The 72,089-nt window shown below is 40.2% G+C and overlaps 1 long non-coding RNA gene across 5 annotated transcripts; it reads left to right on the forward strand.

Annotated features, from left to right (window-relative positions):
- Positions 1–39,931: 39,931 nt before the first annotated feature.
- On the forward strand, positions 39,932–45,072 carry LOC114269605 (uncharacterized). Of its 5 annotated transcripts, none has more exons than XR_014337051.1 (6): positions 39,932–40,046; positions 40,880–41,026; positions 42,482–42,570; positions 43,335–43,505; positions 44,138–44,231; positions 44,736–45,072. It is a non-coding gene; the product is annotated as an uncharacterized LOC114269605 (long non-coding RNA). The 5 variants fall into 5 exon arrangements; XR_014337053.1 differs by lacking the exon at positions 44,736–45,072 and adding an exon at positions 44,319–44,386 and having other exon boundaries at positions 44,090–44,231; XR_014337052.1 differs by lacking the exon at positions 44,736–45,072 and adding an exon at positions 44,319–44,386.
- Positions 45,073–72,089: the final 27,017 nt, after the last annotated feature.

Below are 72,089 nucleotides of genomic sequence, written 5' to 3' on the forward strand. Positions count from 1 at the left end.
CCTCAGACAGGGTTACTACTGGTCTACAATGGAAGAGGATTGCATTGGTTTTGTTCGGCGGTGCCACAAATGTCAGATCCATGCGAACCGCATGAACATCCCGCCGTCAAAGCTGTATAACATGACTTCCCCGTGGCCATTTTCCGTTTGAGGAATTGATGTGATCGGAGCTGTTACCCCGAAGGGGTCGAACGGACATGAGTATATCCTGGTAGCGATATATTATTTCACAAAGTGGGTCGAGGCCCAATCATACGCAGTGTTGAAGGCGTCGCACATCGCAAGGTTCATCAGAAACAACATCATCTATCGCTACGGGGTCCCAAACGAGATTATTTCGGATAATGGTTCCCACTTTAAGAAGGAAGTAATTGACTTGTTGGAGAAATATAACGTGGCTTTTCATAAGTCATCCACATACCGGCCGCAAACCAACGGAGCAGTTGAGGCCGCCAACAAGAACATCAAGCATATACTACGGAAAATGGTGGAAACCTACCGGGATTGGCCAGATAAGTTGTCGTTTGCTCTGTGGGGCTACAGGACTTCAATAAGAACTTCTACTGGGGCGACTCCGTATTCATTAGTCTATGGGATGGAGGCCGTTCTACCTATTGAAATTGAGGTTCCGTCATTACGAGTATTGGCTGAGTGTCAGATAGCTGAGGCAGATTGGCAGCAGAGCAAGTTTGAGGAACTCATGCTCTTTGATGAGAGAAGACTGAGAGCACTGTACCACGTTCAAAGTTATCAGCGCAGAATTGCCCGGGCTTTCAACAAGAAGGTTAAGTCCAGGAATCTAAAGGAAGGAGATCTAGTGCTCAAAGACAACCGAGCTCCCATCCACGACCCAAGGGGCAAGTTCAGACCTAATTGGACTGGTTCCTACATCATCAGAGCTATTTGGTCAGGTGGAGCTGTGGTTCTGATGGACTTAGATGGTCTGGAGTTCTCCCAACCGATTAACATGGACAAGTTGAAGAAATATTACCCTTGAGAGTCTCCATAGGCCGAAAACCCGAAAGGGCGACCTAGGCAAAAGTCAGAGCACAAAAAATTAGAAAATATAAAAACTGAGCTCGCAAGGCTGAAAACCCGCAAAGGGCGGCTTTGGCAAAAGTTAGAGCGTAAAAGGAGAGTGAAAATACTCAAGTGAACCTGAGCCGGAACTACGTAAGGCCTGATTCCCATCTTTGGGATACGTAGGCAACTTCATCTTGGAGTTCAGCCATAATCTTTTTCCTCGATCAACTTTGTCCATTTGATCGTCTCGGCCATCTTTGTTTGATCAGCATTCAAGAGTTCAGTTGCAATCTCCGGTGCAGTGCTCTTCAAACTAGGGGCAACTTTCCATTGCCATGCAGTGCTGCGGTACTATTCAGAACTAGGGGCAACTTTCCAGTTGTAGGGATCCGGGGTTGTGCATCTCAGTGACAGATTTTCAGGCGTGTCCAGTTTTGACCCACATTGAAAATATTGTCTTTGAAAAGTTTTGATACAGATGACTTTGTTCAAATAATTCTTTTTACAACTTAGACCATTTTTGGGCCAAAGTGGAAAATTTTCAGTACCACAACTTTCAATTTCATTGATTTCAAAACAGAGTTCTCCTGCTCTTGCATACAATCGAAGTTGCTTTTTTATTACATTTATAAAGAAAACTTGAAGGTACTAATAAAGCAATAAATCTGGGGCATAGTCTAATCAGGTGCTCCTGCGCCCCCTCCCAGAGCTAGTCGAAGCCTCTGATGCCAAGGTGGGCCCGACTTGTGCCTCCTCGTTAAGCCAATCCAAGCACTCATCAGACAAAGTGCAACTGAAAGTAGGAGCGGGGGCCAGAAGTTCTCTCATCCTCCACGCAGTGGCCTGCCAAGCAAGCTGTGCGCCTCGGACTGGGAATGCAGCAGGGTACTCTATCCCCTCTGGTGGGCAGGTCTGATCATGGCCAAATTGACGTCGAATCCGGAATGGAAAGTAGAATACGCAGTAAGTGAGACCAATCAATTGAATCCCAGTCTTCCGGGGCATATTGTAACTCATTGCTGGAAGGTTCAGCCAAGGGCATCGCCAAGGAATATGGTCTGCGGACAAATGGCACATCCAAGCGAACCACCATCCTTCGTCCAAGGCATTGACTAGACGGGGCCGGAAGAAGTAGCCGTGAGCTGAATATGCTGGGCAAGAGTCCACAACCTGCAATTTGTCCATTAACCATACCTGGGAAGGGATAAAAAAAAATGATGAGAGATTAAAGAATAGAGAGATGTACGAGGAGAGAAAAGTAAGAATAGGGTTTCGTGAGAAAAGACCGAGCTCGAGGGCCGAGTGATGTGAGCAATGCATATATGTGAGGTTGGGTGGGAAACATTACCTGTAGTAGTAGTGGACTCCCCGCTAATCTGGTCGTCTCATGATGATAAAAGGTGTCTAAGCCTATCAGCGTCTCAGCCAGAGTCATGGCAATACAGCTCTTGCCCTCCTTCAAGCCTTGGACAACCTCGATTAGCCGGACGCTGGACCCTCCGGAGCCCGAGACGAATAGGAAGCGAGATAGCATGCACAAACAGAGGGCATGTCGCCGGGAGCCTTGCCAGTGATGGTCGTTGCGATCGCAAGCGTCGGAAAACCGATCGATCAGACTCGGAATATCCAACATTCCGTCACAAATCAGTGACCGAGCGTCACGCATACTGAGTCCACACATTCGCCCTAAGGATTGGGCATGGCCGAAGTTAAGTTGGGGGAGGAGCTCTTCGTCGCGTTCGGACTCCATTAAGGCTTGGAAATCCTCGAAAGTAGGACATATCTCTTGCCCAGCAAAGCTGAAGACATGCGTCACCGGATTCCAAAACCTTGCCGCGGCATTGAGAAACGGGAGGTGCAACGGGGTACGACCCAGAGTGAATAGTGCATTTATGCCGAAACCCCGGAAATTCACTCTTTCCGAGCCATCCAAGCTAGCAATCCAAGCTGTGAGATTTTGAGCAAGAAACTCTTCCATTTGGAGCAAATCAGTGTGAAAGTGAGAAAAACCACGAAGCTGGGGTCTTTTGTAGGAGATAAGGTTGAGTGGAGGACAGGTGTCAACATTCTGCTGACCCCTCATTCAGTGCCGGCCGGCTGAATTCTTTGCCGACCGGCCATTACTTGTTGCCGACATATAGCCGATGGCCGTTCCTCTCGGCCGGTGGTCTTTTCCCCTAGCCGGTAGGCTTCCTCCTAGTTTCCTGAGCTGTTTTGCTAAGGAATGGGGAACTTCACCACTTCCGATTCCCCCCGGTGATCAATTCTTGTGGGGTTACACCTGTCTGCTTGCCAGTTATTGTGCATTTGCTTATCGAGTTGTAGTTCACTCTCTTTGGGCTCCTAATTTGCTTATCGAGTTGTATTCACGCTTGTTTGGTTATATCGTGTCTTTGTTTTGCTTATCGAGTTGTAAGTCGGTTCACTACCTGATTATTACGATGCGAATTTTCAGTGTTCAAGATGAGTCTAATTTCGTTCACATTGTGGTGTGATACCTTGCGATGCGATGCACAGAAAGTTTACAAATGCAACACCTATTGAACAAAATGGTCGTTTCATTCCCATCACGTGTTTTGCAAAATGTGTAATTTCGAAAAAAAAAAATGAAACCTGCCCAAGGCAGTGCAATGTGCTTAAAACTATCAGTAAAAAGGAAAGTAAAGCGTAGATTGGTCAAGGTAGTAAAGTATCAAAATTGATACCAGTGAAACTCCCCTCGCGATCAACGCACCTTCCGCACCTCTGTCTGGGTCAACCACATCGTTTGACGCCTTCACAATGCAGGAAAGCACACCTTTGAAACGTGAGCCTTCGAGTTGACCTCAAGCAACAACCTCTGCGAGCAGTACTCGATGCGTGCGAAGAATGTCCCGTCCCGTATCCTTTTCATGCCTTGTGAATTCCACAAATCGTTTCAATTATGTTGTGTAACAGTACATTTCTTTACTTGCGTAGACCGCATGTTAGTTCTTTACTTGCATAGACCGCATTTTAATTCTTTACTTGCGTAGACCGCATGTTAATTCTTTACTGGCGTAGATCGCATATTAATTTCTTTCCTTGCGTAGACCGTATATTTATTGTTCAATTTCATTACCTGCGTAGACCGCATGTTTTGATTGCGTAGACCGCATCTTTCTTTATTTTCATTACCTGCGTAGACCGCACGTTTTGATTGCGTAGACCGCATCTTTCTTTATTTTCATTACCTGCGTAGACCGCATGTTTTGATTGCGTAGACCGCATCTTTCTTTATTTTCATTACCTGCGTAGACCGCATGTTTTGATTGCGTAGACCGCATCTTTCTTTATTTTCATTACCTGCGTAGACCGCATGTTTTGATTGCGTAGACCGCATCTTTCTTTATTTTCATTACCTGCGTAGACCGCATATTTTGATTGCGTAGACCGCATCTTTCTTTATTTTCATTACCTGCGTAGACCGCATGTTTTGATTGCGTAGACCGCATCCTTTTTTTATTATCATTACCTGCGTATACCGCATGTTGATTTCATTACCTGCGTAGACTGCATGTTTTGATTGCATAGACCGCATGATTATTTAGATTCATTACCTGCGTAGACCGCATGTTTTGATTGCGTAGACCGCATGATTATTTAATTCATTACCTGCGTAGACCGCATGTTTGGATTGCGTAGACCGCATGATTATTTAATTCATTACCTGCGTAGACCGCATGTTTTGATTGCGTAGACCGCATGTTTTGATTGCGTAGACCGCATATTTGTTAATTTCATTACTTGCGTAGACTGCATGCTTGTGATCGATTTCGTTGCCCGCGTGGACCGCATGCTCTACTTACATGTCTGTATTTTCGCAAGCGTTGTTATGCTCCCCACTTGCTTTGCGCTGTCACGCATTTCGAGTACACCATTATTCTTGCATTGTTATGCACGTTGATTAACTATATTGTACCTGTTAAGTTTGTTTTCTTTTCAGGCACGATATTGTATGTACGGTTCATTTGAGGCTGGTGCAACCAGACGAACCGCACAGGTATTGTATCCTCCGAGTGAGAAGTATCGAGAATTGCATAATTCTCTCACATCCTTTCTGCATTGTAGTGTAGTTTGGTGTATGCTAGCTTAAAACTGTCGCATGTATGCTTCGTTACAGCTTTCTTTGCATGATCATAAGTTATGCTCAGCTTCGTGCATTGTCTTGCATTTTGCCCCCGCCTTCGGGCGCATATCTTGCTTGTCTTCCATGTTTGTCTAAGTCTTCGGCCTTGTCAAAAATGGGTCATCTCTGGGCTTTGACATTCACTCCCGTCATTGTTATGACTTTCGAGTTCTGTCAAAGAGGGGCAACAGTAGACACCCAATTTTTGACCGTCCTCAAGACTTGGACGTCACCGTTTGAACACTCGGTGATTATCCATGTTTGTGTTCGTTTGGAGTTCCCGGAGGTCTCGGCTCGCGCGCCTTGTCTCAGGATCTCCGAACTCGACTGTTTAGTGTCTGGTTTTGCACCAAACACTTGTGTTTTGCCTTTGAGAGGCAGGGTAGGGCTTGTGGACCATCCCCACCCACCACCGGCAGTGCCTAGAGGCCACCGGCTGGTCTTTTGCTTCCATCGGCACTATTAGTTACCGGTCGGCACATTTTATTGCCGGTCGGCATAGTTTGTTGCCGGTCGTCACTCTATTTTGTCAAAATGACATTTTTGGGCAGCCGACCAATGTTCATTCACTTTATGGAGATATTTTGTGCCAGCTGTGATAGCTGGCACCAACTCTGCCTCCCTCCATACACGTGTATGGAGGGATCTCCCTCTAAGCAAGCTTGTTGTATAAGCTTTGCAAGAGGGAGTCTTATAAGAGGAAGGGTCTTCCCCTTTGATCTAGGTTAGAAAGTTAGAAGCAAAAACCAGAGCTTAGAGTTATAGATACACTCTATCTCTATATCTCCCTCTCTCCCCACCTTTGTGTGTGTTTCCTTGGCCTAAAGGTGGTTTTTACCTTACTTTTGCACCATTACACACACTATTACACCTTACTCCGAGATTGAGGAACTTGGGGGGTTGATTCTTGAGTTTTTTGGACTGGTTTTGATCAAAAGAGGAGGGCTAGACCATTTGTTCTTCAAGGGTTCTTCAAGGGTAAGCATCTTGCTTTATATTCCCCAAACTTGTGATAGTGTTTTACCTATCTTGCTTGCTGTTTTAGCTTTTGTGTATAACATAAAAAAGGCTTGTATTTTCGTGCTTTAGAACTTTCATTAAGGTCATTTTGTGGTTTGAGTGCAAACTCACCCTTCTAGGCCTTGTTTGGTCCATTTTGGTGCCTCTTTGGTAAGGCTTTATTCACTTCAGTGTTTTGATCCTTTTACCACTAAAAACCAGTTGATTTTTAGTGTTAAAAAAGGTGGTTTGAAGTCTTGCATAGGGGAGGGACACCCCTATCCCTTCATTGTTTTGTTTCCTTACTTTTTGGCTTAAAAATGTAGCATGTGTGCTTGATCATCTTTGGCCTCATTTCAGAAGTTTTTTGGGTGTTTTAGGTCATATGTAACCTCTGTTTTTGGCTGGATTTGTTCCTCCTTGTATGCTTGTAGTACTTGCTTTGTATTGCTCTATTTTGCTTAGAAGTGCATCTCTTGATTAGGCCATGATTTTTGCATGTGTTGGCTTGGTTCCATGAAGATGTTAGCACTATTTTCCCATGCTTAAAGTCTGTTGGTTATCCATGTGGTCATGTTTGACATGTTTGATATGGTTGCTATGCATTTTGGCTTGTGTGCCCTCAAGTATATGAGTCACAAGCATGCCTTAGTTGGTCTATTTTAATGAGTTGAAGTTGTTTGCCATGTTATTTCAGTCCCTAAATCATGCTAGCATGCTTGCATTCATCGTTCCTTTTGTGCCTTGAGGGTGTGCCCTTTTATGCCTACATTTGAACTTTAATGCATACACTCTTTCGGAGCCATTTTGGCTGCCATATTAGGAAGGTTTGGGGTCCTATTTTGTCAGCAAAAACTCTGTTTTTACTTGTCTAAACCATGCCATGATTTGGTCTTGTTGTCGAAAATGAAGTGACCCTTTTGGTGCCTTAGCCTTGGGACTATTGGCTTGCATGTTGACATGAGAGTTTGCCCATCATTTTGAGCACTTTTGGTGCTGTTTTGAGGAGAATTAAGGCCTGCACATTTATCACTTTAAGGCCCCCTTGCATGCTTGTCTCATGTTTGCTACATAATTGTTTCATAAATGTGTAGTCCCATGCTAACTTTACGGCAAATTGGTCCATGTTTGCATCATATTTGCATCTTGCATGCTTAGCATTGTATATTTGTCATGGTAGTTGCATAACATTTGCTATGGCTTGCATGATTGGTGTCATGTTGCATTTGAGCCAGGTTTGCGTAACATGCATTGCATTACTTGGTTTGGGGTGTCAAACCAAGTGTGGGGATCAAGGGACATCCATACTTCAAGTGATGCGATGTACCTTGACTCTCGGTCACCGGGGCCTTTGACGTCGACGTGATAAGGCATCGGATCTCATTTGTATGTTGCATGCATCTTTACATTAAGTGGCAAATTTGATCCCATGGGTCATCATGCACCATTGATGACCCGAAGATTGAAGGTCTTACTTCCTTGAGTTCAAAACATGATAGGAAGCATGACCATGCTCACATGTGCCTGAAAACCCCATGCCATGCACTGTCTGTTCTCTGTTTGCTGTCAAAACTATCTTCTGCAGGAAGTTTCTGCCGACCGGTAGAATTTAGTGCCGACCGGCAATCATTGAAGTGCCGATGAGTCCAAGAACAGCCAGTGTAATTTATAGAGTGCCGGTGGGAATTCTGTCGGGCCGGTGGTGCTTTGCAGTGTGTAAGGAACCTGCTCCTGGACTTTGGCAATTTTCAAAGAAATAAAGCAGTACAAACAGAGGTGGCAGGGGTATGGTACGGGTTTTTCGGGGGAGCCAAGTTCCGAGCATGCATCATCTGCGCATCCCGAGGCAGAGGCTGTGGCCACCCTCTTCTTTCTTTTGCATCCTTTCTTTTAATTAATTAGAAATTCTGTAATAATTTTATTTGTTTTTTTTTGGGACTGTAATATTTTATTTGGTTCCTCCGAGCGAGGACAATTCTGTAATAAGTGTGCGTGAGTGTGTGTATGTCTTCCAACCTCACGTCTTTCTTCCGTTTTATTTATCCGCTTACGATGGTAGATTAGGACACGTTCAATTTAGCATACCTTACGTTGTGCATGTGTGCATCCATGCATTGGTACTGCATCCATTAGGCTCGGTACATCATGCTAACTGCATTTGTACTTCAATTCAAAAATTGAATATGTGATAGTTGATCGCATTTCATATGCCATGCTTAGATTAGCCGAGCCTATCTAATTGCATCCTGTATGTGTTGCATTAGGCAATTTAACATGAACTAGGACACGCATGTTTTGCTAACTAGTTTACTGTTTTGGCACGGAGTACGATGTATGTATTTATGCTTTACCATCTCGCATGTGTGTGAATGTTAACATGACAGTATGCTTGCCATGCGGCTAAATGCTTATGTGTTAAACTGTTTGAATGCCTGTGGGTGGAGGTTGGATTGTTTGAGTTGGAAAAACTCATTGAAATCCGTGTTTTAGCCTACTTACGAGTAGCAAAATCTAAAGTATTTCCAAAGCAACCGGATATGCAATGTTTATTCCCAAAATAGGCGATCTAGTCTATACTTATTTGCTGTGCGCATAACATAGTAAATCTAGGCTAATAACCGGTTTAAGAACACATAACATTTTCAAAATTGGATATCACGATTAGTAGAGGCCGGTCTTCGGACCGGGCGAAAGGGGGTGCTCGTAGCTGACCTTCCCCGATCGTACCCATGCTCCCGAGCCGAGACAACTCCGGTGATGACGGACACGTGGCCTTCGGCACCGAGTCAGGGTTTCCTCAATTCCCCCATTTTAAAATATTTAGGTGGCGACTCTGTATCTGGCAAAGCAGTCCATGTTTGGCACTTCTTTTCAAAAAAATCTGTTTTCTCAAAACGATTTGCCAGATTTGGACTCTTTGGTTCAGATTAAGAACCGTGGCAACAAAATCGAGTCCGAACTGTAGCGGGGCCCCTCCGCGGGCGTTGTTACAAATAGGTGACTAAAATACAATTAGCAGCTAAAGAGTTATCCAATAGGCGACTAAAAAAAATTTGGTCCCTAAATGTACAATCTTTAGCTACTAAAAATAATTTAGTCAGTATTAATTTACTTTTAGCGACTAAATTTTAGCCGGCAATTGTAATTAAAAATTTTAAAAATTGGACTTCAAATTTTTGAGGGAAAATTAATTCCTTTATTTATTATTGGTGACTAAAAAAGTTGGTCGGGAAAGAAAATAAACTATGGTTTAAAAAATACACTACCATACGCTCAAACTCTCTCATACGTTTGTCTGTCTCCCACTCTGTGACTCTCTCTCTCTTTCTCACTCTCTCATGCCTCTGCCCTCCTCCAACTCTCTCTCGCTTTTGTCTCCATCGTTGTCGGGTACGGGAGTATCACCGCCATCTCATATGAGCACCACCGTCAATCCACAATTGGAGCATTATCCCAGGTATGTCCTCTCTCTATTTTGCCCTCTCTCTATCTTTCAGTCTCTCTTCCCCTAATTTTAGCCTCTAGGGTTTTTTCCTTCCATTCGCATACCTTCACACATACCCAACCCCAAATCGATCCACCCATCACCATTGATGAATGGCTGTGATTTTGGTTTTTTGTTTTTTTTTTTTTTTTTTTGTTTTTGATGGTTTGATGATATTCATTTATGATTTATGATATAAAACAATTAAGAAGATAAAGAAAAGAATTTGTATGCATATGTATATAAAATTTGAATTTGGGCATTGATTTCGACGGGATTGAAGAGGTTTTCCATAGGGAAATTGTTGAGATAGAGTTGAATAATAAACCAAAGTTTAAGAAGAGCAGTCGGCAAAGGAGTTGAAGCTTTACTTGCTACTCTGTTTTGATCTTAGGATTGTAAGTTTGATGGCTATGTTTGTTCTTGTTTATCATTTAAATTTTTGTAAAAAAAAAAATTATGCTTCTATTATACCCTGATGCTTCTGCTGTATTTCATTGCTTCATTTGCTCATTTGTTTGAAAATCTAATCTAATTGGAGGCAGGTAGTGTATGGCTTTTGACATGCAAATGAAGGAGCATTGTTTTGAATTTCAACATAGAATTAAACATAAGTGAAATTAGTGATGATGTGAAACTTATTAATATAGATGCATATTGGAATTGCTTGGTCTTTATTCTTAATCACCGTGCTCTGTACTTGATTTGGAATTTAAACCATGCATCTTGTCCGCAAAGTATTCTCTAGCATATTTGTTCCAATTTCTGCAAAATCATGTATAGCATAAAATCTAAGAAAAAAGATAAATTGAAATGCACATGTAACTGCGAAAGCATGGAGCATGACAATTATTACCAATAACTCTATTTTGAACAATAGCAACTTTGCTTGTAGTATTTTCATCAAATGAAGGTGTGCATAACATATAAAATGCCTACCTGATGAAATCTAGAAAGGCCACTTTGGAAGTTGGAGAAAAGGGCTATTTCAAAGTTCTGAATATTTTCCACATTCCCCAACAACCAGACAAGCTATGTGATATATATAGTAATATTCCAAAGATGAAACCAAGAAATCCCTAAATTTGATCGACTTGAATCTATTTTATGGATAAAGATAAGGTGACTAACTACCACATAATTCACTCAAAATGTGTTGGACATATTTTTGGATGCAGGACATGAGGTTAATGCTTGTGGTGAACATATGCCTCATTTCAATAATTAATTACAATTCAGCAATACAAATTAGAAATTTGGTTGTATGTGGCACATGAAATACTTCAATATGTGGGAATTCAAAAATGAACTGGAGAGGAAACAATAGCTTATTAAGGCAACAAAGCATAATGCTTTAGATATGTAGATATCAGAAATATGATGGTATTTAGCAAAGAGTCCTGGGCATTGATAATAATCAGTGTTTAAGCTTGAAGTATGGAATATAACCAGCTGAGCATTTACTTAATAAGTTGGCGTAATTTGAACCTATCCAAAATGTTGAAGATTTTTACCAAAATTATCACAAGCAATAGTCAATCATATATAAATCGTACGTGGTTCAACATCCTCTACTATTTGCTTAGCTTTTCACACTAATACCATAGTACCAATTTAAATATGAAGCAAACATGATATATATACTTATGAGCCAACCCAGAAACTAATGAGGTCCCAGACCTTTGTTGCTAGATATCGGATTGGTGTTGTTGGAGAGGTTGACATGCATTGTTTGCATGTCAGCTTCTTTCCTAGCAACTTAAGCTTTTGGGTCTACTGGTGATCTAACATAGTATCATAGCCTTGGTTTCGGAGGGGTCTTGGGTTCAAGTCACTCTATTTACATTTGATCTCTGGTTTGGTATGTTTGTCTCTCCACGTGCAAGATGGGTTGCAGATGAAGGTGGGCATTTGAGGGCTTACTACACATTATTGGGGATCTTCCCTAATCGTTTAAACTTTTGGAACCAGTGGTGATCTAACAGGTATGGATTCGGGCCTCAAAATACATTGCTGGACCAAGATTGTTCTTCAATTTGGAGACACTTACAGGAAACATTCATTGATGGTTGAAATTACTTGACTGGATTTTGGAGAACTATAAGACTACGTGACTTAGTTATACCTTCTAACTGGGCCTACAAGTGGCAAAATAGTTCTTGGGTTGTATATTTCACTTTATTTGTAACATTGTAAGGCGTTCGAACGAGGTTTGAAGAACTCTATATTTGTAGTATGCATAAGATTACTTTTTAGCTCAACATACCTTATCCTTTTCTGCAACCCTGCAAGGAAGCTGCAATCAGAAACTTAGCAAATAGAACCTAGAATAAATTCGGCTACCACCTCTTCAACTTATGGCTGCTTTCATTAAATAGGTGGAAGTATATAAAAAATACTATGAGAAGCTAGGAGACGATTTAATATGTTCTTAAGGCTCTTAATGGATCCCACCACAATTGCCTTTGTCACTTCCATAATTTCCAGTGACTTTCGTAATTGCCCTCAATCACCGTAAACCAGTTGGTATTCATAGAAGTTTTAACATAGAATAGAAATATGTTTCAGGGTAATTGATGAAGACACTCCTCCTTCAATTATTTCTCTCGTGTTTTATTTCTTTATTTATTTTTTGAACCTCTTGGTTTTCACATGAGACCTCAAAAATCATGGATTTATAATCCCATGACTTTAGTGGATTTTAGTTTCATGATTTGTCAAACCAGTTGGCATTCTTAGTTGGTGAATTATCCAGTCATGTACGAAAGAGGCAGCCTTGGGTTGACCTGAAGATTGTCAAGGTAACATTTATGCATGGTAGTAAATATATTTGATTTGAAATGCTTTTCTTAGTTTTTAATACATGATATAATTTTAGAGGCTTATTGAGGTATTTCAATAATCTTTTTAGTTACACTTCTTTGTTGTCTTTTGGAATAGCAACTCATGTATGCAAACTTATATGCATTACTTGGGAAAAGGACCGCAACAGATGATCAAAAGCCTATTAAAAAGAAGAATGAGAAGCCTGTTAAGGTTGAGGTGCGCACAGTTGCATGCATCTTTGTTGCCCACATATATTACTCATCAGTTGATTTAAAGTTTTCTCACGTCTTTTGATTTATTTTCATATATCTACAAATGTACTACTGCTGTGGATACTCTACCAAAACCATCTGAAGAAGAACTCAATCCCTAGACAAAAGTGACCTGCAATTTGGATTGTGTGGAATGATTATAATAAGATTTGTACATGGGTTTGAGATAATGGAAAGTGAATAATCTTGATTGGGCAAAATCGAATATATGGAATTGTATGGGTTCTTTTATGTGGATTATAATGGGTTATAATGTGTTGTGACATGTAGGAGTATGACTCGTTGCTATGTTTATAATTCTAGATAAAGTTAGCAAGGAATTCTTGAAAAGACTCTTTTTTAAAAAAACATATATTTCACTGATATAAAAACAAATGAAAGGGTTTTTCTTCAAAAAGTTTTCATGAATTTTCTTTATGAGAATGGTGTTACCTATATGTATTGTAATTTGAGTATAAAAAGAGCACAAAGAATTTATGTTTATATCACTCTTTAGCACTTCATGATCTCATGTATTTAAGGACTATATTGTTTAGAATCAGGGAAGATTCCTACTGGACTTCGTGTTCATCCCAATTATTTTAACCATTTTTCAGGAACAAACTTTGGAACGCCAGATTGAGGATTGAAGAGTTTATTTTCTATTATTTGGTCATAGTGTAAATGAGAGATGCTTGTTGTAAATGATAGATTCATGTGTATTTCAATGTGAATTTTGCACATGTGTTATTGTTGTATTATTCGAGAGAGAACAATGTTGTTGTTGTTATATCATGTAATGGGTGTTTGTAATAATAATTGTAGTTAATTAAATGGACTTGTATTAAATGCTTTGGTTATAATTTCGAGTAATAAAACTTGGGGCATGACATGAAATTATTTTCTTAGTTTTTAATAGATGATATAATTTCAGAGGCTTATTGAGGTATTTCAATAATCTTTTTAGTTACACTTCTTTGTTGTCTTTTGGAATAACAACTCACATACACAAACTTATATGCATTACTTGGGAAAAGGACTGCAACAGATGATCAAAAGCCTATTAAAAAGAAGAATGAGAAGCTTGTTAAGGTTGAGGTGGGCATAGTTGCATGCATCTTTGTTGCCCACATATATTACTTATCAGTTGATTTAAAGTTTTCTCACGTCTTTTGATTTATTTTCATATATCTACAAATGTGCTATTGCAGTGGATACTCTGCCAGAACCATCTAAAGAAGAACTCAATCCCTAGACAAAAGTGACCTACAATTATGTTTGAGGCATGACATGCAATTTGGCAAACATGGGTAATATGCTTTAAAGATGCTTTTGAATGGCTTTTGTGGTAATTGTCGGTGTGATGCTAAAAGTATGATTAATAGTATTTATTATCTCTTTATGCTCTTTACGCGTTTGGTGATGGCAAATAACTATTAACTTATGTGATGCTGCCCCCAGATTCGTAGCCCATCACCTCCACAACCAAACTTTATATTACATTCTTAAAAATTCAAAACTAAGTTACAAAAGGGCGTTACAGGGGTGAAAATTCAAAACGGCCCCAAAACCACCATGTGGCTCTCACGGATAGCTTCCCTTTGACAAATATGACATATGACAATTGCGGAATGTAATTCGAACCAGTGAGTTCGGAGTTAGAGCCTAATACGCCTTAAACTTAGTCGAAAAAGGGCGTTCCTGGGGGCAAAAATTCAAAACAGCCCCCGAACCACCGTGTGGCTCTCACGGACAGCTTCCCCTTGACAAATAGGGCTTGTGACAACTGATGAAATGTAATTCAGACCCGTAGGTTGGGAGTTAGAGCTGAACACGCCTTAAACTTAGTTGAAAAATGGCTCTCCAGGGGCGAAAATTCAAAACAGCCTTTAAACCATCGTGTGGCTCTTGCGGACAGGTTTCCCTTGACAAATAGGACTTTTGACAACTGACGGAATGTAATTCGGACCGTAGGTTGGGAGTTATAGCCAAATACGCCTTAAACATAGTCGAAAAAGGTTGTTCCAGGGGGAAAAATTCAAGACAGCCCCCAAACCTCCATGTGGCCCTCACGGATAGCTTCCCCTTAACAAATAGAACTTGTGACAATTGACGGAATGTAATTCGCACCCGTAGGTTGGGAGTTAGAGCCGAATACGCCTTAAACTTAGTCGAAAAAGGGCGTTCGGGGAGCGAAAATTCAAAACAGCCCCTGAACCTTCATGTGGCTCTCACGAATAGCTTCTCCTTGACAAATAGGACTTATGGCAACTGACAGAATGTAATTCAGACCCGTAGGTTGGGAGTTAGAGCCGAATATGCTTGAAACTTAGTCAAAAAAGGGCATTCCGGGGCGAAAATTCAAAACAACCCCCGAACCACTATGTGGCTCTCACGAACAGCTTCTCCTTGCCAAATAGGACTTGTGACAACTGACAGAATGTAATTCAGACCCGTAGGTTGAGAGTTAGAGCCGAATACGCCTTAAACTTAGTCGGAAAAGGGCATTCCGGGGGTGAAAATTCAAAACATCCCCCGAACCACCATGTGGCTTTCACAAACAACTTTCCCTTGACAAATAGGGCTTGTGACAGCTGACGGAATGTAATTCAGACACGTGGGTTGACAGTTAGAGCCGAATGCGCCTTAAACTTAGTCGGAAAAGGACTTGTGACAACTGTTTGTTAGGTTTATTTAATATTTTTTCCTAATCAATTTGTGAAGCTTCTTTGATATCAACAAGCAGATTGAATTCTTTTAAGAAAAGCAAAAAATACTTATTAGAATATAAAAATTGGATTTAATGAAACAGTGCCAAAGAAATGTTATCAGTTGAATTTTAAGATTTTATTAGCATAGTTTATAGTTCATAATTTTCTTTCTTGGCGCATTATATTTTTGTTAGTTCTTCAGTGTTTGATATATTATCTTGTCAATGTGTATTAAGTTCTAGTTTTCTCATTAATTCTAAATCTTCTCAAACATGGTTTGTCATTGGAAAGGGGGGTTTTGAGAAGATTTGCTTTGCGAGAATTACAGCTAGCTACAGACAACTTTAATGAGAAAAATGTCATTGGAAAGGGGGGTTTTGGAAAGGTTTATGAATGAGTGCTTTCAAATAATACTAAAGTGGGTGTGAAACGATTAAATGACTATGAGAGTTCTAGTGGAGACGCAACATTCTGTAGACACCCCATGTTTGACCGTCCTCAAGACTCAGACGTCATCGCTTGTGTACTCGATGATTGTGCTTGTTTGTGTTCGTTTTGAGTGCTCGAAGTCCTTGGTGGAGTACCCTGCCTTTGAGCCTTGAAACCTTATCTGTTTTGTGCTCTGTTTTGGACCAAAAGCTTGTTGTTCCAAGTCTGGAAGAGTGGGTGACCTGTCAGCCAGCCCCATAGGCTATTGGCCTTGGCTTGTGCTTGGTGGCCGACGGCCATCAGTCTCTTTTTCCAGATATTTATTGACAGCTGTGCCAGCTGTTGCACACTGAGATGTTGTAGACACCCCATTTTTTACCGTCCTCAAGACTTGGACGTCACCGTTTGAACACTCGGTGATCATCCTTGTTTCTGTTCATCTTGAGTTCCCGGAGGCCTCAGTTACGCGTCTTGCCTCAGGATCTCTCGGCTCGACTGTTTTGTGTCTGGTTTTGCACCAAACACTTGTGTTTTTGCTTTGGAGGGCAGGGAATGGCTTTTGGGCCATCCCCGCACTCCACCGGCCATGACTTGATGCCACCGGCTGTGTTTTGTTACCATCGGCCAAATATTTGGCCGACTGGCACTCTAGATGGTCGACCGGCCATCTATTTTGGTCGAATTGCATTTTTGGCTGGCCGATCACTGTTTATCTGTTTTTGCAGATATTTTTGTGCCAGCTGTGATAGCTGGCACCCACCTTTGCTCCCCTCCATACACGTGTATGGAGGGATTTCAACCTTGTTAGCTTGCCTTGGAAGCTTTACAAGGTTGAATCTTCTATAAGAGGAGGCCTCTTCTCCATTTTTAAGGTTAGACAATATTTTCAGAGGGTTCTAGTTTTAGGGTTTGAGTTGTGTAACTATCCTATATCTATATCTCCCTCTCTTTTGTGTTTTATGTGTGTTTTGTCTTACTTTTGTGCATAAACACCCACCATCACACCATCTTTTAACTACTGAGGTACTAAGAGGCTGTTCTTGAAGTTGTTGGCAGGTTTTGATCATAGAGAAGCAGCTGGACCATTGTTTGTGAAGAGGGTCATCAAGGGTAAGAACTTCACCCTTTATTCCCCATTCTTGCATAGTCTTTTTGCCTATCTTGCAACTGTTTTTGAGCTTAACATATAACATAGAAAAGTCTTGTTTTTATCTACCCTAAATAGTTTCTTAAGGGTGTTTTAAGCTTTGGGGTTGTTTGACCCCTCTTAAGGCTTGTTTGGCCCTTATTTTGTGCCATTTCGGTTGAGCTCCGGGACCATTGTGTTTGGGCCACCTCACCACTGAAATCTTGAGGGATTTCAGTGTTGAGGATGGTGCCTTGAGGTCCTAAGAAGGAGAGGGCCACCCCCTCTCCTTGTTGTCCTTGAAAAGGGTCATTTTTGCCTCTTTAGTGAGCATCATGTTTAGGTTCATGTTGGCCATGCCTTGACTGATATTTATGCTTATTATGTCATGATATAGCTCTGTTTTTAGTTGGTTTTGGTACACCATGCTTGCTTAGCATACATGCCTGGTAATGCCATGATTTGCCTCAATACATGCATAGCATTTAGACTACCATGCTCATGTGTTTTGGCTAAGCTTTGTGAAGCTTACATGCATATTTTGATGTGCTAAGGGACTGTTTTAGGTCATTTGAGTCATTCATATCTTGCTTTGTATAGCTACCATGCAATCCCTCTTGAATGCCTTAAGCTTTGGCCTCTCTAGCATGTCATCCTTGCTTTGTTTCAGTGGTTTGGAATCACTTGGTATGTCATTTCAGACCTCATGATGTGCTTATATGTTTGCATTTTCCATCCCTTTCATGCTTTGATGAGTTGATGGCTTATGCTCCATGTTTAGGCCCTTGTTGATGCATATTTGTGTGTGTGTTTTCATGCCTTTGTTGCATCATTTTGGCCACTAATTTTGGCATGCTTGAGAGCTGCCCATATTAGTTTAAGTCCATCCTTTATATGTCGTCACATGTTTACCTTGCATGCTTGAATGTCGATGTTGCATCTTGTATGCATGACTAGGTTGCATTGCATTTGGAATACTTGTTACCTCAACATGCTCATGTTGCATTAGTCTTGCTTGCATGTTTGCATCCCATCCCTCTTGATCAAACATGATGGAGGTTGGGGCCCCTTTGTATGTTTTGTGTGCATTTCATTTTACATTGAAATTGCATACTTGGCCTTTTGGGCCATCATGCATCGAAATGCGTAATTGATGGCCCGAGGGTCGAGGGCCACGCTCCCTTGAGTCCATAACATGATTGGGAGAGTGGCCATGCACACATTTTCTTGAAATGCATTGCCATGCTATGTTTTGCCCTCTACTGCTGTCAAAAACAGATTCTGCAGGAAGATTTGGCCGACTGGCCATCTGCAGTGCCGACTGGCCATCCATAAGTGGCCGATGGATTAATTTATGGTCGATGACCATTCCCCATGGCCGGTGACTATTCCTCACGGCTGGTGGTGCTCCACAGCACTCAGAAAAGCAACCCTGGGACTTGTGCAGTCTTCAGAGAAGCAGAACAGTCAAAGCAAAGGCAGCTTGTGCATGGCAGTGACTTCCGAGTGGAATCGAGCACGCATCACATCGGACCCTCTTCTCGAGGCTGTTTATTGCTTAAATTAGATTAATTAATTTGGTTAATTAATTAGGTGGTCTGTAATATTTAATTAGCTTGTTAGTTAGTTAAATTGTATTATTCTTTCGGTCCCTCCGAGTGAGGGCTAATTTGTAATAAGTGTGGGTGCGTGTGTGCATGTCTTCCAATCCCCACTTCTTTCTCCCTTTTACTTACCTGCTTTTGATGGTTAGTATTAGGGAATATTTAAATTAGCATACCTTATGCTATGCATGCGTGCATCCATACATTTGTCCTACATGCACCGGGCTCGGTACATCATACTAACTGCACTTGTATTTCAATTCCAAGTTGAATACCCGTTAGTTGCAGCATTTCACATGCCATCTTTAGGATGGCCGAGCCTATTGTAGTTGCATCTTGCATGTGTTGCATTATCCATCTCAACATGAACTAGGATCATGTACATGATTACTAACTAGCTTCTGTTCTGGCTTGGAGTACTTGGTAAACATTTATGCTTTAGCATACCGCATGCGTGTGAGTGTTGCCATAATAGCATGATTACCATGAGGCTAGCTGCTTCTGTGATATAACTGCTTGAATGCCTGTGGATGGAGGTTGAATTAACTAAATTGGGATAACGCATTAAAATTGTGAATTTTAAGCCCACTAGATAGTGGCAAAATCATCTTTTCTAAAGGCCACTTAAGGGTGGCGAAATCTATATTTTTAGCCTACTTGCGAGTAGCAAACCATTTTCAAAACAAGCATGAAATATTTTGTTCCAATTTAGGCGATTTGGTCTATACTTGTTGGCTGTGCGCATAACATAGTAATTCTAGGCTAATAACCAGAATAAGAACACATAACGTTTTCAAAAACGGATATCACGGTTAGTAGAGGCCGATCTTCGGATCGGGCGAGAGGGGGTGCTCATAGCTGACCTTCCCTAATCGTACCCAAGCTCCCGAGCCGAGGAAACTTTGGTGATGACAGACACGTGGCCTTTGGCACCGAGTTAGGGTTTCCTAAATTCCCCCATAAAAAAATATTTAGGTGGCAACTCTGTATCTGGCAAAGCAGTCCATGTTTGGCACTTCTTTTCTAAAAATCTGCTTTCTCAAAACGATTTGCCGGATTTAGACTCTTTGGTTCAAGATTAAAGACCGTGACACAAATCGAGTACGAACTGTGGGGTGAGGCCCTCAGGCAGGGCGCGTCCACAGTTTCTGGCAACTCCGCTGGGGATTTAGAGAGCTTGACTTGAACTCGTGATATCCTGTTTTGATTTCATTTATGTGTCTCTTTGCATTGCTTGTGCATTGGTGCGCCTAGCACACCGTGTTAGCCATCTGCCATTCCTGAACGGTTTGCCGGAGGCTTGACTTTGTCAAAGCATGCCATAAGGCCGACCGGTTGTGGGCTCTGACAGTATGGGAACACAAACTCCGATTTTACCGGGGCACCCTTTTCGACCATTCGACCTAGTGCATATCGAAATCCATAGTGACTATTCCAAACTAGGACAGGTTGTTTACCCGATGTTAGGTTGTTTGAAAACTGCTGCGTGCATAGTGAAACCCTAGCTCCTGACCAAAATAGGACAGGGAAACCTTACCCCTCCATAAGGGTGTTTTGGCTCTCTTTACTTGCTATGTGCTTTTAGAGTGCTTCTCTACAGGGAACGTACATATCAGTTTGCAAATTTGAGTATCAGGCCTGAGGGAACCAGTATCAGTTTATGAGAATCAGTTATATCTGTGGGTATCCGATTCAGTATTTTGGGGGCAGTGATTTCGGGCAACAATGGTCAGCAGTAGAGTACAGTTGTTCGGCTACATCTGTGTTTGATCAATTTGGGCTGAAACGCTGCTTGTTTTTCCTTTCAGTTCAGAGAGTAGATACAAAATAGCTAGTGTTCTCCCTTGCTGAGGCAAGACAGATATCTGATCCGTTAGTCACCGTTCAGTACAGCGGACTTATCATGACGCAGAATTCAGAGGAGATTGTGGTTATGATGGCCGCATTAGATCAAGGAATCACCCTGCAAAGCGAGACCAATGTCGATGTATCGCATCCACCCAGGTTGCCTGTCGCGCACCCGGTCTGAACCCCCCAGTTGTATCAAGCTCGTGAGCCCACCACATTCGAATTGATGGGACTGATAGGTGACCTCCAGAGGTCCGTGGCGGATCTCGCTTACGAAATGTCGGCTTCGCCACCAGCCGCACCGTATGCCGGGAATTTTGTACCACAAGAGCCCCCATTGTTGGGATGAATTGTGATCGAACTTAGCCAACCCGAGGTGGCCTCCAACTATAACAATGACGTATCAACATCAACCCAAACCCTTGATCAGAATGAGGCCAGAGGCAAGAACAAAATGAAGGCAGATGCCAATCCCATTGAACAACTACTGTGGGCAGTCGAGGCTTTGAAAGCCGAGGGGATGAGTAAACAACAGGTATTCGCAGTCGTAGCTAAGGCTATGGATGATGTTTTCCCCACTCCAACCAAAGGCAGTACAAGCCAGTTAGAAAATCAGGATAGGCCCCGTCATGCCTGAACAGTTCCTTTCACTCCCAACCCTGCACCTGGGAAAGATCAGAAAGCCAAGGCGGTGCCTGCCGACCCTTTCGCTAGTGCGTCTAGCAAGAATACTCAACCTTCAAAGTACCTGCCCCGAGGGCGCAGGGTCTTTCACGCTCTCTATATGCCGTTGTCAAAGGCACTTCAGATCCTTGCCGAAAAGGGGCATCTTAAACCCTTGGAGCCTTGGCCTCTCCCAAAGAATCTCCCTACTACACATGAAGCTGCCTTGTACTGTGCATACCACCAGCAAACCGGTCATGCTACCAATAATTGTTTTCGCCTCCGTCATGAGGTGCAAGACTTGATCGACAACGAAGTTATCCTCCCGCCCACCTCAGCCAAGTCCGTTACTACCTAGTTATTGGATTTTAAGGATACTGATACTGCGAGTATGTAATCAGGAAGTGAACCACCTACGGACGGCGCTCGGCGTTTTTTGGATATGGCATCTGGCACGCATTTTTGGAGCATCTGCGAATGCTAGTTTTGTAAATTCTGGCTTGGGTGTCGAGTTAGTCTTTTGTTTTGTTTTGAGTCTGTCTCATTGTCTTGAGTCAGTCCTTTTGCTTATGGGTCTGTCTTGTTGTAGCGAGTCAGTCCCCTTTGTATAGAATGTCGGGTGATTCCGGAGCTGTTGGCTCGAATACCATTTTGTTTTGTAATTACCCTTTTGCCTTCTTTTGAGTCTGTCTCTGTCGTGGAGCCAGTTGCAACCAGGGAATCTGAATGAAACAGCTGCGGCTATCATGTTTCCATGCTTACTACTATTCTGAATTAGTTGTGCCAGGGGACTTGAATGGAACAGAATTACATTCCACCTGTTCTCTTGTGCCCTGAAAATCATTGCATTGACCTAAGTTTTTCAAAACTTTTTGAACACTGCGGTGAAAACAAAGAGGAAGGAATTCCTCGGGTTTTGCAAACTTTGATCAAATTGAGAGAAAGAGAGGCGTGCTAAGCCCTTAATGATTGAAATCATGCTTGTCAGCGTGAGTACTAAGAAGGACCCTGGCTTGATCCAGACTGGTTCCACACTATCTTCAGCACGAGCGATTTGTCGCTTCTTTAAAAACTTTCAAAAACAAAATGTTTTGCGCGGTCCTGCGAAGACCTGTGTGGAATCACTCTTGAGATTGTGCAGCTTAGGATCGCTCTCAGCCTCAAGACTCGAGCCCTTGTTTTAAAGCCTTGAACCACAATTCGGAGTGTTCAACGATCGACCATCAAGAGAGGCCTGTGTGGCCAGATTGGAAGCAGCCCTCGAACAAGAGGCACCAAAGTCAGATCAAGAAGATCAGATCTCATCAGAAGAAGCCTGTAAAGCTAGAACAGAGGCACCCCTCCAAACTAGGGGCAAAAATGTTCGATTTGCTTGAAGAGCCGAAGATGGGTCCTTTAGTAAGTTAATGCAACAGCCACTCTCCTGGATACGGATGGCTTCAGAACCCTAAAACCATTTGGCATGAACTTGTTACACTTTTACCCTTTGAACGGCTCGCTGGGCCAAAAACCCGGAAGGACGACCCAGGCAAAAGTTAGAGCGAAAGAAAATATATACAAAAAAAAAGAGAAAAAATATACAAAAGAGAAAAAAGAAAAAATATATACAAAAGAGAGAAAAATACAAAAAAGAAAAATAATAATAATATACAAAAGAGAGAAAAAAAAAAAAAAGGGAAGAAAGAAAAAGGAAAGAAAAGCTCGCAAGGTCGAAAACCCGCATCGGGCGCCTTGGCAAAAGTTAGAGCCTAAAAGGTGAAGGTTAAAATACCCGAGTGTACCTTAACCGGAACTACGTAAGGCTTGATTCCCATGTTTGGGATACGTAGGCAACTTCGTCCTGAAGCCCAACCCCCAACGCTCTCATAGCGCCTCAGTCCATGTAGTGGTTTTTCTTGCCCTCCCCGAATCCGATAGTTCGGTTGTGACAACCGGATACGTAGGCAACTTCATCCCGAAGTACAGCCCCCAACACCTTCGAAGTAACTGTGTCCATATATTGGCCCAGACCATCTCTGTCTTCTCTACATCCGAGAGTTCGTTTGTAATCATCACTAACGAAGACTGTTTACCAAATGCTGCGGCGTCATCCAAACAAGGGGCAACTTTCCGTTGACATGAGTTGCCACGAGTCACCTTTTAAACCAGGGGCAACTTTCCGTTGCCATCCGCCCCTTCCAAGCCAGGGGCAATTTTTCATTGCCTCCGATCCGAGGTTGCGCATCTCGAGGGCAAGTTCCGTGCTCGTTTAGCACTGGCCGTTTGCAAAAATAGTTTTTGAAAGTTTTTTTACTGAGGTTGACTATTTTCTTGAAAACTATTTCATTTTCCAAAATCGGACCTCTCTCTTGGACCCAAAAAAAAGGAAAATTTTCAATGCTTACAGCCAGACTTGCGTGATTTTTTAATCAAAAAGTGAACAAGTATGTTAATTCGACTCTCATTTTGGTCAAAACTGCTTTAGGAAGAAAACAAAAAAATGGTCAAAATGATGAACTAGGGGCACAGTTGAGTCAGGTGTTCTGTCTTTCCCCGTCGTCAACATACCCGCCAGAAAGGGCACAGCTAAAGCTATTAGTAAAGGGCTGAAAGCTCTCTCGACAACCTCCAAGCAACGAGGTATCAAGCCAAGTACGAAGCATAAATCGGAGTAGGTCAAGATACTTCATTCCCCATCCGGAACCTCGACTAGACGTCACCAGAAGGAATAGCCGCGAGCTGATACTGTTGGGTGTGAACCCACAACTTCCTATTCATCTATCAACCACCCTGGGGAGGGATGAAAAATGAGAGAATAAAGAATTGAGAGGTGTAAGTCGAGAGAAAAGTGAGGAAAAGGGTTTTGAAGAAAAACAAAAAAAAAGTGCCTGAGGGCCGAATGCTGTGAGAATCACAAATCGGAAAGGGTGGTAAATATACCCGAAGAAACTGGCTCCTCTTGATTTGGTCGGTCTCTTGTCTTTGTAACACGTCTGTGTGTCGTGTCTTTTGTTTTGTTTGCCTCGATTTTTACTTGGAGTCGTTATGAGCGTGTCTCATCGTGTTTAGGTTGTTTACCTTTTGTTTTCGTTATTGAGTCTTGTTCACTATGTTTAGTCGTAGGCTCAATACCCGGTTGCAAACCCTTTTCTCAAATCGTTTATGCTCAGAATGTTGCGTTATTCTCCACATTTATGCGATGCAAAAGAAGAAAAGGGAAAATTTGGGGCATCTGAGTGCACTTCAACTTCAACTGGTTTCACCTTCGTAGTTCGTCTTGTCAGATTGGGCTGTTTGTTCAGGGTTTGCCGTATGCAGAATGAACTGAATGCTGTGTTACGGGCTGTATGTAGTCTGATCCCCAGCAGAGCATGGGCTGTGTGTTCAAAATATAGCAATGGGTTGCTGGGGTGTGTTTTTGCTATCGGCTGGTTAGTCATCTGATTATTGCAATACAAGTGCTCAATTTTTAGATGTAACATGATGCAATGCGACGCAATATATAGCAATGTATAAATGTAACACCTTTTCTTTTAGATAAAAAGTTTGTTTCATTTCACCGTCTGTTTCAAGTACATAGCTTTGAAAACAAAATCTGCCTGCTGCAATACAAGGTACCCTAGCCACCAACAAAAAGTACAAAAAGAAGAAGAAAAACAAAAAAAAAAACAAAAATCTAGATCAATGACAAAGGATCTCAGGCCTGGTAGTCCGTCCTAGTCCTCTTCCTGGACGAAGGTCCAGGAGCATCATCAGCGATGTCATCTAAGCCCGAGTCCGAGCCGTCTCCGGTGTCCTCCGACGACGACTCTGCCTCCGCCTCCGCCTCCGCCTCCGACTCCTCGTCATTGTCATCAGGGACTGGAGCCCGCGAGCTACTCCCGACGTGAGTGCGCCCCGCCTTGGTGCGGGGGAATACTCTGCCCTCTCCATCTCCTCTGGTAGGAACAGAAGGCCTGGCTGGAACACCTCCCACAGTGGGAATCTGGAAAGGAGGCTGAAAAGTATAAGAGGCAAACGCATCAGTATGCCGTGAGCAGTTTATCAGTGCAGAATGCAGTATATGAGTACAATGTATGAATGCCGTGAGCAGCTTATCAAGTGTTGTGTAGTGCGCCAGATTATATGAAGTAGCTTATGTGTATGGTTTGAGACCGTGATCAGAAGAACATACCGGAATACTATAGAGGGCCAGGAGGTCAAAAGTCCGCTACAACATCTCCATCATGGAGGCATTCAGCTCCAAGGACTGCTGATTATACTCGGAAGAAGCCTACAAAAGTATCAGATGCATCAGTATTCTGCGGAATATCAAATAAACTGAAAAGAAATGCCAATACAAGATGCATAAAATGTAGTAATACATACCGGAGGCAAGTCATGGAAACCGACCAACTCGGGGTCAGCCGGAGGAGAAGCAAAGGGGATCTAGTAGGTCGCCCCACCCTACCCTCTGTATGTCAGTGAAGTGGGCAGTGCAGGCCAGCCACCCCCCCGCCCTCTCTGAACTCCACCGCTGCCGCGGACCTGAGCTCTCCTCGATGCTCCTGCCCCAACCCCCGCTCCTGCCCTAGCTGCCGGCGCCACGGGCCTCTCTCCCTCAACTCGATGGTCGCCGCTCAGAGGCCGCATAACATACGTCTGCACGTACTCTCTGTAGTCGCCTATGCCTCTGAAGCGGGTCGCATCCCAGCTGATCGTGTAGTCGGCCATCTGCTTGGCGGTGAATCTCTCGGTATCCCTCATATGCTTAGGAGGGTGAACTGGGACTATCTGCTCTGGTAACCCTAGGGTCTGGCGTAGGAAACGCTCGCCCAGGTACCAAGCCCGACAGACCGGGCCCTCCAGCAAAATCTGGAAATGCGAGGTCTCCTCAGCACCAGCAAACCGATCCCGAATCACGGCTGGCAATGGAGCCCAAGGCTGCCAGCTGATCTAAAAATGAAATACAGATTGTTATCTACTATTATTGACAATAAAGTGTAAAGCGAAGCTTAAATGAACTGCAAGCAAAACATAACTCTGCGGGAGTGATGGTGTCAAAATAGCGGCGGAAGAAGCTAAACATCTCCTGAGGCCTCCACACGCACCTCCTGTCGAAACGGCACGAAAATGGAACGACGAGAGGGGTCTCCGCATCTGGCACGGGGGCGAGTCTCGGAAAGTAGGCGTAGACCCACAACTGCAGAATAAATACCAGTATGCTTATCAGATAAAGCAGAATACGGAATAAAACAGAGATAGTAGAGCCGTGTGTAGTGTATTGAGCAGAGTGTACAGTGTGAGTAGTGTACAGTCAGTGTAAAGCAGAGTATGTGTGTGTCGTGTGTACAGTATACAATCAGTGTAAAGCAGACCATAGTGTGTGCAGTGTACAGAGTACAGTACAGAGTACAGATAATAGAAAGCAGAAATGAAATGTTAAGAAGAAAAAGGAAACGTACCTCCCAAGCGCGCCAATAACCCCCGAGCAACTGTCCGCTGCCACGGGAAGCTGAGCTCATGAAGTCGTAAAGTGTAGCCAGAGCGGCGCCACCCCAGTCATAGCGCAGGATCTGTGTGACATCCACTAAAGCGCTGAGCAAGCAGAGGGGCACGGTATTCGCCCGATCGGCGAAAATAGTCGTCCCCAACAGAAATATCAGAAAGCCACGGGCATACTGCTTCACCGCCTCCTGGGTCATCAGAACCTCCTCGGTCAAAGCTGACTGGACCCTGAACTGGACCTCGAACTAGGAATATCCGACAAAGCCGGGACGTGCGAGAGGTGGCACCTCGCCAAGCAAATATGTCTGAGTGGCCTCCCACTCGTCCATGTCGGTATCAAAGGGGATCGGATCACCCCCTATCCCGATGCCGGTGAGCGTCGAGAAGTCATAGGGAGTCATCGTCATGTCTCCCGTAGTAGAGAAGTGGAAGGAATCGGTGGTGTCCCACCACCTCTCCGCTAGAGCGGCGAGGAGAGGCCTGCTCGTGGTAATTCTGGATAGTCCTCTGCAGAATACGCCGAAGCCAGCCTAATCTATGATGTGGCGAACCGCATCGGGTAGCTTAGCGTACCAGTCTCGGGCGGCGATGCTCCCATACCCCCGGACGGTATGGGAATCTCCCTGTTTTCAAACAAACAATTGCGAAGCGATGCTAAATATACCAGTTTTGAAAGGCATTCAGAATTCAGGCAAATGTAGCATGTGTGCATATTTTCAGACTCAAACAACTATCGGTTGCCGGTGTGCTTACAGTGAACTACAACATGTGATGTGTCAGCGTGTTTGAGTGGTTCAGTACAGATATAGCGTGTGTGCACGTGTTCAGATTCAAATAGGTATCGAATGCCGGTGTGCTCGCAGTGAACTACAACATGTGATGTGCCAGCGTGTTTGAGTGGTTCAGGGCAAATGCAGTGTGTGTGCACGTGTCAGTTTCAAAAAGATATCAGTTGCAAGTGTGTTCACAGTTAACTACAGTATACAGTGCATCAGTGTATCTGAGCTAAGCAGTTAAAGAATATAATCAGCTATGGCAGTTGGCGGTTAAGTGTTCTACGTCGCGGAAAGTAAAACAAAGGAAGGAATGTTACCTCAGAAGCGTCAAAGGACAGATGAGATGTAGGCTCACGCAAGAGAAGCTCTGGAGGCATCGACCTATCAAAGCTCCGAAACTGGCGAAGTCCGTCGGGAGGCAAGACGTGGATCGCCGGCCGGTAGGTCGCCAGGTCGAACGGGCGAACGCTCAAGGGGAGAAGCTCGGCCTCTGGGTCCATCTCGTGATCCGAGGGAGTCCCGCCCCGTGGAATATCGTCTGCCATCTCAGAGAAAATGAGGAAATGGCCGAAAAAGTGAAAACAGGGCTAGAATGCGAAAGGTCAACAAAAAGTCAACCCCGGGAGAGTGAAAAATGGCCGGAAAAGCCGAAATGTGGGAAAAGCACAGAAATCAAGGAAAACTTGGGGGAAACAATCTCCAAGAGGCGGAAATTGAAAAAACAAACTACACTGAAACGAAGTTTCGACCGGATGAAAATGTTCGAAACGCGAAGAACTTCACGAATCAAACAACGAAATGGGCCCTAAAATCGAGGAAAGCGGCGAATGGGAGAGAGGAAAACACTCTACAGAGAGGGGGGAAGGAATTTCGGCCAAAAGAAAGTGAAAAGAACAGGGCTAGAAGCCCTATTTTATAAAACCCATGCCGAAAGGACAAAATCGCCCCGATTCAGCAAGATTTGTCCGGTCGGCTACATTTTTAGCCGGTCGGACAAATATTTGGCCGGTGAGATGTTTTGATGGCCGGTGGATGGCCGGTAACCTCTCCGGTGGCCGGTGAGCCTTCTACAACCTTGTTTGGGTCAGATGTATAGTTTGGGGTATTTATTGCTCAAGATAGTGCAAGAAATGGCATTTTCGAAGCTCAACTGGCCTCCGTTTTGACCTCGGACCGTGTCTTCTCTGCATGGCACTCGAATGTGTGCAAGGTGTATACTTTTTGTATCCTTTTGTCTCTTTTAAGATTCGAAAGTTGCCCCGCATGCATTGCTTTACAACGCTTTGGTATGAACGCGTGTTGAGTTATACGTCATTATGCTTGCATTGTTATGCATTTTCAATGGTCTGGCGAGACCTTAAATACGCTCGGTCTAGGAGACCTTAAATCCTCTGAAGGTGCAAGTCCTTCGGTGTTTGTCGTGGCCGAACGACTTTTGATAAGTTGCATTATACATGTATTTCAAACGACTCGCATCGTCGCATATTCAAGTTCACATGCATTATCATGCATTTCAAGCGATGCGTGTCGTCGCGCATTTGAGTTCATAAGCATTTCGAGCTACATGCGTGGTCGCACATTCAAGATCATATGCATTGACATGCATATTAAAAGACGTGCGTTGTCACGCATTTGCATCAGCATACATCAACATGCATCATTTGCATTACAAAAACAAAAAAACACAATCATGCATTATCATGCATTTTCAAAAGAAAAACAAAATGGAGCAACATGCATTGCCACGCATTTTCCCTTTCATGCACTTTTCATGCATTTCAAAAAAAACAAAAATAAATAGTGCGTATGTCATGCATTTCATTGTAATATATTGCAAATGTCATGCATTTCACAGTGAATATATCCATTCCATTGCATATTGTAGATATTGCATTGTAGCTTGCATGCATTCACTGCATCACTTCCATCTAGGGTTTGCGCCTTTCTTTGTTGAGCTTGGTCTGGTATGTGCCCGTACTTTTCATGTCTATACACTCATAGTTCTGTATGACCGTTCTATGTTAGACATGGTTTGTTCGTGTCCATGCCTTTCCTAGGCAAGATACGGTTTGGCCGTAGGCCTTAATCCACTGTGTCCATTCCATTGCATATTGTAGATATTGCATTGTAGCTTGTATGCATTCACTGCATCACTTCCATCTAGGGTTTGCGCCTTTCCTTGTTGAGCTTGGTCTGGTATGTGCCCGTACTTTTCATGTCTATACACTCATAGTTCTGTATGACCGTTCCATGTTAGAAGTGGTTTGTTCGTGTCCATGCCTTTCCTAGGCAAGATACGGTTTGGCCGTAGGCCTTAATCCACTGTGAATATATCCATTCCATTGCATATTGTAGATATTGCATTGTAGCTTGCATGCATTCACTGCATCACTTCCATCTAGGGTTTGCGCCCTTCCTTGTTGAGCTTGGTCTGGTATGTGTCCATACTTTTCACATCTATACACTCATAGTTCTGTATGACCGTTCTATGTTAGACGTGATTTGTATGTGTCCATGCCTTTCCTAGGCAAGATTTGGTCTGGCTGCATGCCATACCCATTGTATATATTACATTGTAGTGTAATTTTTGCATCCATTATTAGGATCATTGGTCTTTCGTTAGCGGGTTATTTCCCCACTTATGTCATTCCACCCAATTACTTGTTCTCGTGGTCCGTCTATACACTCATAGTTCTGTATGACCTTTTCTATGTTAGACGGACCTGTCGCCTCCATCAATCTATTTGACATTTGTGTGGTTTTGAACCGCTCACGATTTGATCATATTTCAATCGCATTGCATTATCATTTGCATTGTTTCATTACATAACATTTGCATTGTTTATACATAGTTTTGTATATATTACATATCATTTTGCATTCATCTTGCATTGTCATGCATATTGCTAATAATATTGTACCTGTTAAGTTGCTTTCTTTTGCAAGCACGATATTGTATGTACGGTTCATTTGAAACTGGTGCAACCAGACGAACCAGATAGGTATTGTATCCTCTGAGTGAGATGTATCGAGAACTGCATAATTCTCTTACATCCTTCCTGCATTGTAATATAGTTGGATTCGTGTTTGCCAGCTCAAAACTGTTGCATGTTATGTTTCGTTACAGCTTTCTTTGCATGATCATAAGTTATGTTCGGCTCCTTGCATTGTCAGTTGCATTTTGCCCCTGCCTTCGGGCGCATATCTTTATTGTCTTGCATGCTTGTCTAAGTCTTCGGCCTTGTCAAAAATGGGTCGTCCTTGGGCTTTGACATTCACTACCGTCATTCTTATGACTTTCGAGCTCTGTCAAAGAGGGGCAACTGTAGACACCCCATTTTTGACCGTCCTCAAGACTTGGACGTCACCGTTTGAACACTCGGTGATCATCCTTGTTTGTGTTCGTCTTGAGTTCCCGGAGGCCTCAGCTACGCGTCTTGCCTCAGGATCTCTCGGCTCGACTGTTTTGTGTCGGGTTTTGCACCAAACACTTGTGTTTTTGCTTTGGAGGGCAGGGAATGGCTTTTGGGCCATCCCCGCACTCCACCGGCCATGACTTGATGCCACCGGCTGTGTTTTGTTGCCATCGGCCAAATATTTGGCCGACCGGCACTCTAGATGGTCGACCGGCCATCTATTTTGGTCGAATTGCATTTTTGGCTGGCCGATCACTGTTTATCTGTTTTTGCAGATATTTTTGTGCCAGCTGTGATAGCTGGCACCCACCTTTGCTCCCCTCCATACACGTGTATGGAGGGATTTCAACCTTGTTAGCTTGCCTTGGAAGCTTTACAAGGTTGAATCTTCTATAAGAGGAGGCCTCTTCTCCATTTTTAAGGTTAGACAATATTTTCAGAGGGTTCTAGTTTTAGGGTTTGAGTTGTGTAACTATCCTATATCTATATCTCCCTCTCTTTTGTGTTTTATGTGTGTTTTGTCTTACTTTTGTGCATAAACACCCACCATCACACCATCTTTTAACTACTGAGGTACTAAGAGGCTGTTCTTGAAGTTGTTGGCAGGTTTTGATCATAGAGAAGCAGCTGGACCATTGTTTGTGAAGAGGGTCATCAAGGGTAAGAACTTCACCCTTTATTCCCCATTCTTGCAGAGTATTCAAGATCAGAGCTAATTCCTTTAAGTCCAGTATGTTCACAAATTCAGAAGTCTATCAGTAGTCCTCTAGTAATGTTTAACAACAAAATTTCATTCGCCGATAATTGACACAGGTTTCCAAATCCAAAAGTTCTCCATATTAAATGTACCAAGATATACAATACAAATTCATAATTCGTATAATTCACCAAGTTCAGTTGCAATGTTCATTAGTCGTTCCAAGTCAAGTAGTGTATGATTCCCACACTAATTATCACATAGCAATTTTGCACATAATTTTTAGCAATTGTCTTACTTCACCGTTCATTCTCCCTAGTCAGTAAATTTGAGTATTAGAGGATTCAAATTCATATACAGTTATTGTTCTTTCCATTGTCTATATGCAACATAGGTAACAATAATTATAGGGAGACGGTTCTCAAAATTTCATTTTCATTTTCAGATATGTTCACAAACATTTTCACATTCACATTTTTTTTATATCACCTATGCATATAACAATTCTAGACACACTCACATATGTCAATGCAATGTCCCTATTTCTTTTCTAGGACATCCTATAGCTCACATGGACACGTGTATGCAATATAACTCGTGCTCTAATACCACTCTGTCACGACCCAAACCCGCCCCTATAGGTTTAGCGTCATAACCGGCCAGTAATCCGTGATTACCGAAGATCTGTTTAACAATAATGACAATAATACAATATAAAGGGGCTGGCGGAAGCCAATCAATAATAAAATACATCGTCTAATGAGCTGTGAGGACCTAAATGGAAATAAACTTTCATATACATAATTATATACACAAACACTTATGTCCATAAAGCTCATATATACAAGACAAAACACAATGTAGGGAATTAAATCCCATTATCGAAAACAGTAGTAACAAAATTCATAAAACATTCAATTCACTTGACCAATATTAAAGGGGTGAATTTGAACCACCCAAAAGGCCTTGACACATGTTGGTTTGGAACCTCGTGATGAGGCACAATAACTGGCTTGACAAAACAAGGGTTCGAGTCGACGCCACTAGCCTTGATCCGGTGCTTGGTCACCTACATATATATAATAAACAATGAGCTAGAGCCCAGTGAATAACAAATGTATAAAGAGGCTATGAATGATGTCGTTCAGTCTTTGAAACAATCGATTAGCATTAGAACATTTTCAATCAATATCATTTGTCGATCAATCGTTCAATTCAATCAATCAATAATCATATAAGTCATATGTGGTACATCCGATAACAACGATAGACTTGGTCTTGAAAGACCGAACAATCAATTGATGGCTATCATACAATAACAATAGTTCCAAGATTTGGAATTGATAGAGATCTCTGTAACAATAGCGATAACAATATCAATAACAATAGCAATATGCTATGGATGCCACGAATACAGTTCAAAATAGGATCATCATTCAATCATTAAAACGTATCATTTCAAAAAATAATATGATTTATCAATCAAAAAATAAATACGAGTAAACATATCTTTACAACAATGTTACGCACAGTGGGCTCCTGAAAAACACGTGCTATTGGTTTAGAGCCTGACCTAAACAAATAGAGTCAAGCATAACAACTCAATAACTTTCATGTCACTAATCAATTATATTCAATTCGGTTGTTACTACTTTAATAACTATTTATCTTCACTACTTTGGTTCTAATTTTTCATTTATGCACTCTAATGTACTCATGAGATGTAAATGATCATGAAAACACTTTAAAACCATGCAAACGGAGGCCCGAAAGAGGAAAAAGTGAAGCGAAAAACAAAACTGGGACTGCCCTGGTGGCCACACGTACGGTGGCCTAGTAGAATGCGCCCCTGAGTTCATGAAGGTTGGCCGCTCGAGCGGGGTCCCAGGCCGCTAGAGCGGTCTGGGTAAAAATGTTGGTCAAAAACTGCTTTGTTCAGGCCATGCAATTCTAAGCAAATTTAACCTCAATTCCAAGTATTTCACTTCCAAAAACTATGAAGGTGACCTTGACATGACCTTTGACATCACAAACTCCATCCTCAAACACAAGTGTGACTTTAATTCAGCTCAAGTTTTCCAATAAAAATCAAATAAACTTTTGAAATAAAATGTATAGACATAGATATACATATTTGAACTTTAAAACTTTACATCCCATGGAATTTCCTTGCAAATTGAAAACCCATGCAAGAAGAAATGAATATGAGCACAATAAAATCATGCATGCTCAAAACTAGAATTAATTCTTCCAATTGGTTAATCGAAGATTTCAAAACTATTATAAACTATGAACCATGTGGTCCAAACTTTATGATGAAAGCTCTTTAAAACTTAGAGAATTCATGAAGTTCATGCAAGAAAATGTATATGTAAACAAAGATATCATGATTTCATGCCATGCATGTTGAATTTAAGTCCAATTTCCTTCAATTCTTTCGTAACTTAGCTTGCATGTTCTACTTTGTCAATTCCAACATTAAAGCTCCCAATTAATCAAGAATTCATCCTAAGTGACACTTTGTCGAAGAAGATGATGAGTGTGGGAAGTTTAATTTCAAGAAATTGAATGAAAATCTTACCTTAACTTGATGAATTGATAAATTGTGAAGAGTTAATTAGTTTTCTTCAATGTTCTTCCTCTCTCTCTTTTCTTTTCTTTTCTTCTTTTCCTTGTTTTTGTTGAATTCTCAAAATCTCTCCCTTTTTCTTTCTACGTGTCTAGCTCACCAAGGGCACCAACTCTCTCTTTCTATTGTTGATTTAGGCTCTTATTCATAGCCTTACACATATATTAGACTTAAATTTAATAGGCTAATAAATTAATTTAAATAAAATTCACTCAAATTAAATTACTTCTCATCATCTTATAATCTCAATTACACTATATGAAATTATACTAATGTAAATTAGGCGTTAATTTCTATCCAATTATTTAATTCTAACTTGTTAAAATTAGTGAATTAGACATGTTTAATTTTCATTTTAATCTATTTGTTCAAATAATACAAGTCAATAAATCTCATAACAATCAATAACACTTAATCACATAATTAACATGTAGGAACATAATTAATAGTTCCAATTAAGGCTCAATTCAATCCCAGACCATTTGAGTAAGCTGAATAAATTTTCAATTAAATTTCCCAAATGGCTCTAAAAATTCCCATAAGCCCATCCATGTACTCAATTTCAATTTGTGCACCCAATATGATTGTCAATTTCAGTTTCAAAGTTGTAACCTTAACATGTAATTTTCTAATTTGGATAGATATGTACAAATTAAATTACTAGGCACTTAGTTCAATTAGAATTAACTCCTAATTAATTAATTAAAATCACGATTAGCAAGTCTGGATCGTCACAATGGGTTTATCAATTAAATCACAATAATCCATTCAATTAAATTGAGTATGTTATTTTTGTGATGATGGGTTTATCAGGTAAATTGTGTATGTTACACAAGGCTATGAATCCATTCAATTAAATCACAATAATCATAATAATTAAGTGAATCTCTAAGTGCTCGTTTGACAATGATTTTTTTAGTTGACTTTTTTGATTTTTTTAGTTTGGGACTTTTTTGAGTGTTTTGTATCCTTATTTGGCTTTTTAGCTTTGTTTTGGCAATTTTTTTTTTCTTTTCTTTTGTGATTTTTGACTTTTTAAATTTTTTTTGTCCTTTTATGATTTTTTAACCTAACTCAAAAACCAAAAGACCCCTAAATTCAATGCTGAGAATATCTTCCAATCACAATAATCATAATAATTAACTGAATCTCCATATATTTACTTTGAAATCCACAACATAAATCAACCTTACAAAATTCAAAACATACTTGCCCACACAGGTTTTTTTTTTTTTTTTTTTTTTTATTTGGGTGCAAAATATCACCACATAAAACTTGTTCAAGTGGGTCTCTTATCAAAATACAAATTGGGTTTAAACCATAAAAAAATAAATTAAAATAAAAAAACCCTATTTGAAATTTAGATTTTTTGGAATCCATGTTTTGCAAATTGAGTTGTGTTTAACTGATTGGGTGTGTTAGGCTTATTTCAAGGATAAATTCGTAACTCAAAAATGTGCACCTCTAATTTAGTGTGAAAAATAAAAATAAATAAATAAGAATTAATTTGGTTTGATTTTTTGGAATCCTCTAATTTGGTTTGATTTTGAAAATTAATTTTTTTTAAAATGAAAAACTAATTTATTGTGAATAATAAAAACAAACTTATCGTTTTTATATGATTTTATATTTTTGGAAGACATAAAAATTTTTTAAAAATTTGAAAACATCTTTAGGTATTTATATTTTTCAAACTAATTTTTATTTAAAAAAAATTGAAAACAAATTCTGAAAATAAAATCAAACAAATTTTGTCTTCTACATTAAAATGGCTGGTCTAGAGGGACATGAACAGCGTCCTAGCACAGCACGCTGCTGTGAGGGTCCATTTGTTTTGTCCCGAGCCTATGTCTATATTGTAAAGTTCGTCGAACATATTATACATAAAAAAAAAAAATCAAGTTAATCGGACATGTGTATCTCCATCATCAAGTCCCAACTATTTTAAAGTACAATATCAAAATTATTCTAACCATTTATTTTCTTAAAAATAAATGTAGTCTTATTTTGAAGTTACTGATATCTAATTAATTTAAGTTTTTTTTTATAAATAATCTAATTAATTAATTCTATAATATAAATTGTTCAAATTAACAACATAAACTCAAAACAAGATCCAATGAGTTGTTACAGCACTATATTGGCCCCGTTTGGTAGAGTTATGGGAAAGTGATTGTACCTTATAGTTTAACAGCTTATAGTTTATAATTGTGAGCATAAGCTGATTTTTGACTTATAAATTAAGCTTCTCCTCCCCCACTCAAAGAATAAGTTGATTTTTGACTTACAAAAAGTTGTAAGCTGTATTGTTAAGCTGAATCAAGCACATCAAAATAGCTTAAATTAAGCTAAAAGCTGAAATAAGCTAAAAATAAACTGTACCAAACAGGGCCATTATGCCTCATAGACACAACACACTCCCCAATCCCCGTCTAGTGACCCAGAAATACTTTTCTTTTCTTGCCTCTAAGGCTTCGTTTGCCAAGTGACTGTTTTAGCCTAAAAGTCAAAAAGTTACTAAAAAAATCAAAAGTCAATAAGTTATACCAAAAAGTCAAAGATTCCCTTTTCTCTCTATTTTTTGCATATCTTTTCGTAAAAAGCCAAAAAGTCATCCCAAACATACTAGTTTTTTTTACCTCACATTTTAGCCAAAAAATTAAAAAGTTACTAAAATAGTCTGTTCCCAAATGAGGCCTAAATGGTCGATTTAGTGGCTCACAAATACTTTGCCTTCCATGACCTTAATACTAAATAAACAATACACAATTTTTTATTAGTTGCTCAATGAGACTGTCACACATCCAATACCAAAACTAACTAATGAGCATCAAGTATAAATGTTTACGTATTTATTCGTGTGTGAATAAAGTTGCACTCATCCGGTGCTCTAAAAAATACATTGCTTTACATGGCATTAAAAGTGACCCATTTGGTGCTTCAAAAATAATTTGGTCTCATTTGGTAATTTATTATTTTAGTTAAAAATTTCATATAAAAAGTCAATTATTTTCTCTGCTTTTTTACACGTACTTTTACAAAAAGTAAAAAATTACAAAAAAAAAGTCAATTTCCAAAACAATGTTTTGTATGACGTTAAAATTAGCCCATCCAATTGCCCAAAATGCTTTACCTTCCATGGTATAATTATATGGGCATTTATAAGCCGGTCCTATTGATTAGATTTATTTATTGGTGATTCTATTTGTACCCAAATAATAACTTGGTACTTCTAATTAAAATTTTAAAATTTTAATTTCTACTATACTCTAATATAAATTTACTAATAGAGATAATACACATTAAACCCTAACCTAAAATACATTTTTTTTTCCTCAGGGTACACACAAACCTTTTATACGTAATCTTCATATTCAACTATTTTCATCTTCTAGTTCAAAAAAAAAAAAATGTCTTAATCTTTTTCTCCAAATCACATTTACAAAACTCTACCAAACTCTACCTTAATCTTCTTCTCCAAGTTTCAATTATTTTCTTTTCATATTTTTCCTCACTCCAAAGCTCCAATTCACCTCACCAAAACTCATCATTATCACCAACATCATTATTATCTAAATATTTTGTTTTTATCCTTTTGAGTGATTGTATCCAGAACTTTGAAATTGATAAATTTTCACAACAGTTTCTCACTTTACATCCTATGGCATCCAAAAAACAACCGTCTTTGATTGAGGAACATTTTGAGGCTGTTATAGAAGATAGATGACCAAGATTTAAGTGATTCTGATGCATTAGAAATCTGTTTAAGGATTTTTATAATTAAAAAAAAAATCGTCAAAATTGCACACTGCAGGAAATATACAATTTAACGGCGTTTATTTAGCGACGTTTTTATAAACACCACTGTTTCTAACCTTTAACGACATTTTATAAACGTCGCATTTTATTTTGGTTAAAACGGTGTCGTTTAAGGAATAGAAGTCATTTTTAAAACGCCTCCACGTGTGTTACAATAATATTCCTCCCCTTCTCTCTGTAGCTCTGTGAGAATCAGAACCCTTTTCTCTCTCTCTCTCTCTCTCTCTCTCTCACTGCGACCTCATTTTGAATCTGGAAAACATTCAGAGTCAGAGAAACCAATCCCTCAAATCTCACTGACTCACTCGATCGCTCGCTCTCTCTCTAAACCCTTCAATCTCAGAGATTACGATTCAACCTTCTGCGGCTTGGTTTCATCTCAGATCCAATCTCAGAGTGATTTCGACTTCGAAGTTCTCTCTCTCTGTCTGTCTCTCTCTCTCTGTCTCTCTCTCTCTCTCTCGATTTCGAAGCTCCACTGCCACCACCATCTGCATCGTTGACTAAGGTGAGCACTACCGTCTACAATCTCAATTTCGTTTTCTCTCTCTCTGTCTCAAGCTCTTCGTTTTGTTGATTCTTCTCCTAGGGTTTACATATGTTTAAGATTTCAGATCTGAGTTTTCTCATTCAAAAATATATGTTTGAGATCTGAGTTTTCTCATTCAAAAATATATGTTTGAGATCTGAGATTTCTCATTCAAAAATATGTTTGAGATTTGAAATTTCTTATTCAAAAACATATGTTTCATATCTGAGATTTTTCATTCAAAAAATATGTTTATGATTTGAAATTTTTTTTCCCATCTGTTTGTATTTTCACTACTTTTTTCATGTCATTGGAGGCAATTTGTTTTTTGTTTTTTTTTCTTTCCTGGTTAAATGTGTTGTATTTTGTATTGCACGCTTTTCTTGCCTTGGATTTGTGGTGTTTTGGTTGACTTTGTATTGAGAATGTATTCGAGCGATGTGTGATAATCTATTTTAAATTAATTCTTGTTTTTTTCTTTGAATGCAGAGACTACAAATAAAAAATAAAATAAAATAAGAATCTCATTGTTAAAGTAAAGTTTAGAACTTGAAATTTTTATGTTGAATGTACTTCTTTTTTAATTTGTATCAGAACTGAGTGCAGAGTTGTTTGTAATGATTAATTTGTTTGTTCGGAGCAATAATCTGCGGAGATTTAGTTTAGAATTTTAAACATGGTTTTAATATGAATCAGTTCAGAAAAATACTCTTTTAAATGGGCTACCTTGTTAGAGACTCTGTATTTACGTGCACGGTAGTTGTGCAAATAATGGGAGCAATATCATGGCTGGTCTTCACAGCATATTGTTTGCCATGATATGACCAAGTAGCTGTTTACTGCAATGCATACTATTACTAGAGAAAGGGACTTTGCAGTGACTATATAAAGGCTACCTTTGTCTTGGGGATCACTAATTGGTTATTGTCATGAGTTCTTGTGATTGCATTGTAGTGTAGTAGGTCCTCCATTGTCTTAGGGATCATACTAGTGTAGGAACTCCATTGTCCCAGCTTTGAATTACTACCTACGAGCAGTTCAAATGGCATGACAGTTGTTTCGTTACCTTTTTAAAAAAATAAAAAATAAAAAATGATTGACGTTAGTTTTTTCTCAAAGATGAGCATTTTAGAATTATATTTGAAATCTAATTTGAAACAATGATTGGCTATCTAATTAGAAATAGGGAAATCTAACAAGATCGATGCATGTTAACAATTTCACCGTATTTGCAGCCAATAAAATAAAGTTAATAGCACCATATTTGCTAATAATGGGCATTTGGTACAACTTTCATCCATATTTGGTCTCCATTTTAGGAATGTAACATTAGTTCTTTCATTCTTTTGTCTTGAAACTGAATTTCATTTATATTTCTTAATACTATACCATATCTCAAGGTCTTGTTGCAACTTTTAAATGGACTTGTTATTGTGTCTACATTGTTTTGGGCCAAGTAAATACCAATGCTGGTTTGAAACTGTGTCAGTGAAAAGATCCAATGGGCTCAATGTGAAGACTGTTTTAAGTCGTGCAAAGTTCCTGCCGATGCTTTTCTTTCCTCAAGATGGACCTGTTCTGAAAACTGGTGGGATCTAGAAAGGTAAAATTGGTATCCATTTCTGCTTCTGAATCCTGGACTTTTTGTTCCTATATACAAATTTTTGTTTTTGTTTTTGTTTTGAGCTATGTTGTTGATTGCATTCAAAACGAGCAATGAAGCCAATATATGTTCCTCATCTCATTGAAGGATGTAAATGTGGATACAGGGCAGGTGCTCTTGCTCCCAAATGGTTTTATAGCATCATGTAATGATTGTGCTTTATGTTTCAAGGCTTTGTGATGTGATTCCAAGGGTTGCCACACTGATCTGAATGGTTCGTATGACAGGCTGTAATGCTTGTATCACTTATGAACTTGTACTTTCTTGAGTGCTCGACTTTCAATATGATAAAGAATTTCTGTTTATGTAGTAAAGTGGAGATACATTTCTCAACATGAACTTGTACTTTCAATATGAAATTTATATAGATAGATGCATTTATATGTTGCTACATTTATTACTCTCTGCTTGAATTGTTTGGATTGGGGAATGAGAAAATAAAAGAAATGATTGAACTTTCTGTTTTATGTGCTTTGGTGCTTTTGTTTTGATGAATACGAAAGGAGTATGTGATATATTTATTTTTTTCTTTATATTTTAGTGGGTAATCTTTTGTATTAATACGTAATCAATCAGTTTATTTTTCACCCAATTTCGCTGTTTTTGTTTTTGTTTGTTTGTTTCTTATCAAGTTCTCAACAAATCAATCAATTCAAACAAAGACTGTTAATGGGAATATCTATTTCTCTCTCCTCTCTGTCTTACTCTCTTCTCTGATTTGTAAAAGTAAGTCAAGTTCTAAATACTGAATGGTGTTTGATGTGGGCGTGTAGGGACAGGGCAAAACCCACAAAATACACAAAGGATAGTCGCTATTGTGGTGGGAGGAGTGGCTGGTTTTGGGCTTGGAATTGCCTGTTTGTTGTTTCTAAAATCAGCTTTTAAGAAGCGAGAAAACAAGTATGGAGGATGATGATGAGGTTAGTTTCCAACCTTCTACTACTCTATTTTCTGCTTTTTTTTCTTTGTTTTTTTAATTTTCAAAATGAAAATATTCCTCTTGCTATGAAGAATTTATTAAATTTTTTGTTTACAGTTTGGTATTTTGTGTGTGTGTGTGTGTGTGTGTGTGTGTGTGTGTGTGTGTTGTGTGTGTGCAGGGTGAGACTACTACTATTATGTGCTTAGCTGCTAAGTTGGAGGGCTGTAATGTAAAAGAGAGAAGTTTTGCTTTTTTTGACTCTGTTTTGCATTCAGATATTTTTCCTTCACCTAGTTCCTTTTTCATTAGTTTTCTTTCTTTTAAACCAAACAGCCCTATCTTTTGAATGTACATGCACAGATTGAAATATATATATATATATATATCTATTTGTGAATAGTAGCTTTTAGTTGGCATTAAAGGTTTGTTCTCCACTTTACTACATAAAGAGCAATTATTAGGTAATTAAACACACATGTTCAAGTGAAATTGTGTTGCCAAGTGATAGTCAATAAAAAACCTTCATTTTTACCAGTTACTCTAGTGACTAATCTCCAAAAAATTAGGTTTACTCTGGCAAAGAAGCAGGAGCATATTAGGTAATTAAAAATCTATTTTACCTTTTACCTTTTACATTGGTTTGGTCATATCATGTATTTAGTTCTCAATCTCATCAAGCAATTAAAATTTGAACTATGGTATATGGATTTATCGGATCCATTCTGTTTTTGATGATCTTGGGTCCAGAGCTCTTCCAACTTTCCTCAATTCCACCATGAATGCTATTGAGGTACTACTACTTTCCTCTTCTATTTCTCACACTCATTTTTGTTTGTTTGTTTGCTTGTTTTTTTTTTCCCCATATGAATTCAGGTCAAGTTTGGGAAGCGTAAAAAAAGTTAAAAAGTCAAAAAGTTACTCAAAAAGTTACTCAAAAAGTTATCACTATTCACCAAAAGTCAAAAATTACGACTGCACAACTCTCAATACTAATTTTTTCCTGCACACTAATTTATATAATTTTTTTATACACATTTTTCCATAAAAAGTCAACAAGTTAACCCAAACATCCATATTTTTTTCCTCAACTTTTTAGTCCAAAAAGGCAAAAAGTGCATTTATTTAGGACACCCCAAACAACCCCTCAGTCAGATTCACACTATGTTCAACTTCAAGATGCAATTCAAATTACTCTTTGATGTCTTGTGAATTTTGAAATGGTTGTTTGGGTGAAAAAAAAAAGCAAAGAGTTTTGTTCTTAGTTTACAATTTCACAGAAATTATCATTAAAAGCACATGTAAAATTCAAATATCTGCTGTGTGGATTGAAAACTATGCAGAAAATTGCTTATTTTCTCTTAAAAAACTTTCTGTGAGTGTAATGTATGATCTTAAATTTAATAATGTGATATCTGAAGATTGTTCTCTTTATGTTGAATTGTAATGTGAGTAGGGAATCATTGGAATGGTTGGGCTTTCTTGATCTAAGAAAAGGGTTATCAAGATACTTCACGATGTCAATGGAATCATAAAACCATCCAGGTTGGTTCATGAATTCCTCAATTTTAGATTAATGCTACTTGATTGATTGATCTACTGGAAACAAGAAAGTTTTGGTCTCCAAAAATATAATCAAAATGCCTTCATTTTATTTTTTTTTCTTTGTGATTTGAGAAATGAATACAATATAAAATTCAAAACACCTAGTTTTCGTTTTGTGCTAAAACAGTTTTTGAAATTTTTCTAGAAAGGGGGTTGTTTCTAAAAAAAATTCATGAAAAGATTTTGAAACATGGAGAGAATGATTGCTATCAACCTCTTCCTAATGGGCACAAGCTTTTCTTCCATGATATAAGATGGGTAGCTGTACGTGCAGCTGTTGCTATGGGTGAGGAAGGCGATATGGTTGTAAGTCTTTGAGACCCCATTCTGCTTTTCTTACCAGTTAATTTATCAATTCATATTTAGTGCCATAAAATTTGGGGGTAAAAGTCACTCAAAACTAATGGGTATAGAAGCACATTGATTTGTGAAAGAGAAAATTAGAATCTGTCAGCTTCAACAGTTCCATTACTTAAATGATAGAAATGAGTTTATTCCTGAACTTTTCAATAGAGAGACATAAAGAGTTTTGTTGTTCTAATATGACAACAAACTAAATTCTATTTGTTTCCCTATGTAGCTTTTGGTGACTGTTAAAGAGTTTGGGATGTACGGGAAATGGGAAATGGGAGATGAGATAAATTCTAGAGGTTCTGATATTGAAATTTTGATATTGAGATTCTGATATTGAAATTTTGTTCCAGAGGTTTTGAAGCTTTGGAACTCCACTCGGATTAATGAGCATGCTGAGAAGGGTGATGCTTTCCTTTCATCATTAATACCTTAATGATTTCATGGAGGAAGAGTTAAGCTACACTCTATACTGGCAACCCTTTCTGAATTTGAACATGCTGAGAAGGGTGATGCTTTGTACGGTAAGTAGCCTCTTTTACATGCTTTGCAGAGTATATTTGTGCATTGTTCATGTTAAGAATTGTAGAACACCTAAACACCTAATCAAGATAGGTGAGATATGAAAACATAGAGAAGAATAATAAACAAGAGTATAAATCACACCCACTCACAAACACATAAGATTAATGTGATTCACCTCAAAATTAAGAATAATAAACAAGAGTATATATATATATATATATTGTTTACTTTTATTTCTAGCCATATCGTTCTACCACATGCATTTCTAGCCATACAAAATTTATGTCTCGAGATTTTTATCAAATCATTTTGACATATATATGACTAAACATCTTTGTAGTTGTTGAGGTATAGTGGATGTAGTTGGCATTAATTACTCGACCACATATCTAACTTAAATTAAATTTGAATAAAGATATTTTTGTTATATATATTTGTGACTTGTTGCTTTAATTTCTATGAATATGTAAGCGATGGGGCAGCTATCTCTGTTTGTCGTATCGCTTTTTTATTTTTATTTTATCATAATCAAACCTCAGCTCCACATATATATATTTGCTCCTGTTCATGGCTCCACCCACAGGCACATCAGAGCTGCTTTGCTTTCTCTCCTGTGCCCCTCCATCATCAGGTCCCAACTCTTGACCAAACTTGATGACTTCATGAGGTGCCACCTCAGCAATTGGGACAACACACTCATTGACATTCAACAAAAAACCAAAGAGGTGTTTGATTTAGTCATTTTCTTTTTCTTTTTTCACAATGTTGAACTGTTTTTAAGGTACTTGTGTTGCACATTGTTTGTTGTTCAGATGGCATTTTTGTCATCGTTTAACCAAATTGCAAGTATTGAATGGGAGTCAATGTCTGGGGAATTCATGCTTGAATTCTTTAAGCTAGTGTTGGGAACCCTTTCTCTGCCTATCAACTTTCCCGGAACAAATTACCACCGCGGTTTCCAAGTAAACAACTTATTTCTTAAGTACATGTTGCTTTTAAGTCAAGTAAACTAATGATATCTAAAGTATCCGATATGTTACAGTTTAATCATCAATTTTTAAAATTTGTGCTTTAGTCTAAATTAATAACAGGAGGAGGGATATTTGGCTCTCGGTTGGTTCATTTCGAAACAAACCAACAACTAACATGAAGGCGTAAATTTGGAAGCGATGTTTTACAGTTTTAAATATTTCTGTATGTATGTTTTGTCTCACTGAGATGTCTCACAGGCAAGAAAACATTGTTAGCATGCTGAGACGACTAGTAGAGGAAAGAAGAGCTTGCCAAGAAACCAAACATGACATGCTTGGTCTCCTAATGAATGGGGGTGAAGAAAACAAATATAATCTAACAGATGAAGAGAAAATTGATCAAATGATAGCAATTTTGTATTCTGGATACGAGACTGTTATGTAACCAAGTATTCTTAAATATTAATGGTTTATTTTCACACCCTACTGTTATGTAATATTTGTGGATATGTTATTTTGTGGGTAATGGTGATTGGTGAATGGGAAAGTGAATTAATGATGCATTTGCTATTTGAATGTAAGTTATTATTTCATATTAGTGTTATTCAGTTTTATTATATGTATTTTTTTAGTTTAATCACATAAATTAGCACAATTTCAAAAAAAAAAAAAGAAGATATCACGGCATTTTTAAAAATACGCCACCTAAACTCTAAATATTAACGGTTAGATTTTTAAAAAAGATATGACGGCGTTTAAAAAATGTGGCTAAATATCATAATGACGTCATGATATTGTCAAGTAAGACATTTGGCGGCGTTTTTAAAAGCGCCGCCTATACTAATATAACGACGTTTTTAAAACATCATAAAGTTATAGCGACGGCTGCGTCCTCGGCGCTTGGTGCAAAGCGTCGCAAAAAGAATTAGCGGCATTTTTGACACTTATAGTGGCGTTTTTTAAACGCCGCTAAAAGCCGAATTTCCTGCAGTTGCAGGAACATTATTATAAAAGGAATAAATTGTTTCGAACAAAATTGAAACCCTTTCTAAAGAAGGGACAAGCCACATTTGGGGATGAAACTCCCACGTGCTCATTGGCTCCTCTTCAAACAAACCTTACCTCAACGATGGTAAAGCTCTATAATTGGCGTTGAATATCAAGAACGTCAACAGCCGAAATTGAGTGTACTTAATGATTTTTTTGGGTACAAATAAAATTTTCCGTTATTTACTTGTAAGTCTAGTTCATTTTTTCATCTATTAACATGCCCAAAATGTCCTCTCCTTACCTTCTTCATCTCCACTTATCAATACTGCCATGACTCTTCTCCTCTCACCAACAACTATCTCTTCATTTTTTCATCTATTAATATACCCAAAATGTCCTCTCCTCACCTTCTTCATCTCCACTTATCAATACTGTCGTGACTCTTCTCCTCCCACCAACAACTATCTCTGACCGCTATCTTTGACCTTTTGATAATAATTTTTCAGCAATATTTTTTGACAATTATTTGATCATTTTTTGACCGATATCTTTGATCATTTTTTGACAACTATCTCTGACCCCAACTTAGGCGTACTTCGTGCTGCACTACGATATCCCGAAAGAAGTTGGGCCAAGCTACTGAATTTTGAACCGACGTATAGATACAGCAGCCGACGAAAAACCAGAGTAACAGACTTCTTGCTGGAAGCCTCTCCTGAACCGGATCCATCCTTACCTCAAATCAACTTGGTCCAAACTACCGCTGAACAAGAGATGGCAAAGAGGAATAGAGTAAGGGCCCTGCTAACCGAAACACACCAAGCCAGGGTACCACAAACTGGTCAATCCACTGAGGCCGTGTTAGCTCTTCCATCTCAACAACCCTCCTCATCTCGTCCAAGCAACCGTGCTCGGACTACCCCAACCGAGCAACGCCTTGTCGATGAAGACGAAACCATTATTCCACCAAGCCCTCCACCGAGCCCGCAACCGGAGCGTTCCGACCGGGCTAGCTCCTCCAAGTGGGCACCCAAAGTCACTTTCCAGAACCGAGCTATTCAGGACACTGACTCAGTGGTTGTTGAAAAAGATCACTTAATTGCATTCAATCTTGCCAAGAGTGTTTGCCTTCCAGCGGATATGGAGCACCACAACCATTTGACCGGGCTAAAGGCCATCCGCTCGGCCACAAAATCCATGGTGCTTGTAAGTAGCTTCCTTTGCTGATTTTTCTAATCTGCACAACTTTCTGCTCGAATTTTACTACAAGTCTCTTCCCATTCTTTTTCAGGCTATGCAAAAGAACCACATTGCACACAAGCATGTGTTGGAGCTTCGCAAAACAACAAAGCAAGCCATGGCCGAAGTAACTGAGAAAACTACCGAGCTAGAAGAGGCCAGGAAGCAGATAGCCGAGCTAAAAATCGAGAATGGTCGTCTGACCGGTCTTGTTAGCTCGGCTGAAGCAGAGAAACACAAGGCTGCAGCCGTGATAAAAGACAAATATCTGCGGGAGCTGGCCAAGCTTGAAGGGAAAAAGAACGCCCAGATTGAGAAGCTGAAGAAGAGTGCGGATGATGCCGAGCTCCGAGGTTACAAGGAGGGGGAGGCTACTTACATTAAACAATGTGAAGCTGCCAAGGATCTTTTCTTCAAATGTGGGTGGAGAGCGGCTGTGGCGCAGCTCGGTCACGATCCAGAGACCGAGGTCTTCAACCCTCCTGCATACTTCATTCCAAGCTCCATGGTGGAATATGCTGCTACCCTTCAGCAATAATTTCTTGAAGATTCAGATGATGAAGAAGAAACCGTGCCCAATGATACCCCGGTCGTCAATGAGCCTGTCAATCAGTGAGCTCGGTTGGAGCTAGTGGTGGAAGACCTGACTAATGAGCTGCCTACTGAAACCGTGCTCCCAATCGAGACCGTGCTCCCGAATGAAACCGGGCTCCGAGTTGATCTTGATTTGGATCTAGGTGATCTGTTTGCCTGACTTTGCATTCTTTTTGCTTGATTTCTGTATTTTCTTTTCTTTGCTTTTGGACACAGGTTGTAACCGGGCTGAGGCCCCATCCTTTGTACTTGCTTTGAATTTTTAATGAAGTCTGCTTTTTTGTTCCAACTCTTATTTCGATTGATCTCTATGCTTATACTTTACTTTCTAACTGAAGTCTTGGATGAGGTTCAGCATTCTCTTGCCGAGATACTTTATCTCGGTGGTAACATTGCAACTATAAGTATACCTGCCAACCACTCTTTAGCAGAGGTCATTACCTCGGCTGAAGATTACCAAGAGTTGGTTTAATCCGGCCAACCACCCTTTAGCCGAGATTCTTACTTCCGAGATTCTTACTTCGGTTGAAGAGTACCAAGAGTTGGTTTAATCCAGCCAACCACTCTTTAGCCGAGATCCTTACCTCGGCTGAAGAGTACCAAGAGTTGGTTTAATCCAGCCAACCTCTAAATTAGTTATTCCTACCAATTTAGAATAAAATGTTTGGTTATTCCAACCAAACGTCATGTAGCCTGGATCTTTATCCTGGGCTTAGGGGGGGTGTTGGTTTTTCCAGCCAACCTCTAGATTGGTTTTTCCAGTCAACCTAGAGTTAAGTGTTCGGTTATTCCGACCAAACGACCTGCAGCCTGGATCCTTATCCTGGGCTTAGGAGGGATGTTGGTTTAATCCAGCCAACCTCTAAGTTGGTTTTTCTAGCCAACCTAGAGTAAAGTGTTTGGTTATTCCGACCAAACGTCCTGCAGCCTGGATCCTTATCCTGGGCTTAGGACGGGGCATAGTTGGTTATTCCGGCCAATCTTTGCTTTCAATGTCCCTAATTCACTAAAACAATCTTTTACAGAAGGAAACAACTATACTGAAAAGAAACTATTTATTTTATTGAGAAAGGAAAAAATTATATATACTTAAAAGAAAAAGCTAAAAATAAAATAACTTGAGATTGGCAGTATTCCATGGCCTGGGAATTGCCTTGCCGTCCTCATCTTCTAAGTGGTATGCCCCTTTGCCTGCTAATCCAACCACTTTGTAAGGTCCTTCCCAATTGGGCCCTAGCTTGCCATCTCCCGGAACCATGGTGTTTCCCATTACTTTGCGTAGCACCCAATCTCCGATCTTGAATTGCCTTGGATGCACTGTTTTGTTGTATTTCCTGGATAACTCTTGTTGGTATAAGGCAATGTGAGCCAGTGCTCTTTCTCTTCTTTCTTCGGCAAGGTCGAGCTCCAATGCTATGGCTTCACCATTCAAGTCTGGATCAAAATTTTCGCTTCTAATTGTGGGGAGGCCAACTTCCAGTGGGATTACTGCCTCCATGCCATAGGCTAAAGAGAATGGTGTCTCTTCAGTTGATCGCCGAGGTGTGGTACGGTAAGCCCACAGAACATGAGGCAGTTCCTCAGCCCACTTGCCTTTTGCTTTCTCTAACCTCTTCTTTAATCCATCCAAGACAACCTTGTTTGATGCTTCTGCTTGGCCATTTGCTTGGGGATATGCCGGTGTAGAATTGTAGAACTCTATCTTGTATTCTTCACAAAAGCCTCTAAAGATTCTGCCACGCCAGATGAACTTCTTCACATCTTTTTCCTTGATTGATGCCAATGCTTCTGCTTCCACCCACTTTGTGAAGTAGTCTGTTGCTACGAGGAAGAACTTTTTGTTACCGGGTGCTGTTGGAAGTGGTCCTACTATGTCCAAGCCCCACATTGCGAAGGGCCATGAGCTAGTCAATGGTAGGAGCTCTCTGGCTGGCTGATGTATTTGGTGTGCGAACTTCTGACATTTCTCGCACTTCTTCACATACTTCTCCGAGTCTGCTTGCATGTATGGCCACCAGTATCCTTGCGAAATGGCTCTGTAGGCTAACGATCTTCCTCCTTAGTGGCTTCTGCACACGCCTTCGTGTATCTCGAACAAGAACGCTTCCACTTTGCTGGGGTGGACACACTTTAGATAAGGTCCTGAGAATGACTTTTTGTACAATGCCATAGATGGGGAGAGCCAAAATCGCTGCAACTTTGCTCTAATTTTGTTGGCTTCTTTCTTTTTTTCGGGTAAGACGCCGTCTTTTAAGAATGCTATGATGGGATCCATCCATAAAGGGCCTAGTTCGGCACAACATACTTCTTCTACTTCAGGTTCTTCAATGCTTGGTCTTGGTAGATAGTCAATTAGCAGTGGATGAGGGATGGATGTATCTTCCGTTGAAGCGAAGTCTGCTAGTTTGTCTGCTCTGCTGTTTTCCTCCCTGCCAATCTGTTCTATCCTTACTACTTCAAATTTCTTGATCTCTGTTCTGACCAATTCTTCGTACTTGGCCATCCCGTCATCCTTTGTTTCGTAGTCGCTAGAAATTTGGTTTACCACCAGCTGTGAGTCACTGTAGACCATTAGCTTGGTGGCCTTCATGTAGAATGCTGATTTGAGACCTGCTAGAAGCGCTTCATACTCCGCTTCGTTGTTTGATACTAGGAAGCCAAGGTTGACTGCTTGGTCCACAACCAGGCCGTATGGTGAGATGAGGACTATGCCAAGTCCCGCGCCATGCCGGTTGGATGCTCTGTCCACAAAGAGCTTCCACATCTCTCCAACGAACAATTTCCAGCAAGTGGAGGGATCAGATGATGCCGTGGGGTCAAGAATGTTGCTGGTGTTTTCTTCAAGGTCCATGCTTGCTGTCTGCCCCTCGCTATCTGATTGAATCAAGTCTTTATTTGTTGGTGAGTCTTGGCTTAGTGTAGCATGGTTCGTTTCTGCCTTGCTCTCTTTACTCTGGTCTGCCTTGGAGTTTGACTGAGTATCCTGCACCAGGAGTTGGCTATTCCGGCGTCAACTTCCATCCCTAGTTCGGTTGCGTCAGTCAGGTCGACTGGGCAGATATGATGACTTCCTGGGGTAAATTCTGCGACAAAGTCTGCCAAAGCTTGGGCCTTTATCGCGGTTCTGGGTTGGAACTTCATGTCGAATTGTCCCAACTCTACTGCCCACTTCAAGATTCGCCCAGAAAAGTTCGCCCACTCAAACAAAGCTTTTAATGGGAAAGCTGTGAGGACGACTATGGTATGGGCGTGAAAGTAGTGCGACAACTTCCTTGAGGCCATCATCAAGGCCAAGGCCAATTTTTCCAGTGGCAAGTACCTTGTTTCAGCGCCTAGCAATGTCTTGCTGACATAAAAGATGGCATATGTTGGATTCCTTCCGCACGGACCAACGATGCGCTAATTGCGTGCTGAGAGACTGCTAGGTACAGGAAGAGTTCTCCAGGAGTTGGGGTGACAAGCAGTGGTGGAAAAGACATGTATTCTTTCAAGCTCTCCAGAGCGCGGTCGCATTCTTCGTCCCACTCGAACTTGGCTTTTAATGTTTGAAAAAATGGTCGTAGTCTGTCTGACAACCGGCTAATGAATCGGTTGAGTGCAGCTGCCATGCCGGTGAGATACTGCACTTTTTTTACTGAGTTAGGCCTCTTCAGATCCTAAATTGCTTTGATCTAGGAGGGGTCTGCCTCAATACCCCGGTTGGTCACCAGGAAGCCCAGGAATTTGCCAGATCCTACACCGAACGTGCACTTGGATGCATTAAGGCGAAACTTGTGCTTCTTTAGAATCTAGAACATCTCACCTAGGTCCCTTAGATGGTCGTTCTTATCCTTGCTCTTGACCACCATGTCGTCGATGTAAGCCTCCATTGTTCTGCCTAACAACAGCTCAAACATCTTGGTGACCATTCTCTGGAATGTTGCCCCTGCGTTCTTTAGGCCAAAGGGCATCACCTTGAGGCAATACAGTCCCCTTGGACTGGTAAAGGACATGACCTCCTGGTCTGGTTCGTACATGGCGATTTGATGGTAGCCTCTGTACGCATCAAGAAAGCTAATTCGGTTGTGCCCCGCCGTTAGGTCTACCAGTTGATCTATCCGCGGTAAGGAGAAGCTGTCCTTTGGGCATGCTTTGTTGACTGTCTTATAGTCGGCGCAGACACGCCGTTTTCCATTCTTCTTTGGCACCACGACTGTGTTGGAAATCCATATGGGGTAGTGCACCTCTCTGATAGCTCCTGCCTCTAGTAGATTTCCCACTTCTTCTACCACTACCTCGGCGTGGTGGTGTGCCGATCTGCGAGTGTGCTGAATGATTGGTCTCGCGGATGGGTGGACATTGAGTTGGTGACAGATGAAGTTTGGATCAATGCCTAGCATGTCGTAGGGCGTCCAGGCGAACACTTCAATGTTAGAGGTCAAGAATTCCAAGACCTCTAATCTCTCAGTGTTGGACAACGAAGAACCGAGCAAAAAGAACTTATCTGGGTTCTTTTTATCTATTCTTACCTCTACCAAGTCTTCCACCGCTTTTTGATCAGTTGTTTTGCCGACATCTGCGAACAGTTCATTGCTCTCAGGTTCTTCCACCGAAAGAACATATCCCTTGGCAGTGCGGCTGCCATTAACCGTGACGAAACATTGCTTGGACATAATTTGGTCTCCAAAGACCTCTTCAATTACCCCGGCTTCGTTGGGGAATCACATTACTTGATGGTAGGATGAAGCTACCGCTCGCATGGCATGCAGCCATGTTCTTCCCAAGATTATGTTGTAAGTGGAAGGGACCTTCAACACTCAAAATTTCACTTGTTTTGTCACGCTTCCTACCCTGACTGGAAGGATAATCTTGCCGACTGGCCACTCTGGCATTGAGTTGAATCCGATTAGGGGGGATACAGCTGGTGCCAAGTCTTTGTCCTCCAATTTTAGTTGTTTGAAGGTGTCGTGGTACATTATCTCACACAAGCTACCTTGGTCTATCAAAATCCGCTTAATGTCGTAATCCTTGACGCGGAGTGTGACGACCAGCGCGTCGTTGTGAGGGCAGTATATCCTTTCCAAGTCTTTGTTTGAAAAAGAGATGACGTTGGTGGCCTCTGTTCTTCCTTTCTTGATTGTGGGTTGTGCACTTAGAAGCTCCCTTAAGTGCTCAACCTTTTTGATCATGCCCCTGAGCTGACATACGAGCTCAGGTTCGCATACCCCATGTATTACATTTATCACGCCTTGAGGTGGGGCGGCAATTGGCATTCCGTTCGGATGGTTATCATTCTGGGGGGCTGGCTGTGTCCCTCTTTCAATGTATTTGTCTAGGTGACCGGCTACCACCAATTCCTCTAAATGCTGTCTCAATGGTATACAATTTTCACTGCGGTACCCCTTTTCTTTATGGAAGGTGCACCGTGATCTTTCGTCATAGTCCTTCTGGGCCTCTCCCAATTTAGCTGGCCATTTGACGAATGGTTCATCGCGTATCTCACTAAGAATCTGGTAGATTGGTTCCTTGAATACCGTGGTAATGGCAGTTCGGACTCTCAACCATCTTTTATCTTGGTCCTCTTCGTTGTCTCGCCTGCCGCGTCCATTCTTGCTTGGACATTCTACTGTATTGACCTTCGCCGTAGTCTTTTTGTCTTGTGTTGCTGTCGCACCCAATTTTGCCTTGGCGCGGGCGCCATCCTCCTCCACCCGAATATATTGGTGCACTCTTTCCATCAAGGCTTCCATCGTGAGGGGCGGAGTCATTGTAATCGAATCCCTCAATCTGTTCCCGACTGGAAGTCCTCTTTTGTATTGTGCGATGGCGAGATTGGTGGGGCAGTCCCCTATCTGGTTGAATGTCTCCCAGTAGCGACTGTTGTAGGACCTCAATGTTTCTTTGTCTCCCATGTCGATGGAGAGCAGCTGATCAATCTCCACTGGCGTCTTGGTGTTCATTCTGAATCTCGTCACGAACGCCTCCGCTAATTGCGCCCAGGAGGCTATGCTGCCTTCCGGTAGCCTTTCGAACCAAGTTAAACCTAGGTCGCCAAGGCTAGATGGGAATAGGATGCACATCAAAGCTTTGTTCCACCGGTATACTGTCATAACCTAGCGAAAGTGGCCTAGGTGCATGTAAGGGTCTGTCTTCCCTTCGTATGTGGTAAATTTAGGCTGGATGAACCCTAAGGGTAATGGTGCGTTCTTAATCGCTGGAACGAACGGCGCGCTATGTAGTCTTGCCAACGCTTTATCTGTTGGTTCGTAGGCAAGGTGCGGTATTGGCATTCCAACCTCGACGCTTCCATGCGTCCGAGGAGCCAACCGCTGAAGGGCTGAAACTCTGTGTGAGTCGCATGCCCTGGCATCCTCCTTCTGTTGCGCCCTTTCTTCAAGCACAGTCCGTAAGTCGGACGATCTAGGCAACTCCGTTTGCCTGGATGATGTCTGGTGCATGTGTGAGGGCCGATAGGTACTTCCCTCAGTGTAAGACCTCAATGATCTCGTTCTTCAGACCTAGAGTAACGAGTCCTAGAAGTCTTTGATTGAGTGTCCCCTGTCCTGAGGCTTCTACTCTCTGCTTGTGATGGCGTGATATGCCTACCACGATCTTCAGAGTGGCGGGGAGGCGTATTGCCTTTGCGCCCCTCTCCCTTCGCCACCTCTATTCCCTTGATCTGGCGCTTCATGGTCTCCTTATTAGTTCATCTTGCTCTTTTACGCGATCCTCCAAAGCTTGAGGGTAGATTCTTCGCCTTTGCCTTTCAGGACTTTGTGAGCGAGAGCGACGGGGCCTCCCCCTTGTATCCCTCCGGGGATTCTGTCGCTGGGGCTCTAAATCCGCCATGGGAGGGATAGAGGGCAATCCCTCGCGCCTCCCACCCCTCTCTGGGGTTTGTCCGTCAATGGCGGACTGTGGCAAATCTTCGTTTTGCGCCATTCAATTAGCGAGGAAAACTTGATCAAGAGGTTTTGTTCTTTGTCTGGTATTCCCACAGACGGTGCCAATTGTACGGGAAATAAATAAACCTTCTCGTATAATCCTGTTGATCAAGATTGCGCTCCTCCGTACGTCGTCGTTTTACTCCCTGAAAGCACAAATGTGAGCTAGCCGGCGGGTGTGTGCCGGATACCTCTCCGATGCCTAAGTCAGCAAAATAGACAAATAGACAATAAGCTCTGTGAATTCGGGAATCAAAGTTGTGTTACCTCTCCATAGGTGACGTTGTGAGCTTTTATACAATCCTAGTAGGACTTTTACTCCTCCATGTAGAGTCCTCCTAGGAGTCCTATTCCTGAAAGATAATGCTTATCCTTCAACACCCTCCTCACTGCTTGAACCAAGTGAGATGGTTTTACCATGGTCGGACTTCAATATAACCGACGTAAGCATGACTATGCTTAGCCACAGACTAGACTGAGATAGCCTTAGCTCGGCTCTTCCACTCACTGCTTTTACCCCGGTTTCTTTAGTATTAACCATTGTACATTCAGACCGAAATAATAAAACATCAAGGTCCTGACCAAGCTAACAAATAGCTAGGTTCTGACCGGGCTAACCATAATATGCCATGACCGGGTTAACTTTGAGTATGGCAACCGGGCTAATTGCCAATCTTCTTTAGACCGGAATAACCTCAAGGCTCTTTTGGACCGGGATAACAATAAGGCGTTCTCAGGACCGGGCTAAATTCCAATCCACCGTTTATCCAGCCCTTCTTACCGTGGCCTAATGCATGGCCCATTACCCAGCTTGGCCTAATTTATATATAAATTACCTTCTCATCTTCCTCCCACCACCTCTTTAGATTTGGTGGTAACAAAAGAAAGGGAGGAGCAAAAGAAAGATGACAAATATAATAATAAATATCAATGATAAATTTACCACTGATATCAGTTCATTAAATATTTTCAAACCGCCTAATTAATTACTCATTCTCACTCGTTTACTCATACTCACATACATACACTCGCTTATTTATTCATGAAAACACACCAACACACTTAAACAGGGAAAAAAAGTACAACTGATAAATTATCACTGTGAATTTATTCACCAATATATAAATTTTACAAATATAGATTTGGTTTAACCAGTTCTTTACAAATATATTGATAGAGATCCATTAATATGTACAGAGAGAGAGAGAGAGAGAGAGAGAGAGAGAGAGAGAGAGAGAGATGATCTCACTAATAGGAGCTTTGACGACCATATCATGGCCAAATCAACATTTAACCTGAAGTCATTGGTGAAGATCAAAGTTGAAAATGTCTAAATTTGAAAGTCACTAGTAATGGAAACAAAGGTTAAAAAAAAAAAAAAAAACGATGGTGAGAAGCGTGTGGAATTGATGACAATGGAAGAAGGTAGTTTTGTGTAGATCGGTGATGGTGAACAGTGGCGGTGACTGAACGATGACGGTGGGGGGTGGATGACATAGTGACGATAGAGGTAGAAAGTGATGGTGTGAAACTCTCTAAAAAAATGGTAAGAGAAAGACTCTTTAGAAAAATAATAGAGAGAGAAAAAAAAGAAGATAAAGATTATAAATTTTCTAGAGAATGAAGATAATAAAGAACGGTAATAAGTTTTAATGAGGGAAACATTGGTATTGTAGGACTTATTCGTACATTCAAAAAGCCAATAAGACTTTTAAGTATTTAAGGCAACTTAATAGGCTTAATTAGTCATTAACCCTAATTACATTACATCTTCTTTTATTCAATGGTTTGAGAATAAAATATTTTAGTAACTTTTTAATTTTTTTATTAAAATATGAGGTGAAAAAAAATTAATATGTTTGGGATATTTTTTAGCTTTTAACAAAAAAATGTGCAAAAAGTAGACAAGAAATGGACTCTTTGACTTGTTTGTATAATTCTTTTAACTTTTTGACTTTTTAACTATTATTGTAATTTCCCAAACTTGCCCCAAAATATTACAAGCCTAAAATTCAAGTTTTTCAAGCCCCACTTAAACTCTTTCAAAGCCATAAAAAAATAACCAAGTCCAAGGCCCTAATTTTATTTTTTTTCAATTAATAAAAGAATAATTACAAATATGAAAAATATTATATCAAACAGATCACTAACTCAACAATGATTAAAATGTCAACAATTACATAGCCTAGCAACCAATCACCAAGCCCAAGTCCAAAACCCAATAACCATCACTAGCTATATACAACTCTATAATAAAGAAGAAATAAACTTAACAAATAATTCAAACTTCTCTCTATAGGACCCCACAAAATAGTACTACACAACTATTAGGTCAAAAGTAGATCAAAGCCCTAAAAAATTACCAAGATAATTTTGATATTTTTTAAAAAACTATGGACAAAATCAAATTGATTAAAAATCAAATTTAACAATTGTTGCCTTGTCCAAATAAAATCAAACTTTCTAAATCAACAGGTTAATTTCAATTAAGATTTGCTCCCTGACTCACATATATGTGCAACCCATCCAAAAGACTAATTAAACAAGGTCTGTTAATTAATTTAGCTAGCATTATTATATTGTAGTTATAGCGATCCTGGGTTTACCCTTGTTATACCGTGATCCGGACATGTGTTCGTGGATGTTGGTTGTTGTTTATTATCGTGTTTGCATCCTTTGTACTTTGTATATTGAGTTATGGGATGTGTTGGGCAGGTTTGTTACAGGTTGGTTGTGTTTGGGAGCCTAGTGTTGCTGTCCAGATTTTTGGTCCTTCGCTCGAGCGAGGAGTGGTCGCTCGAGCGAGAGTGGTGTTGCGTCTGGTTCTGGACCTGAGAGCTGTCTTTCTTGGCTCGAGCGAGCTTCCTTCGCTCGAGCGGTCTGGATTTGTCTTCGCTCGATCGAGAACTTCTTGGCTCGAGCGAGAGTTTTCTGTGTCTGGTCGCTCGAGCGACCAAGCCTTCGCTCGAGCGAGCGTGTTTTATATCAGCGGACAGCAGCGTCTAAAACATCACTTTTTCACTTTCTTTTTGATCTAAAACCCTTAATCCGAGCCTCTCTCTCTCTCTAAACTTGCACTCTCTCTAAGGTTTGATCTCCCTAGGGTGTGAATCTAGCCTAGGGCCTTTGTTAAAAAGATAGAGGGCGTTGAGAGCTTCGATTTAATCTGAAAAAGTTTGGATTTGGAGCAAGTTGATCTTGGAGTCTTCATCTCCTTTTGGGCTAAAATTTCAAGGTAGGGATATCCTACTCCTCTCTATGGGTTTTGTCTTTAAATTTTGGTATTTTGAGATGTTGGTCTTGGTTTGGTAATTTTGTGAAAGTTTGGGGCTTTTGTGTAATTTTACAAAAGTTGGGGTTTTATTCATAATAAACCTAGATGCATGTTTGGCATGGAGAAATGGAATTGATGTTGAATCATTGATGAAAATGGGACCTAAGGGTTGAAATGGTAATTATGGAAAATGGCCTAATTACATTGTTTAATTAATTGGGATAATTAATTAGTGAGAAATGAGGAAATGAAATGTTGATTGAATATCCATTTGTGCATTTATTTTCTGTTTTAGAAATAACTGCTTTGGGCTATCGGTGGAGGATAGTCGAGATTGTTGTAGACAATGCATGATGATTAGGTAAACGGAAACTAATCAATGGAATGTGTCATGGAACTTGACGGTTGATAGAATACATTAATTGTATGTATTGTGTGATTGTATATAGAACCAATGTGTTTACATATGTTATGTGTAGTGGAGGAGATAGGGGATGTACTCCGCGGTTTAGGGGAAGATAGGGGATGTACCTCTAAACCGGATAGGTATTGGGAGAAGATAGGGGATGAACTCCGTAGACACAGCTCATATGCTTGTCTAGAGAAGTGAAGATAGAGCTCATATGCTTATCTTTGTGAAGTGTGGATACAGCTTATATGCTTATCTGTGAATGTGGGATATTGTTGTTATACATATCTGTTGAGAATGCGGATATAGCTTTTATGCTTATCTGAATGTGAGATATAGTTTTTATACATATCTGTGGAAATGATGATAGAGCTAGCATGCTTATCTGTTGAAAAAGGGAAAATGAAAGGTAACTTAGACTCATAAGTTGTAAGACATAAATATGTGATTTATGTGATTGTATCAGTGTTGACCATCTATCAATTGCTAATATTTTAGTCATTGCCCATGGATGGTTTAGTGTATTTCTACTGGGCTGTGGCTCACCCTATATGGGAATATCATTTTCAGGTGCAGGAAGCATGCCACCTCCAAGGACATAGCTGGGAGGCTAGTGGCAGACATACTTTTGTCGCTTAACTTTTGATGTATTACATGTAACTTCAAGCCTAGGGCTTAATGTGTAAACGAGTTAGTACTCTTTTGTTGTAACCAAGTGTTAACTTGGAAAGCTGTAAGCCTGTAGGGCATTTTGTTATGATGCTAACATGTAATACTTATGTAATGAAACTCTAAGGAATAAAGGAATGTGGTTAGTTTATATGCAAATGCATGCCTTATTTGATGGGTTTAATGTTATTATTTTGAGGGCGTTACAACTTGGTATCAGAGCGTACCGGGTTTGAATACTTTGGGTACGTGGGAAGTGATTAGTATCACAATGGGTTTGTCTCGCTTGATAGAGACTTAGATGTAGTACCATATACTATGTGCTTATTTGATAACATGCTTATGTGACTATGTGGGTATGGGATTTAATTTCTGGGATGTTGATTGGATCCTTGAGTTTCTGGGAGTCTTGTTGGAAAAGCACTTGATCAATGCTGTTTCTAACCGGAACTCTAGTAACGTCTCGGGACTATCATTATCCGGAAATGAAATTCGTAAGTGCTTATGTGTTTATGTGCTTATGTGGAGTGAATTACAGTTGTCCATGCATTAGGACGTGAGTGTTTAGTTTCGGCACATTTATGAATGTGCTAACGTTCTGTGTTGCCTTTATTAGGATGTCAGGACGAGGAAGAGGTGCTAGGCGTGGTAGGCCTGCGAGGCAGGAAGTACCGTTACCGGGTGAGATTCCGGCAGTGCAGGAGGGGGTTGGTCAGGCCAACGTGGCCGAGCCAGTGGGTCAGCAGGCTATGCGTGCCTTGGCCAGAGAGATAGCGGGAGCTTTGGGTATTCTTAGAGCTGGAAATCAGGCAGCTGAGACAGGGCCTTCTTTCTTGAAGAGGGAGTTCTTCTGGTTTAATCCGGATGAGTTTGTCGGGGATCCGAAGGAGCCACTGAAGGCTGATGAGTGGCTAGAATAGATGAGTAAGACGTTCGAGATGCTTGGCATCGAGGACGGAGCACTAAAAGTGACCTTGGCATCCTTCCAGCTGAAGGGAGATGCGGGTCAATGGTGGAAGTACGAGAAGGCTCGTGTTGGTGGTACTTGGGAGGCGTTTATAAATGCTTTTCAGGAGAGGTTTTTGTCTGCAGCAGCTAGGGAGAAGCTGAGGGATCAGTTTAGCCGGCTTAAACAGTAGGGCTTGTCAGTGGCCGAGTTTGAGGCTACTTTTACCAGTTTGTCCAGGTTTGCACCGGAACTGGTGGCGTCTGAGGAACGCCGTTGCTATGAGTTTGAGCGGAAGTTGAGGCGGGGCCTCAAGTTGAGAGTTGGTGGGTCTTACATTCAAGAGTATAGACACCTAGTTGATGCTGCTGCTCATATGGAGATTATGATGCAGGAGGAGGAGGAAGAACAGAGGGGCTCCAAGAGAAGCCAGGATAGTCAGAGTGATGGCAGAAGACAGAAGGATTATAACCCTCAGCAGTCTCAGGGTGCAGTCTCTAGATCGACCTTTCCAGTGCCGAGTGTAGGCTCGGGAAGAGGCAGTCAGGGGGAATTCACTTGTTACAAGTGTGGCCAGCTGGGTCACAAGGTTTTAGTTTGCCCGCAGAAGGGTGGGGGTCAGAAAGCTGCTTCTTCTTCAGCTAGACCGCAGAGTCAGAGTTTGGGCAGGGGGCAGCTCTTGACTTGTTATCAGTGTGGACAACCTGGGCACATGAAGAGGTTTTGCCCACAGTTGAGTGCCACTTCGGGAGCGTCTGGTTCTAGGCAGACGCAGGGTTTTCAGCCAGCTCAGTCTGTGCAGGCCTCGAGGGCCAATCCGGGAGTTTCGTCATCCCAGTCTGTGCAGCAGTCTTTTGCTCCGAGAGGTGAGCAGGTAGACCAGGGGCCTACGGGGCGCGTGTATGCTGTTACGCGCAGGATTTAGTACCGGCTCCATCAGTAGTGAGAGGTACTTTTCTGTTTTGCAACTCGGTTGCTAGTGTGTTGATAGACACGGGTGCATCTCATTCTTTTGTATCTGCTGCATTTGCATCGGTTTTGGAATTGGAGTTAGCACAGTTAGCATCTCCTATTTGTGTAGTATCACCTTTGGGTGGTGAGTTGATCCTGAAACAGGGTGTTAGAGGATGTGATATAGAGGTCGCCGACTATAGGCTTCCTTTTCCGTTTGTTGTCATGCCCATGAAGGGTTTTGATTTTATTTTGGGTATGGACTGGTTATCGTCATACCGGGCTGTTATTGATTACTACCGCCAGAGGGTCACGTTATGTACCTTGAGCGGGGAGTGGTTCCATTTCTTGGGAGACCGGGTTGGTAGTGTTTTGCCACCGGGGTATGATTCGCGAGGGCGAAGTGAGCTTAGTAGTCTACTTGCTAGCTTTGAGAGTGGTGAGAGTGGTGAGACCCAGCATGTATTGCCGAGGGTGGTTTGTGAGTATTCGGATGTTTTTCCCGAAGATCTTGTTAGTTTGCCACCTCACCGAGAGATAGAGTTCTCTATTGATTTAGTGCCCGGCACGGCGCCGATTTCTATGGCACCTTACCGTTTTGCTCCAGCAGAGTTGGTTGAGTTGAAAGTTTAGCTCCAGGAATTGCTAGATAAGGGCTTTGTACGCCCTAGTGTTTCGCCGTGGGGAGCACCGGCCCTCTTTGTTAAAAAGAAAGATGGTGCCTTGAGATTGTGTATTGACTACCGGAAGTTGAATCGGGCTACGGTTAAGAATAAGTATCCTATGCCCCGTATAGATGATTTGTTTGACCAGTTGAAGGGTTCCCGTTGTTTCTCTAAGATAGACTTGAGATCGGGTTACCACCAGTTGAGGGTCATGGAAGAGGATATTCCGAAAACGGCATTCCGTACGCGGTATGGCCATTATGAGTTTCTGGTGATGCCATTCGGGCTTACCAATGCACCGGCAGTCTTTATGGACTTGATGAACCGGGTTTTCCGGGAGTTCTTAGACCGATTTGTGGTCGTCTTTGTGGACGACATTCTTATCTATTCGTCTTCTGAGGAGGAGCACGAGGCACACTTGAGAGTGGTGCTTGAGTTACTTAGAGCCCATAGGCTGTATGCCAAGTTTGGGAAGTGTGAGTTCTGGCTGAGGGAAGTCAAATTCTTAGGCCACGTGGTATCCGGGGAAAGGGTGTCTGTTGATACATCCAAGGTTGAGGCAGTGCAGGATTGGGCACAGCCTAAGAGTGTGTTTGAGATCCGCAGTTTTCTGGGATTAGCTGGGTATTACCGTCGGTTTGTGAAAGATTTCTCCAGATTAGCATCACCGTTGACTAGACTGACTCGGAAGGGAGTCAAGTTTGTGTCGAGTGAGACTTGTGAAAAGACGTTCCAAGAGCTGAAAGTTAGATTGACCACCGCTCCGGTGTTGATTATTCCGGAGAGAGGGTTGGGTTATGCTGTTTATTGTGATGCCTCACGAGAGGGTTTGGGTTGTGTGTTGATGCAAGAGGGGAAAGTGATAGCTTATGGCTCACGTCAGTTGAAATTACACGAGAAGAATTACCCCACACACGACCTAGAGTTAGCAGCAGTGATCTTTGCCTTGAAAATCTGGAGGCACTACCTTTATGGTGAGAGGTTCGAGGTATTCTCGGATCATAAGAGTTTGAAGTATCTGTTTACGCAAAGAGACTTGAATTTGAGGAAGAGAAGGTGGATGGAGTTCATCGAGGATTATGATTTGGAGTTGCATTATCATCCGGGAAAGGCCAATGTTGTGGCCGATGCCCTTAGTAGGAAGACCATTAGTGATGTTGCTAGTATAGCCATCCGGGAATGGGAGATGTTGGGAGCACTTGGCGAGTTTGATTTGCTACTGGGCGAATCTGTTGAGGCTGCGGCCTTGTTTTCTGTTGTTGCGCAGCCTACACTTGTGATTAGAGTGTTAGAGGCACAGAGAGGTGACCTTGAGGTATAATCCCTCCGAGAGAAGATCTCCAGTGGGAAGGTTGAGAAGGGTTTGACGGTGTATCCCGACCTGAGTGTGAGATACCGAGACCGTTTGTTTATACCGGAGTCTTGCCGAGAGGAAGTACTCCGAGAGTTTCATCATTCGCGCCTTGCGGTGCATCCGGGAGGTACTGAGATGTATCAGGATTTGGGTCGCCAGTTTTGGTGGCGGGGTATGAAGAGAGATGTGGCTGTTTTCGTATCGAAGTGCCTTACTTGCCAGCAAGTGAAGGCCGAGCATCAGAGGCCAGCAGGTTTGTTGCAACCCTTGCCTGTTGCCGAGTGGAAGTGGGAGCATGTCACTATGGACTTCGTTGTGGGTCTTCCGAGGACTCAGCGGGGTAGTGATGCTATTTGGGTGGTTGTAGACCGGTTGACTAAATCGGCGCACTTTATTCCTATGCGCGTGAAAGATTCGGTGGATCATCTTGCCGATTTGTATATTCGGGACGTAGTGAGATTGCACGAGGTCCCAGTGACGATCGTCTCAGATAGAGATCCTCGTTTTACTGCTAGGTTGTGGCAGAGTTTGCAGAGTGCCTTGGGCACTAAGTTGACCTTTAGTACGGCCTATCATCCTCAGACTGACGGGCAGTCCGAGCGTACTATTCAGATCCTTGAGGATATGCTTCGGGGTTGTGTCCTGGACTTCAGTGGGACGTGGGAGAGGCACTTGCCCTTGGTAGAGTTTGCCTACAACAACAGTTTTCAGTCTAGCACCAGTATGGCACCGTTTGAGGCCTTGTATGGCCGACCGTGTAGGTCTCCAGTTTGTTGGGCCGAGGTGGGTGATGAACCTTTGTTGGGTCCGGAGTTGGTTAGGGAGACGACAGAGAAAGTTGAGCTTATCCGTAGGAGGCTTGTTACAGCCCAGAGTCGGCAGAAATCTTATGCTGACCATAGGAAGAGGCCTTTGGCGTTTGAGGTAGGTGATCATGTCTTTCTGAAGATATCACCTAGGCGGGGTCTGATGAGATTTGGGAAGAGTGGGAAGTTATCCCCTCGGTTTATTGGTCCTTTTGAGATCCTTGAGAGGATAGGTGAGGTTGCTTATCGGTTAGCCTTACCGCCGCAGTTGTCCGAAGTGCATGACGTGTTTCATGTGAGTATGCTTCGGAAGTATGAGCCAAATCCATCGCATGTGTTGGATTGGACTGATTTAGAGGTAGATGAGGATGCCTCGTATGAGGAGAGACCGGTTCGGGTCTTGGATAGGCGGGACCAGGTCCTGCGTGGCAAGACCATTCCTTTGGTGAAAGTCTTGTGGAAACATCACGGAGTGGAGGAAGCCACTTGGGAACGTGAGTTGGAAGTCCGAGAGAAATATCCGGACTTGTTTGTTGATATGTAATCTTGTATTTAAATTTTACATACTGTTGAACTTAAGAGCTTTTATATATGTCTTAAGTTGTGAAACATTGAAAATGTTTTGGTTATTGGGAGTATGTTTGGGAACTTGCCTCATATGGAAGTTGAATGTGACACTATATGTGTTGAATGTATTGTTGAAATTGGAAAGATAGTGCATAATGTTGATGCATGTTGAAAATACATATGTTGTTTACATATTGTGATATGTCTCTTGTTACAGGGATGGGATGACCGGTAATGGGTCGAATTGTTGAATGTTAAATTGTAACATTGTCTAAAAGGGAGGAAAACTTATTTTGAAAACTTGTGCTTAATTTCGAGGGCGAAATTCTTTAAGGGGGGGAGGTTATAGCGATCCCGGGTTTACCCTTGTTATACCGTGATCCGGACATGTGTCTGTGGATGTTGGTTGTTGTTTATTATCGTGTTTGCATCCTTTGTACTTTGTATATTGAGTTATGGGATGTGTTGGGCAGGTTTGTTACAGGTTGGTTGTGTTTGGGAGCCTAGTGTTGCTGCCCAGATTTTTGGTCCTTCGCTCGAGCGAGGAGTGGTCGCTCGAGCGAGAGTGGTGTTGCGTCTGGTTCTGGACCTGAGAGCTATCTTTCTTGGCTCGAGCGAGCTTCCTTTGCTCGAGCGGTCTGGATTTTTCTTCGCTCGATCGAGAACTTCTTGGCTCGAGCGAGAGTTTTCTGTGTCTGGTCGCTCGAGCGACCAAGCCTTCGCTCGAGCGAGCGTGTTTTATATCAGCGGACAGCAGCGTCTAAAACATCACTTTTTCACTTTCTTTTTGATCCAAAACCCTTAATCCGAGCCTCTCTCTCTCTCTAAACTTGCACTCTCTCTAAGGTTTGATCTCCCTAGGGTGTGAATCTAGCCTAGGGCCTTTGTTAAAAAGATAGAGGGCGTTGAGAGCTTCGATTTAATCTGAAAAAGTTTGGATTTGGAGCAAGTTGATCTTGGAGTCTTCATCTCCTTTTGGGCTAAAATTTCAAGGTAGGGATATCCTACTCCTCTCTATGGGTTTTGTCTTTAAATTTTGGTATTTTGAGATGTTGGTCTTGGTTTGGTAATTTTGTGAAAGTTTAGGGCTTTTGTGTAATTTTACAAAAGTTGGGGTTTTATTCATAATAAACCTAGATGCATGTTTGGCATGGAGAAATGGAATTGATGTTGAATCATTGATGAAAATGGGACCTAAGGGTTGAAATGGTAATTATGGAAAATGGCCTAATTACATTGTTTAATTAATTGGGATAATTAATTGGTGAGAAATGAGGAAATGAAATGTTGATTGAATATCCATTTGTGCATTTATTTTCTGTTTTAGAAATAACTGCTTTGGGCTATCGGTGGAGGATAGTCGAGATTGTTGTAGACAATGCATGATGATTAGGTAAACGGAAACTAATCAATGGAATGTGTCATGGAACTTGACGGTTGATAGAATACATTAATTGTATGTATTGTGTGATTGTATATAGAACCAATGTGTTTATATATGTTATGTGTAGAGGAGGAGATAGGGGATGTACTCCGCGGTTTAGGGGAATATAGGGGATGTTCCTCTAAACCGGATAGGTATTGGGAGAAGATAGGGGATGAACTCCGTAGACACAGCTCATATGCTTGTCTAGAGAAGTGAAGATAGAGCTCATATGCTTATCTTTGTGAAGTGTGGATACAGCTTATATGCTTATCTGTGAATGTGGGATATTGTTGTTATACATATCTGTTGAGAATGCGGATATAGCTTTTATGCTTATCTGAATGTGAGATATAGTTTTTATACATATCTGTGGAAATGATGATAGAGCTAGCATGCTTATCTGTTGAAAAAGGGAAAATGAAAGGTAACTTAGACTCATAAGTTGTAAGACATAAATATGTGATTTATGTGATTGTATCAGTGTTGACCATCTATCAATTGCTAATATTTTAGTCATTGCCCATGGATGGTTTAGTGTATTTCTACTGGGCTGTGGCTCACCCTATATGGGAATATCATTTTCAGGTGCAGGAAGCATGTCACCTCCAAGGACATAGCTGGGAGGCTAGTGGCGGACATACTTTTGTCGCTTAACTTTTGATGTATTACATGTAACTTCAAGCCTAGGGCTTAATGTGTAAACGAGTTAGTACTCTTTTGTTGTAACCAAGTGTTAACTTGGAAAGCTGTAAGCCTGTAGGGCATTTTGTTATGATGTTAACATATAATACTTATGTAATGAAACTCTAAGGAATAAAGGAATGTGGTTAGTTTATATGCAAATGCATGCCTTATTTGATGGGTTTAATGTTATTATTTTGAGGGCGTTACAGTAGTCATTTTAACAATAGTTATTTTAACAAAATTCTTCAATACTAGCTACATTTGAAGAGTCATGGGAGACTTTTTAAATAGTTTGTGTATATAGATAGGTAAAATAAAGACTGGTGTTAGAGTACATAGATAAAAAAGGAATTAGACAAAATAAAAAAATACCATTTTTATATTTTAGCTAATAAAAAATGAAGAGTGTGGTTAGGATTGCTCTTCAATGGGTGCAATCACAACAATTTCCTAGTTCATTAAAAATCGGGCAAATTACCTGCAAGTTCTCTTTGAAAGAGGTGTATTCTATTTAATTCCAAAACATTTTGGATAGACACAAAGACCTTCGCGCCTCACTTCTTCTCTTCATCTCTCTTTCTGATATTTGACGACCACACATTTTTTTCTTCTCTTTCTCTTTCTCTTTTTGATATACAATCACCGGTGACTACCATCGATTGAGATTCACCGACAACCATCGACCACCTACTCCTTGCTTCACTCTAACTGATAGCGAAGGAAATGAGTTTCTGGCGAAGAAGATAAGTAGATCTATTCTAATCTGATGTAAATCTACTCAAATCTACATCAGATCCCACCAGATCTAAACCAAAAATAGTTGTCGGGTACAATCATCTCTTTATATCTATCTCTTCTTCGACCACTCAATGTTTTTACTTTTTCTCTACTACACACTTCTCTTTTCCTATTTTAATGGAGAAATTTTTTAAATTTTGAACAAATTTTTTTTTTAATTTTAGTCAGGCGGTGAAAACTATAGAATTTTCCAATTTCATTTTATTTTTTAGTGCTAAAATAAATCAACTTTAAAACTGTAAAATTTGTGTAGTTTCATAACATGCTTTTATTGCAAACTTTTTTCGTTTCACAATATATTTTTCAGTTTGATTAATAGGAAAAATACTTAATAGAATCATCCTTTCAAACTGTAACAATTTTATAGTTTCAAAACTTATTTTTTAATTTGATCAATATAAGAGATTATTTCTTAAACCTTACAAAAATTGAAAAATAACTTATATTTTTTTCCCATTGTTACTGTTGCTTATTGTTACGTTTTTTTCCCCCTTTTAATTTATCAATGTTTAGCACATTTTGCTATATTTTCTCGCTTTATTTTTTTCATTTATTCTTTTTTTTCAGTAATATTTTGGATATTCTGGTAAATCTCTAGTGATATTCTTGACATCCAACGAATGGTCTGGATATTCCGACGACTTTCAGTGACATTCAGAACACTCTAGCGATACTACAACAAATTTTTTGCGATACTCCAACAACTTTGTAGTGATGTTGAACATTCCGGTGAGCCTCCGAGAGCTGTCTGACAAAAGTCCGATAGTGGTGAGATATAACAGTGTCTTTAAATTTAAGGAAAAAAAATTGGTAACAATTAAAAATATATAGGACTAATTGGTGTAACTGTTTGGTTGTTGAACAAGATAGGTTTTGAACTTTGTATATGGGACCTACCGATTAGTAACTTTTAAAAATCAAACTTTTAAGTTCAAAATTCCGTTTTAGTCCTATGGTTGATTTGATTCTAATTCAAATTTGTTCTTTCATTTAGATACTTATACAATCTATGAATCACGGATACTTCAAAAAGGGAGACGTATCCGTATCGAATATTTATCGGATACCGATACTCCTTGAATACTCACGGATATGTATCAGATACTTCTTAATTAATTTTTTGTTAATTTTGGAGTATCGGCTACTTATTTTGAAGTATCAGATACTCGAAATCACATATACTTCTAATATTTTGTTTAGTTCTTTGATAAGAGGCATATAGTGAGAGTTAAAATAATAGAATTTGTTAAATTGATATATCCTTATTGACTCTCTCACTTCTTTCTCACTCTCTCACGTTTCTTCTCTTTGCTCTCGTTCTTTTTTTTTTTTGGTGTTGGCATGTAAGGATAATATTTAATTTGCATTTGCATTTGCTTTTGCTTTTAGTTTTGAATATATTATGAATGTTTGAAGACTTAACCTAATAAGAATCCCTCTCTTTATTTATTAATTTGCTTTAGGTTTTATTTTCATGCATATTACATTATTAAAATTATAATAAAAAATATATATTTTTTCTACAAACTATCCCCACAATACCTGTATTTTACTTTTTTAGATTTTAACGTATCAGTGTATCCATATCCCTATATCCCGTATCTGTATATGTGCTTCCTAATAGATAATTCATTTCATTGGGTGTAATCACAAAATTCTATAAACCTAAATGTTCACGAATAGTCAAAAATCAAACCCTTAAATTTCTTCCTAAATTGTGGTTGATTTAATTTTGATTCATAATGCTCATCACATGTTCTGTTCTAGTGATTTGAACCACTTATTTTGTAGAGTTTTATATATAGATCATGCACACAAAAAAATGATCCAATAATTATAATTACATAATTTTATTAAATTTGTGTTCAAAAAAATAAATGATTTATTTTTGAAATTATAGCTATCGGTTATTTTTTAAAAACAAATATAATAAAATTAGACAGAATTAGCAAAAATTCCAATTTAAAGAGGGTATAAGATGTTAGGTCCCATAAGTTTTTTTGTTTGTGTTTTTGTTTTTTGTTTTTGTTTTTTTTTTTTGGGTTTTTTTTTTTTGTATTTTTTTTGTGTGAGAAGTACACTCTTTGTAAAATATTATGGCGAGAAGTACATTTTGTTATTTTGGAAGACATTTTGTTTCTAATTTTACCACTTAATCTATCTGTTGAATTTTTTTATCTATTTTTTACAAACTGTTCAAATTTTTTTTTTCTATTTGATTTTTTTTGACTAACTGTTCAAATATTTTGTGTTTAAATATTTTTTTATTTGTTTAATTTTTTTGACTATATTTTCTTATCTGTTAAATTTTTATTTTTTTCTTATTTGTTCAAACTATCTGTTAATTTTTTTTATCTGTTTACTTTTTTGTGTTTGCTAAACTCATATTTGAAGGGCCAATTCCATGTCTTATCTCTCTTCAACTTTTTATTTATTGAAATTTACATTTTTAGCTCTTCAAAATTTATCGGTTGAAATTTACAAGCTTATCTTTTCAAATTTTTATTTGTTGAAATTTATACCGATCATAATTTGATTTTTCTCACAAAAAACCCTATCGACCTCAATTGCATAGATAACAAAGGTCTTGTTCTATTTTGGGTACTATTTTCTAAACTAACTTCCAATACTTGAACCATAACTCTAGCTCTAATGTCAATATATGCATATTTATGCTTGAAACTAATATCCACCATACAAGGTAAATACCTAATATTCTTTATGTTCCATTTCAATGTAATCCAAGGCTTTAATGGATCTTCTAGAATCAATGGCTTTGCATTCGAATCAATTCACGTTTATACCCAGGAATAGAGCATTTGTAAACCAAATTGCCATTTAGAGTGTGTCAATGGTTGAGAGAAAAATGAGAGAAAGAGAAAACTATGTATGTATTATGTATCTATAACAATGTACAAGGGCTCTTATATATAGGAGAGTGATACAACAAAATATGAAAGAAGAAATCAAATCCTAATCTAATTCCTAAATTGAATCCCTAAATATACAATATACCCTAAACATATATTGTATCTATATATACATTAATAGCCCCCATCAAACTCAAGGTGGGTAAGTATCAACCAACTTGAGTTTGGAAACTAGGTCACTAAAATGTCCAGGGGGATAAGCCTTGATGAAAATATTAGCAGGTTGATTAGCAGAAGTAGTAGAGAGAAGATAAACAGTGATACATGTAACATATTGTTAAATGAAATGACAATCAATTTCAATATGTTTGGTGTGATTATGAAAGACATCATTGTGAGTAATCTGAATGGCACTCTGATTGTCACAATAGAGAGAGGTGGCACCGGGGGAAGAAACACCCATGTCAGCAAGGAGCTAGCGAAGCCACAGAAGTTGTTGAGTAGTGTCAGCAAGAGCACGATATTCAACTTCAATACTAGAGCAAGCAGTGAGAGACTGTTTAAACAAAAAGCCGTGGTGAAGCGTCGATCAGTAGGATCCCTAGCCCAATCAGCATCAGAAAAAGAACGAAGATCGAGATAAGAGTGAACAGAGTAATAAAGTCCATAGAACAGAGTGCCTTTGAGATAGGGAAGTATGAGGAGTAGAGCAGTATTGTCACAACCCAAACTCGTCCCTATAGGTTTACCATCATGACTGGCTAGTAATCCAAAAATTATCGAAGGCCTCTTAAACAGATACATAATATTAGGAGCTAGCGGAAGCAAAATATGAACATACATCATCCATTGAGTTGTGCAAACTTACATGAGACAGAAAATATTTAAACTTTTTATATACATATATTAGCACATCATTCTTGCGTCATCATATTTACAGATGAGACAAAAGGGACTTAACCCTATATACAGAATAAACAAAAACTTAAACTTTAAGCACATAGCTCTGACCACTTGACATATCCAGAACCTCCATGGGAGGCGCATAGGTTGGTTGACAAAAACAAATTCTAGGCAAATGCCTCTAAGCCTAGTCACGCACTTGATCACCTACATACATATATATATATATACAGTGAGTTAGAGCCCAATGAATAACAACAATGTAAAGGGGTTATGAATGATGTCCTTACAGTATTTTAAAAAGTTCATAATCATCTGCAAATCAGTTTCTCATTTCAAAATCATATTGTAATCATAGCAGTCATACGTGGTACATCCAATAGCAGAACAGTACAGTAGGTCATAAAGACCGAACAGTTATAATTGATGGTCGTGCCATGAATACAGTAAAAAGAAGTTCCAAAAATTGGAATGGACAGAAATCTTGGTAACAATTACAGTAAACAGCAGCAGTAATAGATGTTAAGAATGCCACGAATACAGTTCATAAAATAGGACAATCATTCAATTAGTCAGAAAGTATCATTTAAAAAACAGAACATTTTAAAATTCAGAAAATACTTATAATTCAAACATATCTTTACAAGGTTGTCACTCACAGATAGCTCCAAAAGCAGATCAGACAGAGTAGATAGATGATATTGCGTGACCTACACAAACACATATTCACATTGAAACACAATATCACTTCCTTGATCAAACTTGACTTTTCTTGTCATTTAGCTGTTTAAGTAATTCGAAGTTCTATCATGCTTATTCCTTCTTTATTCAAATGAATCGGATTCTCATTTCACATATTCTTTCATTACCAAATCCTTCTTTTTCAGACAGACTAATTTCTTACTTGGCTTCTTAATCAATTACTACTAAATTAATGATATCAAAAATTTTCTTCTTTTGTTTTATAAAACATAAAATTAAAGCTATAAAGCTCTAAGGAAAAATATTTGCATGTATGGAATTTTATTCAAAATAAAACCAATTTTTGATTCTTAACTTCTAAATTTATCCAAATTTAGATGTAATTCATTTTCTTCATATTAAACCCAATTTTAAACTCACAAATTCTAAAACATGAATTAAGCTTTCAAAATATAATTCCAAAACTTGGGTTCATACCTGACTTGCCTAAAAATATACAAACTCTTAAATAATCAAGAAAATATGATCAATTTTAAGTCACTTATATCAAAACTACTTTAATTTATTAAGCTCTTTGTTCATAAACACATAATTTTCCAAAATTTAGTTCTTGTTTTTCAAACATGAAATTAACGCTATAAACTCCTTACAAAATTATTCGCATGAATCAAAGTCCAGCCAATTCTTCAATATCAAGCTCAAACCATAATTTGGCTGCTTGATTTATATCAAAACTCAATCCCAAACTAATAAACTTTAAAATATGAATTAAAATTCTTAAATTACATTATACGCACGGGTTAAGGATTAACATCCAACCATTTCTTAGTTTTCAAAACAAA

Source organism: Camellia sinensis, chromosome 8, assembly GCF_055761805.1.
Source record: "Camellia sinensis isolate YWXY chromosome 8, ASM5576180v1, whole genome shotgun sequence".
Lineage (NCBI taxonomy): Eukaryota > Viridiplantae > Streptophyta > Magnoliopsida > Ericales > Theaceae > Camellia > Camellia sinensis.